The sequence below is a fragment of the Daucus carota genome, chromosome 1 (genome assembly GCF_001625215.2).
Source record: "Daucus carota subsp. sativus chromosome 1, DH1 v3.0, whole genome shotgun sequence".
Classification (NCBI taxonomy): domain Eukaryota; kingdom Viridiplantae; phylum Streptophyta; class Magnoliopsida; order Apiales; family Apiaceae; genus Daucus; species Daucus carota.
The window spans coordinates 18,878,801-18,935,986 of NC_030381.2; the positions used below are offsets into that span (position 1 = coordinate 18,878,801).

The following is a 57,186-nucleotide window of genomic DNA, read 5'->3' on the forward strand; positions in this document are numbered from 1 at the left end:
CAGGACAGGTACTTGGTATTACTTGTCAAATTCAGGGACGAACACTGTCAATTACTGAAAATACCCTGAACACTGCTCTGCAACTTCCAACAGAGGACTTTGAGGCTGTTCCAGATAGGGCTGAAAGAACAAATTTCTTCTTTGCTATTCATTGCCAGAGGGAGAATGGTGATCTTCCCAGTAAAATGTACGTCAAGCATTTACCTCGAGAATGGAATTTCTTCTTTAATTCCATTTCTCATGTATTTGCACCAAAGACTGGAGGGTTCCATGGCATCACTATCTTCAACCAGGAAATAGGAATTGCAATAGCACAGAACACAAGGATAAATCTGGGACACTTAATCATGGGAGCTTTTCAGGATTCTCTAAGAAAGAACAGGAATGTACTTCTCTACCCTCGGTTCTTTCAGATTGTTCTGAATCAAATGCTGACTCCTGCTGAGAGAGCTGTCTATCCAAATATAGACAATGTCATATGCTCCTTCATGACCACAAGGGTGATATCTATGCTGGAGAGTCACCAGAACTACACTAACAATGAGGATGTGGTTCTTCCGGAGGCAATGCAAGAATTCTTAAACAACCAGAACTTGCCTCCACCACACATTCAAAATGTTGCTGATCCTGTGGTTCAGGAAGAGGAGGCCCCTGAAACACAAGCTGAAGAAGTTCCTGAGTCATCTCATCAAGCTGATATTCCTGAGACTCAAACTTCTCAAGATCAAGAAGAGGTGATAGTGGAAGATGCACAGACATCCTCAGATGACAATGCTCAATCTGAAGGAGAGGATTCACTGCAAGACAATTCCACTGATTCTGAAGATGAAGTGAATACTCCTATTCAAACCACTGCAGCTGATGTAATGGTGGATGTTGATGAACTTTTCTCTAACACTTACAATCCACTGCTACAGTCAGGTATTCCTTCTGACTCTGACAACTTGTCATTTGATGCACCTGATTGGGTTCATAATCTTTTGGATTCCAATCAGCTTTCACCACCTCTCACACGTGCCAGTGAATTTGAAATCCCCCAAATTCATAACCAAGGCACCACTTCCCAAACACTTGAAGCAGAAATATCTCAACCCCTCAGCCAACCACTTCAAATAATTGAGAGCGAGGGAGAAAGTGCCTTAGCTGCACCACATAAGGAGATTGTTTCTGAAACTGCAGCTCTGTCTCCTAGTCAAGAAAGGAGAATAGAACCTGAGACAACTGCAGATATGTCTATTTCTTCACCACCTCAGCCAAATACTATTCCAATGCACAGTGAGGTTGCACACACAGTTGAAGAATTGACGGTTGCGAACACTTTGTCGTCCATGTCAGGGATAGACACTGTTGTTTCTGATCCTTTTCAGGGTCAATTGCCTTCACAGGCTTCTGGGGGAAACTTGGATGAATTGCCACATTCTACATCCTTGTCTACCCCCCTGGGAGGAACATTCCCAGATCCTTCAAAGGACTCTTCACCTCTCGAAGGTGAACGGCAATCTATTTCTGAGCCCTTCATATCAGGAAGTGAGCCAGTTGTAGAGGACTTGTCACAAAGTCATTCGCCGTCAAAGGCAGTTGTGGGAAACCAGGGTGCTTCGCCAATTCAAGGATCACATCCTTCGAGCCCTGTGTCTACCCACCCTGAGATTCCAACTCAGGATCCAACTAAGGACTCACTACCTTCGAGTAGTTGGCAACTTGTTTCTTATGACTCAGATTCATCTGACGAGGAAACTGAGGACGAAGGCTCACGAACCTTCATTGCACCTTCTGTGACCTCTCTAGAAGAGGCTAAGAAGATTTCTTCTGCAGGTACATCTCAGGATGCTGGAAAGTCTTTGAGTGAGAGGGAAACACCAACAGAACTTGCTATACAGAAACCCTCTAACCCACTGAGTGTTCTAGCTTTGAGTGAAAAGAGAGAAACACCTACAGAACGAACAAGTGAGAACCCTACAGCCCAACCTACAATTGAATCTGCTATTCCAACTGTATCTGTGACAGAATTTGAAGCTCTAAAGTTCAAAGTTCAACATCTAGAAGCTGAGAATCTTGTTCTACGGGAGGAGTTAGTAGAAATCAAATCAACAATGGAACAAAGGTTAGCTGCCCTGGAGGCTAAGTTGCTGGCATCTCAACCTTCCAGAGAGGATTACTCAACTGAGGGGGAGAGAGCAGCAGAAAAAGCAAAGGGAAAGAGGGTGATATCAGGGGTGTCTGAAGAACTGATTGATTCTGCTCTTAGGCATCAATTCAGTTACACTCATGATGAATACATCCCTGAGTTTGTGGATGACAGGGTGATTAGGATGGTTGGTGCTGAGAATGAAGATCTTGAAGAAGGAGAAATCCCAGATGCTGAAGTCTTTGCTGATGAACTTGCATATCACAATGACATCTTTCCTGCTGAAGAATTTGAAATTGCAAATCCACAAGACATTGCTAATGTTGCTAGGGATTATGCTGAGCAAAAGAGAGCAAGGGAGAAGTTAGAAAACCAAAGACGGATTCGACGGGAAAGGAGACTTGCCAACTTACATAAAGATGGAGCTGAATGGGATGTTGCTAGATCTGTGTTTGACTTTCCAGAGGTCACTCAAGATAATGATGATGACGAAGTAAAAGATATCTTTGACTCCTTCAGGAACAACTACAAAGATTTACATGATTATCACGAGGTGTTGAATGATATCATTTCTACTGTGTCTGTTGCTGTTCTTCCCAGAAGAGGATGGATGGTTAACATATCATTTGAGCTACAAAGAGAAGGCCATGGACTCAAGCATGTGTCAAGTCAGTTTCTCAGAGATCTATCTTTAACTGAGCTGTTTGTGGTAAGAAACAAGATCATCTCAACCGGCAGAAAGCATAATGAAATATTCAGAGATATGGTGGAAGAATGGATCACTGATATTGGAGTTGAAATTCATGACAAGCCCTCAGTTATTAAGTACTTCAAGGATGGTATGATTCAGAGTATTGGACTCACTGATGAAGCACTATCAACATACAATCCTCGTATACTGAAATATCTGGAAGCTCAAGTCAGGGAGAAGTGCTCAAGGACTAGCAAGGGAAGACTAACTGCTGAACTGCTATATGCCTATCGTCTGAACTTTGCTGCTCTGAGAGACTTAGACTTATCAGCCATCAATCGTCAACCACCATATCCACTGCCTCCACTCAACCCTGAAGTTCCTGAAAATCCAAATGCACCTGTTGTTACTTACAATCCTACATCTGTAATATTCAAGAAGAAGAAAGACTCTGAAGTCACTGCTATACCACTCACAGAGATTGGGAAACTCAATTCCAAAAGAATCACTCGTGCAGTTGCAGCTGTTAAGTGGTCAGTGGTAAAGGAAGACAAGAGTGTGCTCAAAGATTTGGTTGATCTTCTGGAGATAAGAAAAGCTGTAGAGACTGTCCACAACACTTCTAGAGTTCGTGCTCATCCATCAAGGATCATCATGAAAATTGAAGGAATGGAGATGAATGTCACATTTAAGAAGTTGAAGAAGATGGTTCACCTGCAAACTTTAGAGAAGATGAAGAAAAATCTAGAGCAACCTCCACCTGAGAATACACTGGAGCAAGTGGCACTGAGTACCATTACAGCAAGGATTGAAGAAATTGAAAACAAGCTTACTCAGAAGAAAGTAGAGGAAGCTGCAAAGAGGAAAGCTGAGCAGAAGCTGATTAATGCAAGAGCCAAGAAACCAAGGAAAGATTAGTTCAGGCTAGAGGAACAATGGCTGCTTGTATTTACTTTTGAATTCTGGAAATTGTAAGATATAATCCAGACTGTACTTAGTATTATTTCCTGTTTAAATTAGTATGCTTTTTCATTGTGTCAGTTGAGTTATCCTCTTAAAGGATTTGCTTGTCGAACTCTAACAATCAAATAGGGGGAGATTGTAAAGCATAATGTAACGTAACTGTAATTACGATAACTCAACACAACGAAAGACAGGAAACAATACGTAAGTATTATACAGGAATCTACAGGTTGGAGATTCGATACGAACAGACAAAGACAATCAAGATATCTGAGACGAGCATCCGTCCACTGGAAGAAGTTCATTAACATGTTCAAGCCTCAGTGAAGAATAAAGTTCAATATGTTTCTGCTATCAAGATTGCCTGAGGATCAAGTATCAAAGACCAGAAGATTCCAGTATATTTAATTTGATTATTTGTAATCAAATTTATCGAAGCAACATCTAACCCGGAATGACTGATCAAGTATATTATCAAGCAAAGGATTCAAAGAATGATTTCAGTTCAAGTCGTTCGTGAACCAGACCAGTGCACAGGACGTCAGGACGTACGAAAATATTCAGTGGATTCGATCAACGGATTAATTGATCAAGTCAATTAAATTGATTTTAACACAAAAAAATCAACAGTGGTGAATTCAATTAATACTAATATATATGTATATCATTAATTGTGATTTACTTGAATATAAATTAATTCAAGTAATTATTTACACAATTAATTATATGCATATATATTTATGTTAATGGAGAATTTGTACTTAGATTTATTTCTAAGTACCAACTCATTCACTAAGGACAGTGGAGGTCAAAGCGCAATCTTTGACTAAGTCAAAGTTGGCGCCTTTGACCTCCCCTCAAAGAGAAAAGCTCATGGATTTTGTCTAACTCTTTTCTACAGCCTACAGTAAACACAGTTGAAGAGTGGAGCGCAACCTTTGACTTGGTCAAAGGTTGCGACTCCAAATTGAGTCAAGTGGCGCAACTTTCCCTTGGCTTATTTCTTCTAAGTTTCTACACAGTGAAGACAGTGGATGGCTTGTAGAGCGCAACCTTTGACCAAGTCAAAGGTTGCGACCCCAACTGTGATCAAGCACATCTCCAGGAATTTGACTAAGGCAATTCAGTGAGAGATGAATGAGGCGCAACTTTGATATACATATATTTATATATGTAAGTGGCGCCACTTTCATTATTCAGGGGAGTTAGTTTATTTCTGATTAAACGAATCCGTCCAGGACGAACTCAAGTCGTCCAGGACGAACTCGTTAACCATGGTTAGTTGTTGGAAAGCCTATAAATAGAGCTTAGTGTTTTCATTTGAAAACAACTACACACTTTGTAAGTGCACACACTATACACATTCTCGAGAGTTAAATTAGAAGATCGTATTTATCGAGAGTTTGTAATAGAGTGATTGTAGTCTCTGCAGCCGACACTTGTGTTGGAATTTGTAGCACCCGAGGATTATTTCTAATACAAAGAATATTCCCCGACTTGCTGGAGTTATTTATTTACGATTGATTTAACATGGACTGAAACAGATTATCCGCAATTAAATTAAATCGAAGAAATTGGTACGACGTATTCAACCCCCCCCTTCTACGTCTGATTGGACCTAACAGAATTCAAACTTACAGAAGAATTGTCGAATTGGATTCATCACATTTTACTTAAAAACCAAAGGTTAGGCTGCTGATCAGTCACGCACTAACCCCGAACATGGCACACAGCCCTGTTCTCTATACTGGATCCAAGGCACACATTGGCCTATAATTGACCACGAATCTGGTCTGACCACGAATCTGGTCCACATATTTTATAAAACTAATCCAATTCTAACAATTTAAATTAATAGACAAATCAATCAACAGAACAGAATCATAATCATTATCAACAACAGAAATATTTCAAATCAACTTTTGAGGATCAACATTTCATAAACCACAGTCTGTCTTTTGATAAATCATAGTTCAGGAAATTCCTAACTATTCAGTATCCTCCATTATCGGCTAAGCAACTGAATTTAGCCTGCTAAACCAGCATGACAATGGCGGGTTGAATAATCAAGAAGATCCCATTTCATTCTAGGCTCTAACTATCACTGAGCAACACATGCTTCAATGACGGTCTGAACTTCGAATTAATTTGTAGAACTGGTATTTTAAAATCTTGAGGTTTGGAAAGAATGGATCAGAATACTTGTAGTAGAAATTGAGAGTAATTAGGTGTTTGGCTTTTCAAAACTTGGAAGAAGAAAACAATCATGGTTTCATGCTCAGAAGTAAGAGTTCATTTGAGAGGGGTTTCAGTATAAACAATATCACAATCTTGACAGAAAAATCAGCACATGCAATATATATATGAGGAAGGATTTAGGAAAACTTGCCTTAAATCCGCTTCCACACACAGCTTAATCTTATCTTTCCATCTCACAATCTATGCATATCATAACCTCCCGACCATCTCTGTATATACTCTATTCGTAATACGACTTCGTCTCTTCGATTCATTTCTCATTCGCTTTGCATCATCGTTTGACCTTCTGAATGTCTTCGATCGTATACGTCTCGTCCCAAATCCTTAACGAGAATAAGACAATACTATAATCACTAAACAATCTATTGTACATACACATCACGTATATCGATACCCCCTTATATAACCCTTTAAACCTATTAGATATCACTTATCACATAATCATGCTTTGATTCTAACATATAGTCAATCATATTCCATATAACATATCACAAATCAATTATCATATAAATCCTTATCGAAAATCCGACATCGTCTCGTCTATGTATAAGACTATCCACCTGTTATCCTATCTCAATCAACCATCAACCAACACAATTCAATCACTATCCATATATTCTTATCCAATATCAATCAGTTCACGACACTATGTCATATAAGTCATTTATCACATATGTATAGTATTAGGAATAGCCACGTATATCACGTAATCATCAATTTATAGCAGACAAGTCACATATTGACACATATTGCATATTACATGACATATAATCACATTCTAGACTCGATCATATTATCTTGCCATATTAAAATAGACTCCATAAGCTTTCGTCTCCCTTTCGTTTCACCTGATTCTGAATTATGGATCAAAAGATATGATCAAAACCGTTTTCTAACTCTCCTATCGGCACATAACATATCAAACAGATAGCAGACAACATATTTCATATAAGGTCTCCCATCCCAATTGATGTCAAATCAAGTCTTGGGTTAAAAATGATTTTTCAGGAATTTTCTGGAATTTCTAGACATTTTTCAGAATTAAAACAGGTAAAAGAATCCATTTTTGAATAAATAGTCAAGTCCGATTGCTTAAGATCGGATCCCAAAATCATTTGAAATCAATTAACGAGCCTCAAACATATTTTAGAAAAATAATTCAAAGCTCGAAACTATTTTTCGGAATTTTTCAATCAAAAGGAGCAATTAAATCTAATTAATCAATCAATTAAAATCAATTAATAATTAACTAAATTAATTAATCAATTAATATTTAAATTAATTGACCAATTAAAATAATTAATTATTAATTAAAATTAATTAAGAAACTAATTTAGATTTATTTTTGAATAAAGAAATAATTAAAAACTATTTTTGGAATTTAAAATAATTAAATAAAACAATTTTAGAAAATTAAATCAAAAGGTTTATTTTGTAAACTTTTGAAAGTTTTCGTCCAGGGTTTAAACTGTAACTTTTCAAAGTTACAGGGGGTGTTGTGTCAGTTTTGAAACCAGGATACGCACACTTCACCATCTTTAAAAGTAGGGGTACCAAACTGCACTTTTGCAGCGGCCACCCCCCTTCCCGCCGCTGTTACGCCGGAACCGGCGTTTCAGGGATCCTTTCCCCACCAGAAACTGCAGATCTCAAATACGAACCACCAGAAACATGTACGTGTGGTTAAAATCATCAGAAACTATGTGTACAAGCCGGAAAAACGAAGCAAAGCTTCGTCGCCACCGTGGATAAATTTCCCCGGCAAGCCCCCTACAAACTTCCTCCACTACTTCCTAATATCTCAATCGATTCCTCTCAACACAATACACATGCTAGTAAGCTTCGTTTTAGCCCAGATTACCCAGAAAAGAAACGCCCAATTTTAATTAAAAAGCTTCAAGAACGTTCAAGAACACAGTCCAATAATCAAACTGACTTTTCTATTTGATTCCGAACTCGAAATTCAACATATAATATATGAAAACGAATGGCACGAGATGCTCTACAACATGGAATCATCAAAACAATCAAACAAGATCATTTACGAAAATTCATCATTTAAAATTAAATAATTCGAATTTTGTAAAAATCGCAATAATTCACCTGTTGAATCTGCACACGAAAGGATAATTAAACTTGATTCTACGCGTCGATAGCTTCGTTTTGACTATTCATACGCCTCCATCGGATTCCAATAACGCCTTCAAATCCTCGTTTGATTATGAAGAACACGAAGAACACCCGTTCGTTTTCTCTCGGTATTCGTGCAGAGAAACTGGCGAAATGATTGTACGTGCGAAATAAACTGGTAAAGGATATTTATAGAAGAAGGTAAGAGAATATTCCTTGAATATACTTTGGAATATTCCTTGAATATGCTTTGGAATATTCCTGGAATATGCTTCACGCATTACGAGACAACCAGATAATTATTAACTTTAAAAATATTAATAAAATCGTACCGGACCATTTACGGGGCAAACCGTACTCCGGATTGAAAAAGTTAAAACACGAAAAATGCTCAGAATGTCCCAAATAGCTTAATGGCGAAATTTTCCCGAACGCCCGCGGGGTTTAAAATATTAAATAACTATTTAAATATAATTAATAATTAAACGAAATTAAATCCATAAATCGATTATAAAATCACGTAGCAATCCAAAAATCGATATGAACATATCTAAATAAACTATATTTTATCCTGATCATACAGAATTTGAAATATCTCAAATCCGAACACATATGAGCAGTCAATTCAATAAACCAAATAACACAAATCTCACAACAATTTATATAAATATCACATACTATTCATAAATTATCAGGAAAATACCCAAATGTTCCATATTTTATTCTGAGAATATGAAATTTGAAAGCTCGCTATTGCAACATATATAAGCAATCAAAATAGAAAACTAGTCATCATATAATTTACCAAATATTCATATAATATTCAGAAATAACCATAAGTAATTACGCGACCATTACATACGTAACACTTAATCATGTAATACATATATTCTCATATCAACCATCTAACTTTTGCATAACCAATCTCTGTACTTTCAGAAATAATATTTGAAATAAATTTTGAAAGGATATTCATATATCCATATATAAATCATTTGAAAATATCTAAATAACACATGCCACACTTAGCCATGTAACAATAGCAATACTTTAAATCTTTAAAATCAATTATATAAAATATAATTTTAAAAAGACAACCCTGTATTGGTAAAACAATAACCCGGAATTTAAATATACAATTTTGAAAACACATTAAACTAGAATAACATATTAAACTTTATTCCTTTCTTCCTAAGAAAATTACTTTTATAACAATAGACGAATTTTGAAAAATCGGGTCGCTAAAATTAACAAAGTCACAACAGAAGAATACATAATCTGTTTAAACCTTATATTTTCACATCACAATTATACTCATATTACACAGACCATTCATCTTATCAGAAAGAAACCAATTAAACCTAATAATAATATTCAAAAACTTATTTCTATATTAATAAACAAATTCAGAAAATCTGGGATGTTACACAAAACCTCCTTCTCTGCCATCTTAGCCCGGGCTCGACTAGCAAGAGTTTGGACCTCGTCTGACTCCGTGTCACTAGAGAACTCTCCGGGAACAGCAGAATACGCAACGATGTCTTTTTTTTGCCGCCTAGGGATCCGGACCATGGACCTAAATAAAGAAGCAATCCGGGTCAATTTTAAGAAAAGCATTCACACAAGTTGTTGCAAGTTTTATTTTGGTCCAAATCCCATCCTAATTCTATATGAAGAGCATCAAAGGAAAAGAAGCAATTAAGCACAAAACAAAGCTACCCGGGTCCTACCCATCCTTCTACACCACCACACACAAGTGGCTGGCTTACCTGGACATCCTACCCGGATCCCACCCTCCAAACCTATGCAAGAAGAGTACTACATACTCAGACTCTACCCGGGTCCTAAATGTACACCACACCATCATAAAACTTTTCACAAGTACCAAACCAAACAACCGAAACGCCTACCCGGATACAACCTATACACCCGGGCCAAAAGTCCTACCCTACGCAGTCATATACACAACGTACAAACACCTGAAGATAGCCATATCCTAAAGATACCCAACCCGGGCATCGTGACTTTACCCGGGTCCAGTTCAAAACCCCAGGATACCCAAAAGACACAAACAGTTCTCAGATCATTTCAAATCACAATCAAGGATCAAAACCAAGGCCTCGCTCAATACACACACATATATATATATATATATATATATATATATATATATATATATATATATATATATATATACGTATACATCCAAGAACATTCAAACAAAAACTTAACCAAAAACCAAACCTTCAAAGCCAAAACCCAGAATTCCAAAATCAAAACCCAAACTCCTCAAACCCAAACACGCAAAACTACCCCAAATCAACACATAAACCACAAAACACGCATCAAAAGGATCCTTACAAATCTATCTACACAACTATAAGCATGGAAAATCAAAGCATGGCAGCAACCAAAAGCAAACATTTTGAAAAGACGAATCTCATGCAAATAACAACAGTGCGATGCGCGAAAAAAGAGCGAGACAAAGAAAAAAAAAAAGAAAAACTTACTGGAATTAGCGGCGAAACGGAAGAGATAAAGCGAGCAGAGACACTGGAGATCCGGCAAAAAGCAGCGCAATACAGTAGCGGTATTCTCAGAGAAGTGGCGGAAGCAAAAGAGAAAATTAGAGAAGTGGAAGAAGGAGGGGTTTGATATATATATACAATCACATCACGGGCCACGTGGCCGCACTCTATTGGATAATCAATAATTATTACAGCTGTAATAATTCGCCCCCTCAAAAGACGTGCGACGGTTCAACTTTCAAAATACGTAGTTACGCGTACCTTTGGAATTCCAAAGGACCCACGAACGATCCACATACCATCCAACCCGGGAACCAACCCCAAACACAGCACAGATCAACCCGGGTCCCTCAACTAAGTCCCCGGGTCCCTCAACCGGGTCCCCTACAAATAAACACTTGCACCCCCTACCAGGGTCAAGCCCAAAAGAGAAGCAGACACCAAGGCTTTAAGCTTACCTACCCGGGCCTCAAACATTCCACCCGGATATTCATAATTAAAAACCTTACCCAGACCCGCCCAGAAAAGCTAATCAATACCAAGCAGCCAAAACCTCCACCCGGATCTACCCGGGCAGGGGGGCAAACACAAAACCTCTACTTTACCCGGATCCAGTCAACCGGAGAAGCAAAAGCAAAAAATCCGCCTTACTCCCTCACATAGAGAATCTATATAAGGGAGTGGGGGGCAAATGATAGGATGTGATCCGGTCATACCGGATCCGGGTCCTGAAAAGGAACTTCTACCCCGGTTGGCCACCAACCCCGCAAGGCAACCCCCAGGCCTGTCCCAGCCGACACTTGCTGCACAAGGCACAGACTGACATGATAAGGACAACACACAACGGTCAACTACTGCCAAGTAGAGACAAGCCAGAGAACATTCCGAAAGACTATTCCTGCGCTGACACCTGGACACGTGTAGGGGATCAAACCCCTACACGTGTAGGACCAGGATCCAGGTACGCACCCTTAAACCCTAATCCTTGGCCTATAAATAGACCAAGGATCAAGGGCTTAAGGGTTACATTCTCTTGACACTCATATTTTTGCACACATTGAAGCACTTAGCAAACACTCAAACACTCAAGCCACCAGCCACCAGCAACCACCGTACACCACCCTTCCACACACATATATAACACATTTTCTAGTCTTAATCCTTCCAAAACCCGCTCTTATTCTCACGCCGGAGGCGCCGCGGGGCCAAGACCCCCCTCCGGCGTTGTTTTGCAGACACCCGTCCAGCAGCTTCACCGCAGATCCACCATCCAAGGCGGAGGAAGGACCAGGACCGGAGTTTGGCGTTAGCCAGAGAACATTCCAAAAGACTATTCCTGCGCTGACACCTGGACACGTGTAGGGGATCAAACCCCTACACGTGTAGGACCAGGATCCAGGTACGCACCCTTAAACCTTAATCCTTGGCCTATAAATAGACCAAGGATCAAGGGCTTAAGGGTTACATTCTCTTGACACTCATATTTTTGCACACACTGAAGCACTCAGCAAACACTCAAACACTCAAGCCACCAGCCACCAGCAACCACCGTACACCACCCTTCCACACACATAGATAACACATTTTCTAGTCTTAATCCTTCCAAAACCCGCTCTTATTTTCACGCCGGAGGCACCGCGGGGCCAAAACCCCCCTCCGGCGTTGTTTTGCAGACACCCGTCCAGCAGCTTCACCGTAGAACCACCATCCAAGGCGGAGGAAGGACCATGACCGGAGTTTGGCGTTATCACACATCAAAGCTTGTGTTATATTAGTTGTAATCAAGGTTGTGAGAGGTTTTAGGTTAACTAATTTTAGGTATGTTGCTCCTCATCTGTTATATTTGAGTGTATCTTTCTATCATAATTATCAATGAGATTTTTGTACCTTTTGCAGGGTATCACTTCATCGACACATGCTGGCAAAGGTGTATTTTACACTGTGATTGACTCGGGCATTCTTGATTTTCTTGAGAATGTCGATCGTGAAAATTTGATTCTAGAGAGGAGAACGAGGAGGAATGGAAGAATAAAGGTGTGGTAGGCATGTGTATTGCAGGGAATAGGAAGAGGTGTATTTGAGGGGAAATATAGTTGTTAAGGCAATATAGTTGTTAAGGCATTTTTATTCGCTTTTGAAAATTGTGTTTCAGAATTCTTGCAATTTGTTATTTTTTAATCATGCTCTCATGTGTGCAAAACTTAAACTTTACTATTAAGACATTGAGCCATCTATGACATGCCAATAGCTATAATTTCAAAGTGATTAAGCAGTTACCTATACCTTATACAATACACTGCACATAAATTGTTTTTGTTAGAACTTTTTAGGCATCATAAATCTTGAAACAACAGTTATATTAGGATGCATCCAGATAAGCGGAGTGTGGTTGTTCGTACAAATATTTTATGATATGTGGGGTGTTTGTGGTTGAACACTATGTTTTCTCAAACGAATGCTATTGTTCAGTTATTAGCTTCATGTTAATTAGATATTTTTCAACCAGTTCTATGCAAGTGTGCAATATTTAATGTAAGAAATTTAAGCAAGTATTTATTTTTTAAATGATTTTTTTGGTGTTTTTAGTTCAAATGATTGATTTTTTAAATGATTTGATCTATCAATGACTTCCAGCTAATATACTTATAAAAGGTTTGATATTTGCGGGGTGACGGTATTGCAATTCTCTGTATATGTAAATATATATATATATATATATATATATATATATATATATATATATATATATATATATATATATATCAGCTAAGCGTTATGACACAGATAAGTTGTATTCCACTGCAGTTCGATTTGGATTCTGCCTCCATTGGAGAAAGAACTTGAAGGAGTGAGATAAATCCTACTTCCATAGGTATTTTGATCCGCTTTATTTCGATATGCTTTTCAATATATTTCTTTGTTATTTAATGTGTTATGATATATGTGCTACCAATTCTGGTGTTTACTTGCCGGTTTCGTCCTTCAAAATTGACCTTCAGAAAGTTCCCTGAGATTTGATAAAAGTTTTTCGCGAGTTATATGCGTCAGCTTTATGTTCTTCTTTATTGTTAACAGTCTTCAAGATGTTCAGGTAGTTCTTTTATGTGCTTAGCGTTTGGGATCACGTCATGCTACGGCAGGGTAATTGCTGAGCAAAGAGCTGGAAGACTGCAGGAATGGTAGCGCATCTGATTCCGTTAACAAACACCAAACTAGCTGATATTGCAACGAATCAAATATGTTCAAAGCCATTCAAAGAGCAAGTAATTTTTTTTATATTTCATGCGTATTTTATCTCACTTTTGTAGTAACACATCTGCACCATTACTAGGATTGTATTTTGCATATCGCAATACAAAATAGCACAATGTTCACTGTCACCATTTAAGCAATATTTGAAAGAATTTTACAACAATTAGATGCTAATGCTATGTTGTCTGTTTAGATGGGCAAGGTTTACCGAAGCCAGAGGAGACTATCCATCTAGCCACCACAAGCTAATCATTCAATTTTATGAAGCATCAGCAGCTCAGGATCGGAAACTGGAAGGGTTGGTCCATAAAGCCATTTTGGAATTATGGAGGCCTAACCCAACTGAAGTACTCTACTGTTGACTAGAAGAAATGATTCTGCTCTTCTTAATGTTCCTCCAAAAATAGGATAGCCTCCAGATGATATTGAAAAGCTCTAGACTCAAAGGGAAGGTCAGAGAAGAGTGTTGTTAACAAATGACCCAGACGAACAATTACAGGCTATGTTGCATATATTTATGATAAATAATATGAAGATTTGCCTTAAGATATTTTATAAGGTAATACCTTCTACCTTATAAGTAATTGACAAAATCATCAGGACTGTTTTAGGTATCAAAGTAGGTTTATCTGGGCATTTCGCCAGCTGCGAAGTCTTGCTTCACAGGTTAGAATGAAACTCATTTCATATATGACTTCAGATGTTGTCAATTTTCTGCTTTAATTATTCAAGTTCATAACTTTTGACATTATCGAACAAATATTGCATGGAACTGTAAGACGAAATAGATTAGTATTTTCTTTAATTTTTAAGCTCTTATCTATTTATATGTTAAAGAAGAACCAAGGGCAAAGTTGCCAAAAAATTAGGTGTGAATATACATATAAATCCCTGTGATACATAATATACAATTATGTCTTCTCTTTCTATCTGGTTCTTATAGATTCTCATGATTTACAAAATTTATCCTTCGATTGGTGCTTAGATTTTCATTATCATGTGGCTGGCTAGATCGCTGCCAAAAAACCTTAAGTGATGACCATAATAAAATGCACTTCACCTTAATCTGTTGACCACTTTTCCTGCGCGCTGAGCTTGTAAAAAACAAGTTCCGAGTGTTGAGGGTTGTCACTTGTCAGCTGTAGCTTTTATATACTTTATTGGTACACTATTAGTGACAAGGTGGTTGACCTCTAAAGTATAATTAGAATTTTTGCTAATGGCTTCTTCCTTCTTTCGCGGGAAGAACTACGTTCAGCCAAAAGTGATGTCACCTCCAGATACCTTATCAAAAGCCAAGGTCAATCTCTTTTTCCTACAATTCATATCAATCCAGTAACCACTCTTTGCCCCATTTGACACAAAGTTAAATGAATATGGTTGACACTGTCCTTACTCTGCTAATGGTTTCTTTAAGAATTTCAATATCTAAACTTTGTCCATACTATCAAATTATTGTAATGTAACTGAAAACCTTTTTGTTCTGAAATGTGGTAAACGTAAAACACATGATTAATAATGCTTCAAATCTGCAATCTCTCCACTTTGAAACTGCAGGCCTCGGAAAAGTATAAATTTGAGCAGTCCGTTGAGCATACAAGTCAGTTCATCGAAAAACTGGAGCACGAGTTGGAAGAGTATCATCAGCACTTGGCTCGATATAAGAAAGGGAAGAAAGAGGCTCTACAAGATACTCCTTCATTGCTCAACACCTGATGGTACCTTATTTTTAAACTTTAGAAAGATAACTCGTCTTTATATTGTTGATGTGTTGTAATTTATGTTGTTAAAATCAGGAGCTTCCGCGCTACTAATGATAGACACAAGGGTACTGGTAGCAGTTTCTCGCTGACAAATGTTTTCTCCCCTCGTTTGGGAGTTGAGAGGAAAATATTGAAATTTATTTTGGTCTGTCATGTTTTAATATTTATGCTGCAGCCTTCCATCATCACAACCAATTGACTTGATGAAACAGATCACCACAAGAAAAACACATGTTTGAATACCCAGCCGAATAAGTAGGGTCGTATAAATTATTTAAATTAGAGTATGAAGAAAGAGGTGGAAGAGGATGACTAAAGATGTGGTATTTGTGTGTTTTGCGTGGGACAGAGGAAGAAGGATTTGACTGGGAAAAAGATGATAAGGTAATTTTGTTTACTCTTGTCAATTATGTTTTGAGAATATATGCTATTGTTTTGTGCATTGTGATGGTACCAAGTTGAGAACCCTAAGAAATGAGTTGTATAATTAATTTCATATATTTGCATCAATATAATTTGGTTGTAGTTGTGTTTTAACACTTGAAATGTATGAGCATATACATAAATTGAATTAACTGAATTAATCTGAGATTATCAAAGCAGTTTATGCCAGTGGAGTGCAACTCTATTCTAAGAAGTAAGAGTTCTAAATTTTAAACGATAATCTAATATCCATAAAATTATATAAAGATTTTTGGTTTCAGTTTTTGTTGAATAAAGAGCTTCATCATTATTTCCACGCCATAGTTAATCAAATTTTAGATGTAGAAGAGAAACTTTCTGGTAAACCTCTTGTGGATGTTATATATGTGTAAATACAGTGGAAAAACTGTGTTATCTTTGATTTCACAAATAAAGTCAAATGATCTGCGTGTTTTGTAACTTCATATGTTTATAAGAAAAGAATCATTTATTGAAATAGAAACTACAGACCGACCTGTAATATACATTAATCTCATATTTTCCACTTTTGTAGTTCAAAAACACATGTTCCCCTTTTCAATCTGGATGACCTTTTTCTTTGTAATACACAAATGTAAGTGAGCTTCTAATAAGAGAAAGAGATAGTGTTACATTTATGTATTAGAGACACTAACTCAATGGTCCATTTTCCTAAAATTTTCCATTTTTAATTCACTTAGATCTTTTACATCAGATTGTTTAAGCGAATTATGTAGGAAATTGGGGAGCAATAAACATCATTTTAATCTTCATATATTCTCTCCGTATCGGTCACTGGGTAAAAAGTTTGGGAATCAAACTAAATGGTATATGATTTCTAGCACAGAGAATTATCTGAACACTGAAGGATATGATACTCGAGTAAGTTGTATTAGTTCAATTTCCTTTAACAAAGTATAAACCTATTTATTTGATTAACTCACTCAACTAAAGTGAAGCTTATTGTTTCCTTGAGTAGGTAGGGCAGGTCGGGGTGCAAGTGTGCAACTATCTGGTGGCCAAAAGTAGATAATAGCAATAGCAAGAGCTTTGATCAGGGACACAAAGATCCTTTTGCTTTATGAGGCTATATGTGCATTAGATGCAGTTGAAAAGATGGTGCAAGAAACTCTGGATCAGGCTTCAGTTGGAAGGTGAACAATAATCATTGCTCACCGCCTTGCCGCAGTCCATAGAGCTGATAACATAGCAGTTCTTCAGTCTGGAAGGAGAATGGTTCAGACGCAAAAAACATACTAGGATGACAAATCTAGCACTTACTATAACTCAGAAGGAGTTGCAAACATTTCTAGGAACAGAAACATGAAATCATCAATGGTTATATATATATATATATATATATATATATATATATATATTCAATTTAAAATGCAGTAAAGGCTTGAAAACAAAAATTATTTTATAAATGATATTGTAACTTTTTAATCTATTGAACATTTGAATTATGAATCAATTAGAATACATGGATTGACAAGGTATAATACAAAAACAAGAAAGTTATTTAAATTAAAATTTAATATTATTGTATATAAAATAAATTATTCATTTAAAATTTGATTTAAGTTGAAGGCACGTGCCTTGCACGGGCTTTTACGCTAGTTTTCTTATATATATGTCAACCTTCTGATTTTTGCTATATCTTTCGAATTTCTAGATACTTTTAAAATTAAAAAAATGATTCTAATCATTTGTTTACCTATAATTTTTTTTAAAAAAAATATCAATATATACTTTTTACTTTCAATACTATATTAAAATTTAAATGATTTTATTTAATATTACATATCAAATACTTTTTATTATATACCCATTTTTAGTTTAATACTACATAAAAAATAAAAATTTTAATTACATAATTACATGCTTATATAAGTTATACAGTATTAACTAAATACAGGAAACGTTTTTAAAGCTCCACTTTAACCGTACGGGTTAACGTGTAACCTAGTTCTATATGAATTCTTATTACTGTGTAACTATTATAATTCCTTTCAACAAAACGAGGCCCAAGAAAACATCAACAGCAGGAGTGGGAGCTTAAATAACCCACCCCCAATTGCTTGTATATATCTGTACGCTAAGAAAGGTATGTTTCGAGGATTAGGTCTTTTCACTTTTCTCATTTTATCAGCTCAGATTTGCCTTGTTTTCTTCATTTTTGGCCTTTTAATTCATTGATTTTACTTCAGTTGCTGCTTAAGTTCCCCTATTTTTCCTAGATTTGGAGCCCAAAGACCCCTAATTTTATTTTTTTTATATGAATATGTATTGTATGTTGTATCTACCGGTTCTTTGTCATGTATTTACTTGTGGGGAGGAGTCTGTTTCGATTTCGATTTATATGAATTGGGTTTGCTTTGAATCGACTGTTTTATTGGAATTCTAGTAAAATTTGTATTTTATTGTTATTATTGTAAATTTGATAATTCAATGTGTGGTCTGTGCTTTTCACCCTCTTGATAATTGAATTACTGAATGGATGGGAAAGATGGTCTAATTACGATCTGTAGTATATTTAGTAGTTGTACTCGTTCTACAGATTTGTGTAATTGTGTTGGATATGGCTTCCCTACAGTCCAGCTCATTCTCTTCAACTTCTGTCCTAACTTCAGAAGTTGCTGAAGTCGTCTATCATATGCACTTTCGCACCATCGTTGAGTGCACATTTCTTTTGATGATTCCAATATAAATACCCCTTGTGTATATGCTCTTGGCATCATAAGTTTTGTTTATATTTCAATATTTTGTATACTTGTATAGACTACTTTCAAAATCTTGTGCTTCTATGTAGGAAACTACATAAGCAAATTCATTTGCACTTTGTTGGTTGTTTCTCTCATAGTCTCATTCATAAATCATACTCCCTTCGTCCGAACCATTTTGCTAAGGGTCAGCCCATTATGTACACTCGGAGGCCCAAGTCCAAAAAGTAAAGTAATGAAAGCCCAAGAGGAGTAACGGGTGCGGAGGGTAAAGTAGTCTTTTGCTGAGTAGAGGCTGGGAGACACATTTAAGGGTGAAGGGAAATGAATGAGGGTTTTTATCGAATTATTGATGTACTAAACAGTTAGGGTTTCTCAGGAGAGAGTCGCGTCTCGAACTGCGGCGTTATCTTGTAATTTCCAGTTCAGTTTATTAATCAAAGTAGTGGTATTTGCTGGGCTCGTTGTCTCAAGTAGTTAATTCATAGCAAAGTGGTATCAGAGCGACACGGTTCTGGAAGATAGCATGGGCGCGCCTCCTTCAAATCAGTATCGCATCGAAGTTCTGGAGAAAGGGTTGGGTGAGCTCCGTTCCACCATCGTTGACCAGATCTCGACGGCAGTCAACGGCGCCACCACGGACTTGCAACAAGCCCTAATTGACCGCTTGTCCAAATCTCTAGAGCTCTCTGTTCAACGAATTGACGACAGAGTCACTAAATCTAAAGAGTTGCAAGATGCCCTCCTTAATCAACTCCGATGGGAACAAAGGCAGTTTCAGGACGAGATCCGTCACACGATTTTTGGGGGCAAACCACCAGGGGCTGACGACGAGGCGGAAATCGTCGGTCATTCAAGGGTTTTTCAGGGGGGTGAGTCTGAGCGGAATTCCGGACCCCAAATTCATGGGTCAGGTAGGGGATTTCCAGAGGTGGGGGTTTCCCATTTGGGAGTCGTCACCGTTTTGATGGCGGTGTGGGTTTGCCCACGGGCAACTGGCGTATGAAGAAGCTCGACTTACCGGTATTTGAAGGTCAGAACCCAGATGGGTGGATACTCCGGGCGGAGCGTTATTTTAGCTTCTATCGTTTGGGTGAGGATGAGAAGTTGGAGGCGGCAGTAGTCTCACTGGATGGGGACGCTCTTCTGTGGTATCAATGGGAACACCAGCGGCGTCCCCTGCGGCGTTGGGAGGAATTAAAAGGCATGTTGTTGAAACAGTTTCGGCCGTCGTCAGCAGGGACATTGTATGAACAGTGGTTGAATCACAGCCATTTGGACAGTGTGTTTGAATATCGACAGGGGTTCATTGAGCTAATGGCCCCCCTGCAGGGTGTGCCGGAAGAGATTGCGAAAGGACAGTATATTAATGGCTTGAAGGATGAAATTAAGTCGGAAGTGCGCTTGTTGGGGCCTATCAGTTTGGATCAGGCTATGGATTTGTCGGTGAAAGTTGAGGACAAGCTGCGCTCAGCCATTAGCCGCTCTGGTAAGCTGAGCGGGACCAGTTTTAAGGGAGCGTCCTCCTACTATTCAGGTACTTCCATTAGTTCCCCTAAATCCAGTTCGAGTTATTATAGTCCCTCTGCAAAATCTTTGTCTGTGCAGTCCCAAGCATCCACTGCTCCGTCGGGGTTATTTTCAAGGGGTCTACGGGGTTACCGGTTGCGAAACCATTTGGGGAAGTGAGGAAGTTGTCTGATAAAGAACTTCAACTTAAAAGACAAAAGGGAGAGTGTTTTCGCTGTGATGAGAAGTGGTCGGTGGGGCATAAGTGTAAGAAAAAAGAGTTGAGTGTAATACTGATGCAGGCAGAAGGGGGGACGAGGAGGATTCGCCTCGGTTCGATTCAGAAGGCACTGGGGGGGAATCTGAGGATGGGCAGGGGTGTGAGCATTCGGTGATATCGTTAAATTCAGTTGTGGGCTTGACCACACCTCAAACCATGAAGCTACGAGGAGTCATTTTGGGGGCAGAAGTGGTGGTCCTCATCGACCCGGGGGCCTCCCATAATTTCATCTCCTCGACTACAGTGGAGAAATTGAAGATTCCTGTGACTTCCACCAAAGAATTCGGGGTATCCTTGGGCACGGGCGATGCTGTACAAGGCAAAGGGGAGTGTAAGGAAGTGGTTTTGGAGTTGCCTAATGTAACGGTGGTAGAGGACTTTCTCCCTCTTCAGTTAGGCAGTTCAGACGTGATTCTAGGCGTCCAGTGGCTTGAAAAATTGGGTACTATGACCGCCAATTGGAAGACGCAAACATTACAGTTTACTTTGAATGGGCAACTGGTTAAAATCCAAGGCGAGCCATCCCTAACAAGGACCCAGGTTTCGCTTAAGGCAAGGCTCAGAACTCTGCGTAAGGAAAAGCAAGGATATGTGATCGAGCTCAACCACATCTCCTCACAACCATCAGAGTTGTTATCTGACAGTGTGATTCAGAGTAGCCCGAAATTTTTGCAACCAGTCCTACACAAATACGCCCAGGTTTTCGCAATGCCCAAGGGACTGCCACCCAACAGAGGCTTTGAACACGGCATTACCCTCAAGGAGGGGGCTGACCCCGTCAGTGTACAGCCTTATAGGTACCCCCAAGTGCAGAAAAATGAGATTGAATCGCTGGTACATGATATGTTGTTGGCAGGGGTGATACAAGTGTCGCAAAGCCCGTTCTCGAGTCCGGTGCTGTTAGTTAAAAAGAAAGACGGATCTTGGCGATTTTGTGTCGATTATCGCGCTCTAAACAAGGTCACGGTGGCTGATAAGTATCCGATTCCCGTCATTGATGAGCTACTTGATGAACTTTACGGATCCAAGTGCTTTACGAAGTTGGATCTCAAATCCGGGTACCACCAGATAAGAGTTAGGCCTGCTGATGTGCCTAAGACTGCCTTCCGGACTCATGAAGGACATTACGAATTCCTCGTGATGCCCTTCGGGTTAACTAATGCCCCGGCAACATTTCAGGCTCTAATGAACACTATATTCAAGCCCTTCCTTCGCAGATTCGTGCTAGTCTTCTTCGACGACATCCTGATATATAGTCAGTCAGCAAAACAGCATACCCAGCATGTTGAAACGGTGCTCCAGCTCTTGAGTAACCACCAGCTTTATGCCAATGCCAAGAAGTGTGAATTTGGTCAAGGGCGTTTGTCTTATTTAGGACATGTAATATCTGAGCAAGGGGTTGCTGTGGATGCCGACAAGGTGCAGGCAATGCAGGAGTGGGGAATTCCGGGTTCGTTGAAGGAGCTCAGGGGTTTTTTGGGTCTTACGGGTTATTACCGTAAGTTTGTAGCAGGCTATGCGCTAATTGCGCGACCCTTGACAGACCAACTCAAACTGGATCAGTTCAACTGGGGACCCGAAGCTACGGCAGCTTTTAACAAACTTAAAGAAGCAATGATGCACACACCGGTTTTGGCTATGCCAAACTTTGACAAACAGTTTGTAGTGGAGACGGACGCCTCGGGTTATGGGGTCGGGGCGGTGTTGGTGCAAGAGGGTCACCCGTTGGCATATTTCAGCAAGATATTGGGACCAAGAGCACAGCAGAAAGCCATTTACGAAAAGGAGCTAATGGCGATAGTGTTTGCCGTGTTGAAATGGCGTCATTACTTATTAGGCCGCCACTTCTTGATTCGAACGGATCAGCAGAGCCTGAAATACATAATGGAGCAACGAGAGATTAATCCGAGCTATCAAAAATGGGTTAGTAAGTTGATTGGCTACAATTTTGAGATACAGTATCGAGCTGGTCACGCCAACGTAGTGGCTGATGCCTTATCGCGGAAAAGTCAGGGTCCTGTCGAGTTGTGTGAATTGTTGGCAGCGAGTTGGGCGAAATGGGGTGACTTTGAGCAGATCATTAAAGAAGATCCCTTCATCTTGAAACTGACCAGTGACTTACAGGCAGGGGTCTCCGTCCCTAAAGGGTACGAGTTAGATCAAGGAGTCCTCAAGTATAGAGGCCGGCTGGTAATTCCGAATAATCGAGAATTGGTGACTTCCCTGTTGAAGGAATATCACGACTCCCTACTGGGGGGCATTCGGGGAGTCTTAAAACCTATAAACGCCTAGCAGCCGAATGGTTTTGGCCGGGGATGAGAAAAGGAATCACGGATTATGTACAAGCTTGCACCATCTGCCAGCAGCAGAAAACATCCACATTAAGCCCAGCTGGTCTTTTACAGCCGCTGCCCATTCCGGAGCGGGTATGGGAGGATATTTCACTCGATTTTATTGAGGGATTGCCCAGATCTGAAGGAGTAGATACTGTTTTGGTAGTCGTGGACAGGCTCTCGAAATACGCCCATTTCATCACACTGCGTCACCCATTCTCAGCTCCTACTGTAGCCGAAAAGTTTATCAAGGAGGTGGTCAGATTGCATGGATTTCCTTCTACTATCGTATCTGACCGCGACAAAATTTTCTTAAGTCTGTTTTGGAGGGAACTTCTCAGACTGCAAGGTACTACTCTGTGCAAAAGTACGGCTTATCATCCCCAGTCCGACGGTCAGACAGAGGTGGTCAATAAGTGCTTGGAGACATATCTCCGTTGTTTTATCAATGGCAAACCGAAAAGTTGGGCAAAATGGGTGCCCTGGGCTGAGTTGTGGTACAATTCCTCTTATCATGTTTCGACTGGGTTCACCCCGTTTAAAGCTTTGTATGGGCGGGATGCCCCCTCGTTGCAACGACTCGCACGAGATCAGACTGCAGTTTCTTCATTGGAAGATCAGTTGCTCGAGAAAGATGCCATTTTGGACGAACTCAAAGCTAATTTAGTAAGAGCTCAGCATCGAATGAAGCAGCAGGAGGATGCTTCCAGGAGGGATTTGGAATTTGTGGTTGGGGAGAAAGTCTTTCTCAAGCTGCAATCTTATCGCCAACAATCGGTGCAACAGCGAGCATGTAACAAATTGGCAGCAAAATTCTATGGGCCTTTTGTGGTACTGAACCGAGTGGGGAAGGTTGCATATCGATTGGACTTGCCTGCAGACTCTAAGATCCACCCGGTGTTTCATGTTTCCCAGTTGAAGAAAGCAGTGGGATCAGCTGGTGTCTCAAACACCTTGCCTAAAATTGTTAACGAGTCTCTGATTGCGGAGGCTGCACCAGAACGAGTGCTAGGAGTTCGACATGGGACTGGTGAACATACAGGGGAGATGGAGGTACTGATTAAATGGGAAGGGATGCCAGAATATGAATCCACCTGGGAACCTGCAACGGAGTTTGATCAGTTGTTTCCAACATTCCACCTTGAGGACAAGGTGGCTCTTTGGGCCGGGGGTAATGCTAAGCGTCAGCCCATTATGTACACTCGGAGGCCCAAGTCCAAAAAGTAAAGTAATGAAAGCCCAAGAGGAGTAACGGGTGCGGAGGGTAAAGTAGTCTTTTGCTGAGTAGAGGCTGGGAGACACATTTAGGGGTGAAGGGAAATGAATGAGGGTTTTTATCGAATTATTGATGTACTAAACAGTTAGGGTTTCTCAGGAGAGAGTCGCGTCTCGAACTGCGGCGTTATCTTGTAATTTCCAGTTCAGTTTATTAATCAAAGTAGTGGTATTTGCTGGGCTCGTTGTCTCAAGTAGTTAATTCATAGCACATTTCTTTACACTTTCCTTTTTGGGGTGTCCCATTCAATTCTTTACATTTCAAAACTTACCAAAAATAGTCAATGGGTCCCACCACTTATCTATTTTTTTCCCTTTTCACACTACTTTTACTCCACTATCTTCTTTTTATACATTAAAAATCAATGGGTCCCACCACTTCACCCCCTTTCTTTCTCTTTTCCACTACTTTATACATATTTCTTCCTAATACAAGTCCTTCCTAATAACAATAACAATACATAAGAAAAACAACAATACAGATCTTCCTTGATCAGCGGTTAACTAGTCTTCATTCTGTGAAGCTACCCTCTCGATAACAGCGGTTAGCCGTTCCACGGCATTATCGATCGCATCCTTGGTTTTTTCGTTGATCTCATCCTTCATCGCAACCAGCTCCTTTTGAAGGCAGTATTCCACTTGCAATTTCAGCTCCTTGGTTTCTTCCTGCAATTTTTGAACATATTTTTTCAGCCTACCCAGATCTTGGTATAGCACTAGATTGTGTACTATTAAGAACATGCATAAAACTGATACAAGTCCCGGCGATTTTTTAGCTACTTCTTCTAGGCGTGAACAGTTTGCATCTGATAACTGAGAAGAAGAAGAAGAAGAAGACATTATCAAGGAAGACGAAATTGATTCTATGTTACCTTTCGAAAAACTAGCTCAGTTATAAATAGATATACAGCTTTTCCGTTTATAAAATTTAAAAAATTTAAAAATAAAATTTTAAAATTTTATTTTTTAATTCATAATTTTATATTTAAAAAATTTTTATATTAGATATGCTGTATAATTTTTTAAACACAAACAAGGAGGACTTGTATTTAGCTCAGTTATAAATAGTTATAAAATTTTAAAATTTTATTTTTTAATTCATAATTTTATATTAGATCAATTTATTTAAATATTATTTTAATCAAAACATTTATGATATTTAAAAATTATAGATTGGATCATTAATTAGATGTAATATTTTATTTAATATTATTACTAAAAAGAAATAATAAATAAATATCATTTATTGAATCTTTTTTCATTTAAAATTTATTTCATTTAAAATTTATTTATTTAATTATATGATGTTTGTGATCCATCAAATTATGAAAAACATGATTACTTTTAAAAAACACACAATTAAAATTAAGATTCGTCATACTTTAAATCGTTAATTATGTGTAGAAATTTATTTTCATTTTTTCACTCATGAATTATAGTCCAATTTTGTAATTTTATATATTAATATTGGTATTGTATCGAGATGTTTATAATATAAAATTTATTTTATTCTACAAACATTAATTTTGAATAATTAATATAATTTTTATAAACTGCCACACATTTATTTTATCTTACAAATACTAATTTTGAATCGTTAATATGTAACAACTCGGGTTTTTCGGCAATTATTTATTAGTTTGGTATTAATTTTCTAAAAGAGGAATAAAAAAAAAATTTATTCCAATTTATTGGTTTTCAAAAATGATTTTATGAGTTACTGCAATTATGTGAATATTAATATTTTACGTGCAAAATGTGAATTGATGCAATTATTTGGATTAATTGTGGTAACTGTTATATGTGCACTTTATTGTTTATTTTGTTCGAGGGTAGATTATAAACTCGATTTATTTTATTATTTTAATAAATCGAGACTTCCTTTTTATTTTTAAAATGAAACTGTATCTATTTATACTCAAAAATTTTATCCGATACAAATTACCAAAATATTTCAATTTTGGTATTTTTATATTTCTGCTGGTTTTAAAAATATTTGATAGTTTTGCAAATGAGTATTTTTATTATTTTTAAATTAGTGAGAACTTCAGTAATTATTTGTAAAATTAGAGGGTGTCTGAAAATTATTATTTTTGCACATTCTCTGTATTTCGGATTTTTTAAAGATTTTAGAAAATTTTATTTTTAGTTTTCGAAACTATTTTCGAGCCTCTTAATTTAATAAAATGATTAAACTAGCATTCTTTCTCAAATTAGTGGCTTACAAGTTTTAAAATATATAAGCAGAATATTCTTTCTTTTCTTTTCATTCACCGACTCGTACAAGCAGCAGCACCACAATCAAAATAGGGATTAGGGATTGGGAGAGCGATTCAATCGGAGTAGAAGCAAGGTAATTCCAATTCTATTTGTTAGCTTTTCTTCCTTGCAAAACTCTTTATATGTCCGCTTGTATATATACATACATGCTGCGATTGGTGGTTTGAATTCGAGATGGTTACGGGCTTTTGTGTGTGTTTTTGGTGAGTTTGCGCTACTACTTGTGGGTGTGGGTATGTATACGGTGTGTGTTCGTGTTAAGAGCTTGTGTGTGTAGTGGTGAGCACAATATTTGGAGGTGATGTGTTAGCAGGGGAGGGGCTGTGCAATTGCAGGTGGCAAAGGTAGGCTGTGGCTGGTGTGCGTGTGTGTGTTTATGTGTTGTCATGCTTGGGTATGTTTCTGGCAATATATGCGGGTGTATATGCGTTGAGAAGGTGAGATTGTGTGGCTGGTTCAATGGAAACAGGGGTGTAGGGGTAGTAATGTCACTGGTGGTGTTGTAGGAGTTCGAGAGGAAGGAAGGCAACGAGGTTAGGGAAGTTGTGATGTGTGTATGCCTGGAGTGTAGGTAACTGTTGTGTGTGTGTGTCTACTGGCAGTGTCTGTGCTGCTGTGGTTGTGTACAAATAGTGGTGTGAGCTTTAGAGTAAGGGCAGTGTTGTAAGTGAATGGTTGTAGGGCTGGTATACAGGCTGTGTGCGTGCGTGTAACACTTAAATGGTGATGTTGTTAAGGCGGTGTTGCAGGGGTTATGAGAGGAAACAAGGGAGGTTGAGCTAGTGTTATATTTATAATAAATTTTTTAGTGCTAGGAATTCTTTTAATATATTATTGGTTGGTATATGTAATTATTTTCTTTAGTTACTTGGAATAAAATTTATGTATTGAGATTTGTTTTTGGTATGTGTTGTATTATATCTGATTAGCTTATCTTTGATATCTGAGAAACTATGATCTCGTCAGAGGATGCACACTAACTTTACTTGTTTATTATGAATTGTGATTGCTAAAGATTATGTCTTTGTTGTACTAGCCTATTGGGTAGCTTAAAGTTGTTGCTTACAATAAATCTTATCAGTCACGACTAGGTTGTGACTACTTAATAATTTTGGGTTATCGAATATTAATATCAATAATATAATTGAACGATATCCTAAATACTTCAAATGCTTTGCCTATTATTATTTGATGGTAGCATGTAGAATTGAACTGCTATGCTTGTTTAATTCAACTGGCAAACATGAATTAGATAGCATGCTAATATAGTGGATGTATTTATAATAGTTCTTGCTAGTTGTTTAATTATTTACTTGAATTCTTTGATTATCTGGATATATGTATATGTGTTGGTGAAAGACTACAATTCATATTGAAATATTGTCAGTTTATTATTTGATTAAAATGGTATATATTATATGTTATGCAGGAGAGTTACTCCGCAAAGATTTGATTTATTTTCTGTAAATGATATAGGTTTGTGACCTTACAAGTTTATTATATGCATTGCTTTAGGGACTGGCATCTGGATAAATGTTGTAACTGAAATATGTGGATATTAGTTGCGGGGTGATTTATTGGATTATAATGGTATCTTAGTTGATGGTAGTCATTAACTGTTAATTTATTTGATTTAAAAGTTGATTAGTTGGTTGTTGGCATTGAGTTTAAAGCAGGTGGATAGTCCAATAAACAGAGGATATGCTGCCGAATTTTCTTTAGAAATTAAGTTTATTCTGTCTATAAATAGATATTTGACAGTTAATAGCATTATATTATAGTTGGATGGAATGTGTATGTTTCTTGATTATGTGGTTATTTGTCTGACTGATCCAGTGTATATATATTATTATGTGGATGTCTATATATATTTTTTTGTTTACTATATATGGATATGCGAAGGGTAGTTAGTTGCAGATTCTAATAGCATTTAGTAATTAGTTTCGTTTGATCCGACGATTGAAGTATTGTCTTACTGCGGTACAGAGTCGACTGGGATGTTCAGAAATAGTGAATAGTATCGTGGAGCGAGGCTGGCATAAACCAATGAAGTGAAGCTGTGCTATGGATATTTTATTAAAGTCATATCCCATCCATTAGACCATCTTTCCCATCCATTCAGTAATTCAATTATCAAGAGGGTGAAAAGCACAGACCACACATTGAATTATCAAATTTACAATAATAACAATAAAATACAAATTTTACTAGAATTCCAATAAAACAGTCGATTCAAAGCAAACCCAATTCATATAAATCGAAATCGAAACAGACTCCTCCCCACAAGTAAATACATGACAAAGAACCGGTAGATACAACATACAATACATATTCATATAAAAAAAAACAAAATTAGGGGTCTTTGGGCTCCAAATCTAGGAAAAATAGGGGAACTTAAGCAGCAACTGAAGTAAAATCAATGAATTAAAAGGCCAAAAATGAAGAAAACAAGGCAAATCTGAGCTGATAAAATGAGAAAAGTGAAAAGACCTAATCCTCGAAACATACCTTTCTTAGCGTACAGATATATACAAGCAATTGGGGGTGGGTTATTTAAGCTCCCACTCCTGCTGTTGATGTTTTCTTGGGCCTCGTTTTGTTGAAAAGAATTATAATAGTTACACAGTAATAAGAATTCATATAGAACTAGGTTACACGTTAACCCGTACGGTTAAAGTGGAGCTTTAAAAACGTTTCCTGTATTTAGTTAATCTGTATTTAGTTGCTCTCCTGATTAAAACTGAATATCTATGTGGAGATGCGCGCACCCACCCACACACATACACAAGGATTTGAAATTCTGAATTTGGGTATACCTACTTTACGAATTATGGTTTTTGTTCAAGTTATTTATGAGCTGGATTTTGGATCTTAAGCTCTGTTATGTTGTGGTTTTTTTTGTGTTGCAGGAATGGATATGAATGAGAAAATAGAGATATTGAAATCAGAATTTCAAAAGCTGTCAAAGGATGGACAAGCTTGGGTGCAACATTTATCAGTGGAGATGAATAAACAAGAGTGGTTTCAGAAGTTGCCCCCTTTTATTCAAAACATACCTCCACTTCAACTCTATGTTGCACTTGTGGTCTTGTTCCTCACCATGTTTTTCTTCTTTATAGGTAACCTTATATTTTTTCTACTCATCTTTGTGTTTACACTTCTTTAAATATCATGTATATACAGTTGCAAACTACTTAGTGGTGATTTTTTGTAATCACCTATGATTTGTGCTACTGTGCCTGGTGACTTATAGCTGTTGTACAATGTAGTATTTCTGTGCAACATGACCCTATAATCCTATATATAAATATATGATGGATAATGAAATTAAATCATGATGCAGGACAAGGGGAAATAGGGGTTGAACAAAGGGGATTAATACCTATCTCTGCAGAGTCAGTGGAGTACTAGAGTCGCATAGAATCATAAGATTTATCCAATAATATAATTCATAAGATTTATGCAGTAATATCAGTTTTCATATTCGTCTCTGTTCAATAATGAACGACTACATGAGTTTAAAATCTAAGTAGCAAAATTGTTACTTGGAAGCCAACTAGCCAAGTAATTTCGTAATGTAAAGAAGAGTGAATAATGTTATATATCTTCTGTTGAAGGAAACAAACCCTTAAATTATTCTACAACTATAATCAAGAATCTTCCTAATAAATATACTTATACTTAATATAAATAAACTACCTAATGAATTATAATTTTACTTATAAAACTGAATAATAATGTATAAAAAATATAATTAACTTTATTATTCCTTGTTCCGCATCAACTCTGCTTCTGGAACAGGTATACCTTGCTTGTGCTGAAATAGAATTATTGGAGCATTATTATATGCAACCCGGTACTTGCCCACATTATCACCTTATATTCCACTCTTCTGCCTCTCTCATAAAGCCCAATACTTTGATTGGACTTCTAATCATAAATTAGGCATAATTTTAATATTTTTGATCATTATATAAACCTTGCACAGTATATAATGTTTTCAAAACAGGTCAAGACTATGTTCATTATGTTAGTGAGCAGTGAGCTGTGAGCACAATGATACATTAGATAGGTGGGGGTAAGGCTGATGTTAAGCTCCACGGTTTCTTCTTAATTTGCGCTTGCTGATATGGTTAGAAAGGATTGTGCTTCTAATATGGAGCATAAGAAACTTGGTGGTATGTACTAGAAATAATGTAAAACAGCAAATGCCAAAACTAAAAATTATTCACTTCATTATGCACAGTCCATCTAAAATATCCTTGGCTATTAATATATAGTAACCTTAACTTTGGTCCTGATATTTGTTATACAGTAAATGTATAGCTTCTACTGGAAGGCATCCCGGTATGTTCAACTTGTTTAGGCCATTTTTTTTCTGTTTTTTAATATCTGGAGCAGATAGTGGTGGTTTGGTTTCGATGGGTGCAGAAGCTGAAGGTAGGGATAGGGGTCTGGGAAATGGGTGCTAGAGGGGCTAGTGGACCTGGCGAATCTACTTTCAGTATCTTGTCTTACAAAAAGAATATTAATAACTCTTAACAATAAATTTGGATGATATTGCATCACGAATTTTTCTTGGCTTGTCATATAATGTTCTTTTACTTTGCAGTTCGGTTATTCAACCGCAAGACATCTAATACCATATTACTCACTGGGCTAAGTGGAAGTGGAAAAACTGTCCTATTCTATCAGGTAAGAACCTAGAGCTGAAGTTTTCACTGCTCTTGTTTCTGACCAGAATTTTAGTACAGGTTTTTTTTTTTATTTTCGGTAATGCTCTTATATGACCCAACTTTAATCATATGCCAGCTTCGAGATGGTTCTGCTCATCAGGGTACTGTAACGTCAATGGAACCAAATGAGGGCAGCTTTGTGCTACACTCTGAGACCACTAAGGTAAACTGGTTTCCCTTTGGTATAGCGTTGAAACATATTTCAAGCATGTTCTGTCAGTAAATAATTCGAGGTCTGATTGTCAGTGAGTATAGTAGCTCGGTCTGTTGGTATGTACATCTCCAGCAGTGTCTGCATTAGCTTACGGGTGACATGTATTTTACGGTGCTCCCCTTTTTGTCATTTGCAGAAGGGCAAGGTAAAACCTGTACACTTAGTTGATGTTCCTGGACACTCTCGCCTTCAAACTAAACTTGATGACTTCTTGCCTCAAGCAGCTGGAGTAGTGTTTGTGGTGGATGCTGTAGAATTTCTACCTAAATCCCGTGCTGTGTCAGAGTATGTTTGTATAAATTGTGGAAGTTTAAAAGTTTGGGTGAAAATTACACCTCTCTAAGTTTGTCTTTTGCAGGTACTTATATGACATTTTGACAAAAGCAAGTGTGGTCAAGAAAAATATACCAGTACTTATCTTATGTAACAAAGTGGACAAGGTCACCGCACATACCAAAGAGTTCATCAGAAAACAACTGGAAAAGGAAATGTATGCCCTTGCTTCTAAAGCATTATCATGTTTTCATACTTTTCTTTCTGCTAGTTGACATGCCAACATTTCTCATAATTTGTGTTTAGTATGATACATGGGATGGGATGAAATCAAGTTGTTCTATTAACAGATACATAATATCTTCTTTCTTGTGTATATTGTGAACTTCATTTCTTTCAATTATAAGATTCTCGCACTGAAATCCTTCACAAATTTCGTCAGAAAATTTCTCACACTATGGCATATCTTGTTCTGACATGTACATGTTTTTTTTAATGAAATATGTTAGTTTGTATGAAATGATTAAATGAAAATGGGCAGGGAGATGCCAGTTATGTTTTTTTTTTTTCCAGTAAACAAAGACACTCACAAATTTCAATCATATTATTTGATTTGAAATGTCTACACTAATCCCTTTTAGTTTTTCTTCTACTGTTTGATTAGTTGTTAGCACTATGCAAGTTTAGAAATGAATTGAAAAGTTATATTTAATTGTTTTGCAATGATCTGTCGTATTGTATATTTAATTCATATCCGGTCTGAATAATTGACTTTGCATGCAGTTTGATATATGATGTGCCTACAAATTGATATCAGATGTATCTTGCATTTTGTGGGACACATTCAATTGAATTCTGTTATTTCTTAGTGCTCTACTCTTCATTTCTAACAGTGACAAACTTCGAGCATCTCGAAATGTGGTGTCCGAAGCTGACGTCTCTAATGAGTTCACACTTGGTATACCTGGTGAGACATTTGCATTTTCTCACTGTCGTAACAAGGTGACTGTTGCTGAAGCTTCTGGCGGGACAGGAGAAATAACTCAATTGGAGCTTTTCATCCGAGAGCATGTAAAGCCTTGAGAATTTCTTTTTAAATTCATTTAGTTAATTAGGTTCCAACATTAAGGATTGCATCAGAACTGTTTAAACTGTGAAATCAATGGATGGAAGGTATCTTTTAGATTGAACCGCTTCTGCTTAGTTTTACACCCTTCAACTGAATTCGAACTTGCTGAGTAACATGAATATTACCGACATTAATTATCTTTGCATTCTGTTAATGCAAAAGTTTAAGGTTAAGGTACTGTTTGACATTGTTTACAGTATTTTGATTTTCGGAGTATTATGTTAATATTTTGATTTTGAATTGAAAATCCTTGCAAAACACTAATGATCTTGCAATTTAGGAGTAAAACGTTACATAAATTAACGTTTAAGACTTCTAACGCTTTATCATGCAACTCTTAGGATTTCTAAAAGTTAGATCGTGTAACGTTAAAACAAAAAAGAAGATAGAAGCAACACGATTTAGCGTTTTACATATAAAAATTATAAGTCGTGGCCATCTTCTTCGGCACCGGCACCGGTGTTTCGGGTCATTTTCTTACAAATTGTGATACTCGAGGCCAACACCCAAAAATTGCTCAAGGATTTAAAGTTGAGTCTAGACTAATGCCAGTACATTAACCAATCACATATCAACTAGTCTTATGTAGTACAGTTCATTTTACTAAATATCTAGGCTCTATTGCCCTCTTTTACAGAGGAAAATTTTCCTAACAGCTATAGGGGTAAATTGCCCCCTTCTACCCAAGTAAACATCTTCCTTGCAGTATAGAGGCTCAATCACAATTCACAAGTGAGATAATTTGTACAGTATACCTGCAAACAGCACAAATATAGATGTGAGACCATGATATATACATATATTAGCATCTCCAACAGTCTCTTAGTTGGCTCCTAAACATAATATAAAAAATATGGATCTTCGCAATTTAGTACAAAATTAAGAGTGTGAACTCCAACAATGCTCTCTATATTTATTCTCCATTTCATATTTTATTCATAGTGGGCTCCACTATGACAAAGATTTAAATAGAAAGAGAAGGAAAGTGAAATAAAAGAGAGGGAAAAGTGGGGATAATTGGAGGAAAGAATTTTTTATTGTTAAATATAAGTTAAGAGCCAAGTTGCGGCTCCTAAAAGAGAGGAGAGAGAGTGAGCTCTTTACTTTTTAAAAAGCCTCTAAGAGTCTCTTGGAGCTCTATTTTGGACATGGCTCTTTATTTTTCTACTTAAGAGCTCAATTAGAGAGTCTCTTGGAGATGATCTGCTACCATGGTAGTATGGAAGTGTTCCCTCCTATAAAAAACAAGGGGCATAATTAATTGCAAGTACATACCTCCTATAGAACATGTGTTTTGTTTTTATCACTTCCAGAAACAGCAGTGACAACATCATCTCTATCCAATATAGATTCTGGTAAAAAGACTCTGAAAACAGCATAGTGGTGATTTAAGCTTTTTTCTCCTTGCAATCTGTGCAAACTTCCAAGCGCCCCAGCATTGTGATTAGGAAAAGTGTAAAATATACGCTTAATCCGCTGATGAACAAGTGCCATGGCACACCTGTCAGATAAACCCACAAAGCATCAGAAATCCAAAAAATAATTAAAAGAGAGACGGGGAGGGAAACGCAACAGCAACATCAAACACAACTTGAAGATGTGAGTTCCTTAGAAGTACAAAATAATTGGTCCTGAAGACATCTTCCTGGCAAATTTGTACATGATAAAGATGTCTGACGTTATGCATGTATCGCAACTAAGTTGTTGTCGTTAATGATATTGTGATACTACTACGGATCATAATGGCTACAAATAGGGCTGTAAAATGATCCGGGTGATCCCGGGTACCCCTCTGCTTAAGTACCGGATCATATTATTTTTAGCTTGTCCAGATTTGGGTCCGGGATCGTTTTATTCGAATCTAAACCGATCCCGGGTATTTGAGATTCGGATCTGAACCGGATATGATCCAGTATCGTATTTTCTATTTTTTAACCGGGTAGTTTATGATCCATCGAATATGAGCCGGATATGATCCACTAACACTAAGTATCATTATTATTTCATTTGTTCAAATAACTATCATTAGTCTAAGTAAACATAATATTATAAAGTATAATAATTTTAAATTAAAACTTATAGTTATATATTGATATATATCATTTATTAAATATATATGAAGATAATAAGTATGATCACATTAAATAAATCATATTTTATGAAGATATAAACTTAAATAAGATATTAAAATTTTATAAAATGATAACTATTTACTTGCAAATATGATGGTGTTAAAATATAATATGTATATGAGTTTGAATCGAATATGAACCGCGGATCATATTCGGTTATTCGGGTAGGATCATATTATGAAAAGTTATATGAGCCCGAATCTGAGCGGGTATAGGTGTGCTCGTATCCGGGATCATATATTATACGGGCTTAATTTTTCCGCCAGATTTGGATCGTTTTCAAAACGAATATGAGACATGTATCATATTTTCGAGCCGGATATGAGCCGAGACACCGGATAGTCCGTATCGATTTACAGCCCTAGCTACAAAGCAGTAGTATGTCAGATTGCCAAGAAAGGCATTTTATACTTGGGCTTCCCTGAGGACATGTTCATTGGGAACACAACCTTACATTTGGCACATGAAATAATTAATAAACACTCAGAGAAAAGGTGGGTAGGAGAATCGAGAAGGTTAGTATAACATGCAGCCTACAGCATAGGTAAACCTTTCTTCCAAACTTCCAGTAAATACTTGATTTAAGTATTGAAGTCGCAGCCACAAGCATCTCTTTCTGTAACAAAGAAGTACATAAGAGATAACATGAATATCAGAGAACTTACATAATGCATGGTTCCCAAACAAGGTATATGTCATAACCAGTACATAAGTAGGGTCTGACTGGCATGGAACCACAGGCATTATGTTCGCCATTTTGTATTCCAGAATCCTCCACCTGAAAGATCACCTTAAGCTGAATGAGAAATTTAAGCACTCCAGTAACTCCGTTTAAATCTTTCATTTTAATGGCGCATGAAGTCAAATTTATAGTTCTAGGGGTGGCAAAATCCGACACAACCCGAAACCCAACAGAAACCCCACTCAAAAAAAGTACGAATTAGGGTCAGTGTTTTCATATTTCGGGTTGGGTAATTTTTTACCTGAAAAACTCGGGTCAGGTTCGGGTTGACCCGGTGTACCCGAACCAACCCGAAATATTTTAATATATAATATATTATGTATAATATATAAATATACAATACATAATTACATACATTTGTCATATTTATATAATATTTAAATAAATTATCCACTTCATTAAATTAATACTATTATTTTAATATAGTACAATAAAAACATCAATTCATATAATAAAAATAATTAACTATAATTAAATTTCGGGTCAAATCGGGTCATTTTTGAGTTAATCAGGTACTGAATAGGTTGGTTCGGGTTAAATTTTTTAACCCATTTCAGGTTCGGGTTGCCCCAAAAACTGGATCCAGTAAGAAACCCTGACTCATTACCCGAAATTGCCACCTCTATGCGAGACTATTAATTAATTCCTTCATTTCCGCACAATATTTTCTTTTGGATAGAATCCACCAAATTCAGCAAATTTTGTTCTCATAATTTATATTATTTTCTGAATATTAGATATTAAATTATATAGATATAAACTATATTCCACAAATTAAAGACGACGCCTAAAAGTTCATAAATCTAACCAGAATATACCCCATTTTTCCTACAAACTTGTGTGGAAAAGAATTGCATTCCATCATAACTACCAGATCCAAAATTCTTAGGGATTAATACTGCAGATATGAGTTTTACTTCTATAAAAAAGGCCCTTTCAAGTGACATGGATATTCACTTCATCCATTACATTTTACTAACAGAGTAGAATATAGTTGTGCAAGACATATGAAGTGGCAGACTGATGCATAAAAGTTGGCTCATTATGTTGTAAGAGGGTCCAAATTTGATGCTGTCTAAGTCACTCTACGTTACGATAAAACAAAACATAATAGAGCTTACCTTTGTTTCAGTCTTTTGCTTTTTAGACGGAGATACTGTAGAAGGTGAATCCATAACTTCAGCCTGACAGCATTTATCAACTATATGTTCACTAGCAGGGAAGAGATATCTATCTCTGGCAGCAGAATTGTCGATAGCAACCATAGCAGCATGGTGAAAAGGGTGGCGAAAACAACTTGCTTGGGACTGTTGTTCAGCCCACTGCCAAGGATGTAAACAAGAAACGCCACCATATGTTCTCTTCTGTTCATTGAAGGAAGAGTTTGAACTTGAATTTGTATAGGTTTGCAGTCCATTACTGATGGAAGAAGATGTCAATTTACATGGTTCTAGGTACCCTTCTCCAGCACTGTTCCTTGTTGAAGGATTATTCTGCGAAAAAACCTGATCACACGATCTTGCTACCACTTGATTAGATGCTGGATTAACAATAACAGCAGCATTTACAATCTGCAAGGCAGAAGCAGATACCATGTGGCAAAAGAATAAGCCGTCCACTAATAAAGGTAATAATTTAAACATGGTAGCTATGCATGTTTGACGTTATCAAGGGTCCAGCTTTCAGTTTTAACTTACATTTGGCTTTTATATGGCTCTGCAAGGGACTTTGGTCAATTTTTTCACGCATGGGGTTATATATGGACATTGAAAGTTTAATATAGTTTCCAGGAACAGGGTACTTTTATGATATTCATAAAGTTGACTTGTATGTAAATTAAATCTCTGTAATAAGAGAAATTGCAAGTGTATGCCTGATTATCTCAGAATTTAATGCACACAAAATACAAAGGGACTTGTTCACTACATACCTAATCCTATATATTCATCTGTTCATTATTAAGAGTACGGAAAAGATAAGGCCTCTTTCTGATATATAAAACTAAATTAAGGATTTCAGGTCCAGCCCCTAAGCATCTGTAATATGGTATAATTAGTGATAAAGGTAGATATTTACCTGACCATCAACAGATTTTGCCAAATCAATAGCTAATTTCATGAACTCACAAACTGATTGTGAGTTTTCTTCACTAAATCCAGTGATGCCGTCTATGTTGCTGTGCAAAAAAATGAAACAAATACATATCAATTAATCAGGATACAATTTAGACAGTAAATGAACCTTTTGACAGTTAAAAATCAATTCATCTCATGTTCAAGTTCAATTTAATTACTAATCTTTGACCTTTTCAGCACTTGCCAGTTACTAAGCAAAACTAACTATACTGGCAAACATATGTACCGTATCATGCACAACTGCAAACCAAAAATTTGGGTATAGTAAAACAAAGGTGAAACTAATACACACGAGATACCAAATGATATGTTCATTACTGATTTATTACGCAACCAATTAATCAACTGAAAATATTACAAAGGGCAAGTAACTAGTAATTCAGCTTATGACAAACAAGGTCTTGCTATATCCGTAGGTGTTTTAAATCCTAAAAAGTTTCTGACAATATTTCGTAGAGAACAAAAAAAACTTTCACAGTTAGAGATTTGAGAATTAAAGTTGCAGAAGCTAACTGGCAATACTACACCTGTTGAAAAGGTACAGATGCTATACAATGCTGATGTTAATCATGGGATTAAGAAATTTTAATTACTAGTTATTTATGTTTTTATTTGAGAAATGATTAATTGTAATTTGGTGATATATAATTATATTAATATGTATATATTCGAAATATATTAGATTATATAATGGGACAAAGAAATTCTTTTCTTTAATACTCACAGCAGTAAATTAACGATGGAAAGTATATATACATATAGTTTTCTTTCATATAGTTTTCCTTTTATTAGAAATTTACTTGGTTTCCAACTTCCAAGTAATAATATTTAGAGAAACAGTTGTAAACTGTAATCTCACTATTAGAAAATATGATCACTATAAAAAATTTACTGGATAAATCTGAAAATTGTTTGCATTTCTACTGGTTCTGTTGAAATGTTCCATCAAATTTTCTGCCAACCACCATTACTTTTAATATTTTGAACTAGAAAGTAGGTTACCGATGTGATGAAATACTGTCAGAATCGTCTAGACATAAAAAAAAGCACTTATCTCTTCAAAGAGAGTTGTGGTATAGTTCATTAGCAATATAAAGATAAATGGTGATTCCTAAAAAAATTAGCTTAAATCAACAGAGGCAAGAAACTTAACGCCTAAGAGGAAAAAGTTTAAAATTTAGACGATTCAGCCAAACAAACTGATACTTTAAGTGATTTAATAATAGCAAAATAATTATATTTTGTAAGAAACTACTTAGCTAAGATCACAAACCACATACTAGGTTGGTGGATGATATGAAGTTGGCCATAGCTTGCACTGTTCTTCCCATTCTTCTTTTGATGTAGCTGCATATTTGGATACCTAACAAGTTGTGACAAAAACAAAGAAACTTACCACTAATGACCAGAATAAACTACTAATACGACATACATAAACTACTGATACGGCATAAATCGGGAATAGAGACTAGAAAAGTGGCTAGATAAAAAAAAAAACTTAATTACAAGGTCAAGGAGATGCAATAAGAAGTCAGCAGCGATCATAAATTATGTTCATCAAGTATATCAATGACTCTTGAAAATGTCAGTATAAGGCAGTCAATCCTATCAGTTACAATTATCCCTATTTTCAAGCCCTTCCCAAATCAATGTGCTTATGCGTGGTGTAGGTGTAGGATAATTACATGAATCACATATACCAATGACTACAAGAAATCAAAAAGACCAGGGTGATACGACCACAGAAGGATCCCAACACTTATAATTATGCAAGTGTGAGCACAATATGGCGATGAAATCAGTCACTAACTGAAATGTACTAAATACAAATAATACATTTTATCGATAACCAAAAGCATAACTAGGGATAAAACTAACATCTCAAGGAACAGCCCGTACTCTGTTAGTAATCTAATGGATTAAAACACTTCAAAGTTCTTTGGACAGCTAATTACACGAACAGATACAACCCTGAAACTAATAAAAAGAAAAGATGGAATATAAAGTAAAAAATTAAAGGGTGACCTACTTTTGTGATAAATGTACTCAACTGGTATGACTTGATTAGCTCGACCATTTCACTGGGTATGTTTTCCGACTGGTCACTCCCATCAGAAGCCAGACATAATATCACCAATAACTGAACGTTTCCTGTAGATTTTTAAATGCTTATAGTCACCACCGTATTCCTATGGGTCACAACATATGCATGATCAGACATACTAAATTGAATATTGAAAGAATGCAGCTCCTGTATCCTCTTTATTTTTTAGTTTTTTTTTATGTTGCAATTTTTTTGCATTTGACATTCATAAGAAAGCAAGTCCCATTGGTACTCAATAACAAGTTAAAAGTACCAAAATCAATCGACACATTTATCTCCTAGAGCATAAACAGATTATAGATCCTTACTTTGATGTTTATCTATTATAAACCCACAGGAAGCAAGGCATATGATATCGCATACGTTGGTATCAGAGTTTAAGCACACCTTCAACACACTTCTTGCATATGCGCTTCACATGGCGAAGATCTTCGAGTGGAGAAATCTTATTCAACCTCCTAATAACATTCAATTTGTTTCACATGTCAAGCTATAACAATCCAAATTTAAGTAATATGCACTTTTTTCAAGTAAATATAACTATGACAAATGTGCAATATGGCAGCAAATTTCAGATTTTGGCTTTAGACAAAAAAAATTCTCTTTTATTAATAAATAAATGATCTCATTTGTCGCTTTCTTGGCGCAAAAAAGTAATTCTTGTTTTAAATTATCCATATTAATAACATACTTTAGTAAGAACTAATGGCACGAGATTAAAATCATTTAACAGACTTTAGTAAGAACTGATGGCAAGAGATTAAAATCATTTTTTAATAGTCTTACAAGTTGTTACATTGAAGAAAAAACTTTTAAAATACAATTTTTTTTTTTGTGAAATGAAGAGATTAGGTAAAAATAAATCAACAAGGACCTAAAATTACAGTCACATACCTTATAAGTGTGTTAGCATGTTTTGGATTAATTACTGAAGCATAGGCATTCACTGTACCAGTACAACAACAAAGCATTTTAAGAATTCAATGCATAGATAAATATACACAAACATACACACACAACAGAAAACTATAATAGACCACTACACATATTAAAAGACACAATCCCTTGTCTAAAGTTTCAATTTGTACTACTCCAAGTCTCCAACAATCTCAACTGAGATGGAAAAGCTAAAACAGCCCTTTAGATGTAATTATGATTTACCGAAGACACACAAATATATTTTATCATATGTTGCCAAAATTATCAAGTACATCATAAATGTTTACCTGTGGGTTGCAAATGTGGTGGAATAGGTGCCTTGTCTGGAATGTGAATAATTTTCCAATACTCCTCCTTATCGATGTTTCTATCTGTACTTGGCATTTACTGAAATTCAATATATATTGAAGTCTTAATATTCTGAGGAAAAGGACACTCTACCAAAACAAAACGTTCAGGAAAATGAAAAACAACATACAACTAGAAGTATTAGTTGATAGTTTAAGTATAACAGTGCTGGTCAAAATTTAAAGTTCTAATCAAAACTCCAGGTTCATCTGGAATCAAGATTCTAAACAAGTCCAAAGTCCACAGAGCCCGGTAAAATCAACTAGGACTTGGATAATTTAGGTAATTACAACTTCATCTTTGTCAAAAAAAACAGCAATGATGGGTGGTTGCGATAAAGACTAGAGATTTGAGTTTAAAGAATCTACTTTAGTGATTCCACACCCAATTCATTTGTACAATAGCTATGTTTCAAGATCAGGATCAGCTCTAGGGAGTTTTAGGCATGGTTTAAAAATAGTTTAGTGGCATGTCTTCAAATAATTGTTAAAAATATAAGTAGATAAACTGAATTTCTTTAAGGGTTAAAATTCAAATCAACCATCAAGAACAAGCAAACTATTTCCCCTACTTGAGAAATCCAAACCATATCATTTACACTGGTGAAACAATACAATCAACAACTAAGCTATTAAAAATATTGAACCAGAATATTTAGTAGCTCGTACAAACTTTAGTAATGGAAGTAGGGACTCCAAAACTAGTTCAACAGATTAAAGAAGTAAAATCTAAAATGAGACTCTCAAAAGATAGCCCCGTTTTGCATTTCTTCCATATTCTTTATAAAATTTCTCTTTACATATAGAGATGACATGAATCAGACCCCCAAAATTTCAGAGTTTCTCTTAGAATAAATCCTCAAGCTCAGTAAAAATCCCCAATAATTCCATAAAACAGCCATGAATGGCTATACCTTATTTAATGAAGCTCTATACAAAAACCATTAATTATGATGTCTTGTTCATGACGAAAATCGGCATCAAACTAGTAATTTATAAACTCAATTCTAGCAAAACTATGGTCATAAACCAGTTTGAGTGAGTTGGATTGGGGTCAAAGAAAGAGAAGTCGGAGACAGCTGCAATGCATAAAGGTAAGTTTGAGTGAGTTGGATTGGGCTCAAAGAAAGAGAAGTCGGAGACAGCTGCAATGCATAAAGGTAAGCTGCCAGATTTACACCCTTTTTGGTGTGCTCTCTTTTTCCTTAAATCAATAAATTCCTTCTTATTAAGTTCATTTCTTCCCTATGCCTAAACCAGTTATATGCTCGCACACAGTATATATGCAAACTTATAGGAGAGCTGGAGAGCAACACTAGTTCCACATGTGTTTGACAAACTTGATATGAGGACAGGATGTGTATTTTAATATTTTTGTTGCCGATTATAGAGAATGTTGCAGAGGATGAAACTATCACCGAGTCCGAGGATTCAGAAGGTATGCACTCTTTTAAACTGATAAAACAGCAATTTCATTCCATATAAAAGAATATTAATAGCAGTACAACATATTTAACCATATCAACATATTTAAGTACGGTTACAAGATCATTTTTTAACAGGTACCCCATCTCCTTTTGTACACACTGCTATAAGTTTTACGACGCCTGTGCCATGAATACTACGGCCTGAATCTTTGGTTACACACTACAGGCATTGGAACGGATTTGTTTTACAACCATTTGAAAACACGTAAAAAGCAACCTGCATATCGGTTTCTCCCAACAATGGAGGATACCTGCACCTCTGGAAACAATTTCGTCATTGGTATGGATTTGCCAATCGTGAAATACAGTTTAATCCTCTGCATGCATACTATTAATATATTCATATGTATTGAATTGCGTTGTGATGATTTTAAATGGCAACATAATTTTTGCGCAGGTCAGAAACGTCTATCCGAATCATCAGACTCTGTTCTTCAAGGAGGTGAATAAATTGCTTGATATATGTTTGATATAATGTCTTTAAGGTCTTTATGTTTTTATGTAGAAAGGATATGTGTGGGCATGAATTATGTAACTTCAATATAGGTATGGGGATAATTTTGTATTCTTTTTGCTGTAGTGTTATTTTTTAATCAAGTTATTGTACATTATTATTTAATTTTATATTAATTAGAGATATAGAAGAGGAATGAAGATGGGTGTACTGGGAAGTAGCAAGACTGGTTTTGTTGTCTACCAAGTATCGACAATACATGAATAGAACATTTGATATTATAGAGTGGTTAAAGACATGTGGAGATATAATAGGAGATTAGAGAAAGAGAGTTTGTGAGGTCTATCTACCTTAGCCCTATGAAGTATGATCAGAGTTATTAAATTAATAGTCTGCTATTAAGATATTCACAGAAGATTACATCTGTTGTAATAAACTGAATTTTCACATATCTTTTACAATCCATCTTCCCCAAATCAGAATTAGGACACTCTGCTGGCAAATATTTGTATTAACTTTATTTTTGTTAACATTTCTGAGACTAATTACATATTCAAAAAATCCAAATAAATATTTCAGGTGCTTACAGTATAATAGAAGCAGCTCTAATGATGCACAACCTCTTTATAGAACAAACTAATTTACGATGTTTATCATAGATGGAAGACAACTTACGCAGATTATCCAATATATGTAGCCTGGCTCCGTCTCTTAAAGTGCACGGTGGTCTGAAGTTTACTTTTTGAGTCACGATTTTTTAGATGGCCATTCATGATTGATAGGGTGATGAATATTATGTATAATTGACCTGTCATGAGCATAATAGGCTAAGACTAAATCATATGCTTCCCTGTTCATTCTCTTTTCAGAATCAAAAAGAAAGGGACGTGGCCAAGATGTGGATACTATCTTCAGAAGACAGAATATAGTCATGTTTGGTGAATCTACCGGAGGAAGTGCATTGTTAAAGACGGGTAAGGAGAATTACATAATGAAGCATTGTAATCTTGCACAAAGTTGGAATACTATTATTTTACAATTGTGTTTCATGATGAGAGTTTTATTAATTTTATTGGTTATTATTGCTTAAGCATTCTGCCATGCTACCTATACTAATATTAATTCCTTATATTATTAATATTAATGTTCATTATATAGGTATGCAAATTGTCCTATAGTAACAGTTAGATACAAATATTACCAGGATGTAACTTCACTATATACATTTTACATCTGATACTTGCAAGTATTCTGTTGATTTTTTGTAGTTGATCTTCTGTCATTTGCTATCCAGGCTGAACTCCTCTCACTGTCAAAGATCACAATCCATGTACTATGTATGCATCTAATTTGATCAGCATGTGTCATCGCTGGACAAAGGAACATGTGGTACTTTATCAATATTTGTTGTGTCATGATCAAAGTTGATTAAGCCATCAATCTTATGCTTTCTGTATATTTCTTTTCTCAGAATCCTGTCAAAGGGGACGGGGCCCAGGTGTGGATACTATCTTCGGAAGACCAAATATACTCTTGCCTGGTGAATCTAATAGCGGAAATGCACTGTTAGGTACATGTAAGTAGAATCACACAATCACACATTATACTTTTGTACAAGGCTGGCTTTCTATTAGTTTGCATGCGTGGTTCTTGATGAGAGTTCTGCTAATTAATTAGTAAACCATTACTTATCTGACATTCCATGATTTCTGTATTAATAGAAAAACCTTATGTTAACAATATTTGTTATAGATCAGGAAGCATTTTGTCCTATGTTTACAGTTTGACTAAAAGATTCAATGTATTTTTTGATCAGGTCAGGTTATAAACATAAAGGACGTGCCACAAATAATAATACAATTTCAGAAAGACAGATATACATCCTTCCGATGATACTGAAAAAGAAAATCCATAAATGAACGCGTGTAAGTGATTTTGATATTTGGTCCTAACTGGGTTTATGGGTTTCAAGCTAATAATAAGTTGGTCTCCGATGTTAGATGGGTGAGTTCAGGGGCGGAGGCATTGAGAGCCCAGGAGCAGCCATGGACCACCCTCAAATCTAAAAATTGACAATTTTTTTTACCAAATAGTGCAGTCCACCCCAAATTTTAGAAGTGGCCTATCCTAAATTTCAGTGGCCCAGCTCATAAACTTAATAACTTCTAAACTTCAAAATGTAAGACATAAATTTCACTTATAAACTTTAAAAGTTAAAATTAGAGGGGGCTTGGGGTTTATGCAGAAGCTACAGGTGTATAAACTAAGCAGTGGCACCCGTGAATAGCAAATTTTTATTCCTAACTCCAAGTTACTTTTAATTAATATGTCAAATATGATATATTGATGCATTCTGTTTTTTGTCTGGACCCTGCATATTAGAATCTTACTCTACTGATTTTATATTTACAAGATCATTTTGGCTCACCCTGACTTGAAAACCTAGATCCGCTATAATGGGTGAGTTATTCCTTATTTTTTTTATGGAACGAATGTATTCAGCACTTCAACTGTATCCTTTTTTGAAAGCAAATCCAGTTTAAATGATCCAATAATAGTTTATTTAACATTGGCTAATGCTACAACTTCGACAGTAATTAGATGTAAGGAAGTGTGTCGTAGTAGTACTTTTGTAATACAGAAGTATGGTAGTAAGAGCATTTGAGTCTTAAAATAGAATTAGTGATTAGATAGGGAGTCTGAACAGAATTGCAAGATATAAATTTTAGTTTATGCTGTATGAAATATGGGTCTTGGTTCCACTAACTGCTCCATCTCTTCTCTCTACAGCTTCCCTCCCTTCTAGCGAAAACTCTTCCGGTACGTATACATCTTTTATTTTTCTCCAAAATCCTGTGCTTATCTGATGTTTCTCTGGTAATTGTATTCAACATGTATGATATCTATTTTTTTAAGTGTTTGTTAATCTTTGTTTTTTTGCAGTTATAGGTTACAAATCATGGATTAATAGTGATGAGAATATAATCTTTTGTTTATAATCCTCAGACTACAATTCCTAGATAAAAGCACTATTGATATATTACAACTGACTAGCAATATGCCCGGCAAGTTCATAACTTTGCAGAGTGGCATATCTTAAATTTAAAAATCTAAGATTGACACAGACCGGGTATAGAGCTGGTAGATAGACTTAAGAAACTTCTCATAGACCTGAAAGTGGATGATAGAAATTATATTTCTTTAGTTTATGAAGCCAATATTATTAATATATACGATATTATAAAATCAGACCTCAAAATTTGATATGCAGGAGTTAAATAAGAATCACATAATATGTGCTTAAGTAAAATTGCTGACAGCTGGAAAATAAGCAATGTACAGACTTATAAAGTATAATCAATTAGTACCAGAGAGATGATGCAAGTATTATCCATACTATCGCCACTATAGTCCAGGGGGATATTTCATAATAAACGCCTAAAAGTTAATAATTTTTCTACTTCCCTACATTACCAAGATTAAAGAATAGTTGCTTATTGCATATAGTCCATATCAGATTGAATATTCCTTCTCTAAGCTCCTTTCTGAGCAAAATGGACGGATTTTATTGTTCATTTGTGATGTGCACTATTATTTGTAATTATATGAAATCACCATGGTGGTTACAACAAACTGGTTTCCTGTATATGTATCTGTGTGTGTTTAAGAGGACATCGGCATGTACATTTATTTGTATTATTAATTAGATGGAACAAGATATAATCCTAATTTGTGAATACAAAGCAGTTGACAAAAGACAAGATATACCCTTTACTTTTTTAACAATTATACACAATCCAAGGACACTTCTGTCTTTTTCTATATAAACTGGGTAGCCCGATTGAAAATGGATATGGTCCATACCCAGTTTCATTTATTTTACTACAGTTTGCATGTTGAAAAACCTTTGAACCAGTAAACTTCTACCCACAATTTTTTCAATTTGGTATATATTGTTGTGGTACTACTTTTAAATTACTCTTTTGTCATACTTTCATCTACAGACTAGAAGAACACTTTTAGGTAAGATGGGTGAGGAACCCAATATGGTTAGTGTTATTGGGGCAAATTTATCTGCAGATTTTGTTGCGAGAACTCTTACTACAGGTCCACTGGATGTTGCAAAGACCACAAGGCAAATAGAGGTTTGTTTTTGAACTAAGTATATGGGGTTAAGGTTTTGTATCACTATATCGTAAAACATTTTCACCATAGTTCTTTGGGGTTAATCTTTCAGTTAATGATACATATTTGGGTCCATTACACAATCATAAAAAATATGAAGACTATCACAACATGGATTCGACATGTCAATTTGACTATAGTTGTTCCTCGCAAAACTTTTCTTATGCAGACGATTATATTAATATAGTTTTCAGGAAAAAAAAAATTAAGCAGATTTAATCTATATTAGTTATGTATTCTATTGATCGGTAAAGTTAAATTATAATTATTGTTAACGTCTGGTGGTTAGTAGTAGTTATGTTTTGTTCGTAAGGTTGAACCATATATCTTTCCTGTCTGAAACTTCTTTGTGCAATCTGTCTGGAGCTGTACTATTAGGATGCAAATTGTTTGTTTTGCTTATTGACTTTATCAATCTTTGTGAATGCAATATACACAAAGAAGTTGATAGGTGGTTGCTGAGGAAACTGGTTTCACTAGGGATGAGATGATTAGCAGCTAGGGATTCAAATTTTTTGAATACTCATGAAGTTGGTGGGCATGAAAAGTTGCAAAGTGCATGTGGGAGTTGTTCTGAATTGTCCAAAGCAGGCTGATCAAGAATAACAAAAGTAAAGCCGGTCTTTAGTGAAAGGTGTGAGAATTGTCTTTGTTACTTTGCTCTGGTAGTATGCTCCAAGAAGCAGGACCTCTGGTCTTTTTACGTAGATTAAATTGTACTTTCATATTGGGGTTAATTTAATCTAAGGTGATTACAAGCAAAAAATTCTCCGTGGCAAGTCAGGGAATGAAAATATGTATACTTTCTAACTAATTAAAGTGAATACTTTTGCATTACACTATATGCAATATGTAGTATAGGATTTTATGTGGCAGCAGTTGTACTTGATTTATATTTGATTTTTCTTTTTATCATATTTTCTCATATTATAAGACTTTTTATAAAAATATTTAATTATATAGTTATTATAACATTATAGTATTTGAAAAGTGTTAATAATTTTATAATCAAAATTAAATATATTTTTCAGGAAAACTTTTTCTAAGACTAAATTTATTTTTCAAAATAATTTAAAAACATTTGTTTTATGAATATAGATAGGCGTGTTATTTTCAATAAATTTTAGAGAAAAGCAAATAATTAAAAATTATATTTTCTTAAAACAACCAAGATTAAAGTGTCTCACTTATTTTTTTCACAGTATCATCCAAAATAATACCTTCCTCTGCAAAAAAAAAATATTAAAAATGTCAGAGACACTGTGTAACTGAAGTCAATGGATTATATTATGGTAAATATCAAATATTCGACTTCTATTTTTATCATCTTAAACATATACAAATACTTCAAGCATATGGTCGTTGAGGTGTGCTCTTCATTTTTCGCAATTTTTATGAATTTTTAATGTCTAATAAGTCGATTATGCTTCAACATTGTTAATCTTGGTTAAGATTATTAATTTTATCGCGCACATGTTTGATGATCGATATATTTATATTAATTTAACAATGATTGTTATACAATTTTTTTGAAATTTTCAGAAGGTCTTTTAAAAAAATGTTGTTCAAATATAAAAAATTATTTGACATTGATAAAAATTGAATCTAAATTTATGCATATTAATATTTAAATATAAATAAATATAATGTGTTCAACACACCGTGTTCAACTTTGACATAATTCTAGAACTTACTCGAAAAACACTAAATATTAAAAAGATGGAGAATTATATATAATGATTTAAATATTGTTCATGGTTTTTAATTAATAATTAAAATTTGATAGTAGATAACGGTTTTCCACATAGTTATATATTCAAGTTAAAGTTGTTAATATAAATGTTAATTGACGATAAACTTAAAATAAAATAGTAAAAAAATACAAATATTGCGTTAATCATAATAAAATGATGTTAAAATTAATTTAAAAAAACATAATAAACGTACCGTGTGCTAAGCACGGGCACTATGATTTAAGCGTATAAAGTTATAGATTTCATGAACTGCTGCTTCTGTCATGAGGAGAAGTATTATTTCTTTCATTTTTGTCTTGGAGCGTATTCTCCAATGTTCACGCACTGGTTTCGTGCAGTTCATTAAAGTCAAGTTTTGTTCAAAATTCAGACTTTTTTAGCATACATGTGGAAGCAATCTTGCCCTGTATTTGCAGGTACTTTACTATATTTATTGGCATAAAATTTTTAAGACTAACGCTCTTACCGTGTAAAATATCTGATATTCAGTTCTGTCCAATAAATTAAACTTAACTTCGTTAAATTCCAATTCACTCAAAGATTAATATTATATTGTGGGTCACAGAATAACAACTATGATTCGTAACACTACGAGAATCTATTATATTATTATTAGTCAATGTTATAATTAAAAACACATTACAATTAATTATTTAAAATTAAAAATTCAAGCGTTACCCGTGTGCGAAGCACGGGCCAGATTGCTAGTACTGTATAACTTATATAAGCATGTAATTATGTAATTAAAATTTTTATTTTTTATGTAGTATTAAACTAAAAATGGGTATATAATAAAAAGTATTTGATATGTAATATTAAATAAAATCATTTAAATTTTAATATAGTATTGAAAGTAAAAAGTATATATTGAGATTTTTTTTTAAAAAAATTATAGGTAAACAAATGATTAGAATCATTTTTTTAATTTTAAAAGTATCTAGAAATTCGAAAGATATAGCAAAAATCAGAAGGTTGACATATATATAAGAAAACTAGCGTAAAAGCCCGTGCAAGGCACGTGCCTTCAACTTAAATCAAATTTTAAATGAATAATTTATTTTATATACAATAATATTAAATTTTAATTTAAATAACTTTCTTGTTTTTGTATTATACCTTGTCAATCCATGTATTCTAATTGATTCATAATTCAAATGTTCAATAGATTAAAAAGTTACAATATCATTTATAAAATAATTTTTGTTTTCAAGCCTTTACTGCATTTTAAATTGAATATATATATATATATATATATATATATATATATATATATATATATATATATATATATATATATATAACCATTGATGATTTCATGTTTCTGTTCCTAGAAATGTTTGCAACTCCTTCTGAGTTATAGTAAGTCCTAGATTTGTCATCCTAGTATGTTTTTTGCGTCTGAACCATTCTCCTTCCAGACTGAAGAACTGCTATGTTATCAGCTCTATGGACTGCGGCAAGGCGGTGAGCAATGATTATTGTTCACCTTCCAACTGAAGCCTGATCCAGAGTTTCTTGCACCATCTTTTCAACTGCATCTAATGCACATATAGCCTCATAAAGCAAAAGGATCTTTGTGTCCCTGATCAAAGCTCTTGCTATTGCTATTATCTGCTTTTGGCCACCAGATAGTTGCACACTTGCACCCCGACCTGCCCTACCTACTCAAGGAAACAATAAGCTTCACTTTACTTGAGTGAGTTAATCAAATAAAGAGGTTTATACTTTGTTAAAGGAAATTGAACTAATACAACTTACTCGAGTATCATATCCTTCAGTGTTCAGATAATTCTCTGTGCTAGAAATCATATACCATTTAGTTTGATTCCCAAACTTTTTACCCAGTGACCGATACGGAGAGAATATATGAAGATTAAAATGATGTTTATTGCTCCCCAATTTCCTACATAATTCGCTTAAACAATCTGATGTAAAAGATCTAAGTGAATTAAAAATGGAAAAATTTAGGAAAATGGACCATTGAGTTAATCCCATAAGAAATTGACCTAGTTTGATCTTTTCTTCATATTTGTCCAGCCTGAGAGCATTCTCACAGGCACACTTAGGCAAAGGCTCCATTCTATCAACTTCAGCAATCAGAGTTCTGAATTTGGTAAAGTAGGCAGTAATAGACATATTGCCTTGACTTACAGATGCTACATCTTTTCTTAACTGAAACACTCGAGGCATATTTGACTGTGTGTGTGAAAAACGCATAGTAAGATCATCCCAAACCTCTCTGGCTGTTGAGAAATGAGACACACTGTCTCGAATTTCTTCAGTCATAGAATTCAACAGCCAGGACAGAACCATATCATTACATCTTGACCACAACGCAAACTGAGGAGCAGTAACCAGTGGTGTAGGGAAGGTTCCATTGATTAAACCTAATTTCATTTTAGCATTAAGAGCAATTTTAACAGATCTACTCCATTGATGAAAGTTCTGATCCGTAAGTAGCTGAGTAACTAAAGGAATTCCAGGATTATCAGAATTTTGCAGATAAAGTGGATGATTAGCATCAATAGCAGATGCAGCATTAGATGTGTTACCAACAGTAGCAGCAGCATAAGTCATGATAACACAAAATAGATGTAATTGCAAGTAAGAGATGAAACAAACTTGTATCGATGTGATGAAGCTCGAAATCAATCAATCAACACCAGATCGAGAATCAATCAGCAACTCGATGAAGCAGAGACGAAGAATTAGCGATGAATCAGCAAACTGAGCGAGAAATCCAGAAGATCGGCGAGAATAACAACGATGAATCAAGGTGACGAGCGAGAAGAGCGAAGATCATAGCTCTGATACCATGTCAAATCTATGAAGCAGGAGAGTAGAACATATTCTCTCATTGAAATGAAAAGCTATGTACAAAGTTTGTTATGAAGTTGTTATTTACAGAGCACTACTAAAGCTATATTTATACACAACTGAAAGCATCAACTTGCACTACATTACAGCTGGCACTTTGCATAGTTGACCTTATGCTGACTTTATATATGTGTAACAATCAGACAAAAGAGAGTTAGAGATCCAGGGAGGGAGGGAAAAATAATCAAGATTATATGGAGAGAGGAGAAAGAATGTGAGATTGGAGGGAAGAGAAAGCAAAAGGTGGAAAATAACAAAGGACATGAATTATATACACAGCATCTCCAACTTGCTTATTACACTATCTGTCACATCTCACTCGCCCTAGACTGCGTGCTCCGCATTTAGTGTGTCCGGTTTCCTATTTCACTTGAGCAAGTCCAACAATATCCTAGCAAATGTTTTATAAATATAATAAAAAATAATGTTCTAGTGATTATATTTAGTGGTGCCTCATTAATAAGGCAGTGTTAGATGTCTTAGTGTTTTAAACACCAGACATTGTTGGAGCATTCTTTTGCTTCAAATGTCTTAAATAATTTTGATTTAGGACATTAAATTAGGATACTGTTGGACTTGCTCTTAGAGCATCTCCAATAGTTGGCACCCTTCAAGGGGTGCCAACTTTGACACATAACTCAAAATATTATTTTTTATATTCACACTCTTCCAAATCATTTTTAGCACCCTTTTTTCAAAATACACTCCAATGGTTGGCAATTCAAGATGCCAACTTTATTAATAGAAAAATAATATTTTATGTATTATTGAGACCACAAATCTATATTTCATGTATTATTGGGACCACAAATGAAGTTGGCACCCTACTTTATGGGTTGCCAACTTTTGGCACCCCAAAGTCAACTCACTTGGCACTCTAATAGCACTTTTACATCTCCAATAGGGGTGCCAACAAGAGTGCCGGTCCATGTCATGCCACATGATATTGGCACCCCTCTTGGCACATGTCATTGGAGATGCTCTTAGTTGATCACCCTTTGATTTGGATGGGATGATGGATGGAAGAGAGGTTTTAATCGATACGTAATTTTATTTTTTGATTTTGCAGAGAGTACTCAGTAAGTGAATGAACAAGTTTTGAATTAAAAGGTGCACTCTTCTTGGATTCACATTTTCATTTTTAAGAGAGAGCCAATGCTTAAAATAGAATCAGTAAATGATTAAAGTTTTGCTGCAGAACTCTATATTTTATATAGATTTTCACGATCCAAATCTAAATACATATTATTTTTTTTGCATCATTGTGTGTCTTCAGAAGTAATTTTAAAAAATAATATATAAATAAGACATTTTTTTCATGTGGAATTCTGCCGTAGAACACCAACCAATACCAAAAATAAAGCAATGATTTCATGGATTCCATGTCTGATGATTTTCTCTTGAACATGACCCCATTTTCATATCCGTTGATTTAATGTATTTGCTATTGTTTTATTCTATTAGTATGATGATTTATATTATAATACTTATTTTATCATTATTATTATTATGAGCAATTTATTATTGTGTAATCAATATTTATCTTGCACGATTATTTGTATAATTTGTTGTTCAGTATCTCCTATTACAATTTCGAATCGCTAATGTATTTTAAGTGGGATTTTAGATCATAATAGAATTTTGTATATGTTTAATTTAGTGACAATGACGTGGTTACATGGTTTTATGATGATGGTGATGTGGTGGCTCTTGAAGATTTTATGAAAATAATATTTGTTATTATCTTTTTGTATGACTAGTTGAGAAACCGCGCGTTGCGGCGGCCTATAAAAATTATATTAATGATTCAATATTAATATTTGTATATAAAATAATTTTGTGACTGTCTATAAAATGTATATTAATGTTTCAAAATTAATATTTGTAGGATAAAATAAATTTTCTTTTATGAAAATCTTGATGTAATGCCAATACTAATATATAAAATTGCAAAATTGGACAATAATTCATGGTGAAAAAATAAAAAGAAATTTATGCACGTAATTAACAATTTAAAACACGACGAATCTTAATTTTATTTGTGTGTTTTTTAAAAGTAATCATGTTGTTACATTGTCACCTTCCTCCAATTTTTTTGATTGATTGTGCAAAAAAACATCTAACTTAAATCCGTGAGATAGCGGTCTATAACTACTCTTACTTGTAACAATCCTTATTTTTTAATACTGTATAAACAGTCTTCACTCTTGAACGGAGCAAACAGATTATACATGAATAATTTTTTCCTATATACAAAGTAGTTCATATAAAAATTAACAACAACAAACATGTCCGATGAACAAAACAAATATTATTATAAAATAATAGCGAACAAACATACATCACTAATAGTTAATTTATTGATATCATCTATCAATATCATGTCAAGACTATATTCTTTTCCCATGTTTGGATTTGTCGACTCCCACGTAGCGGTCTATAACTACCTTTGCTTGCAACAACCTTTATTTTTAATACTGTATAAACAGCCTTCACTTATCGAAGAACGACACCACCGAGTTAGAAATCGAGCAAGAGAACTATTACCACAGAGAGGTAGGGTTGTGGTATTGAAAGAGAGGAGGTTGTGTTTAGATATCCAAAACCCTACAATCTATAGGGGTATTTATAGGTGCAGAGAGACTTGTGTGCTACTCTTTCCCATAATTAAATAATCTGAAACAAAATCAGATTAAAACTTTCAAGCTACTATATTCCATAAATAAACTGAAACAAAATCAGATTCTGAAACTTGCTTCTAATATACCCGAAACTAAAAAGGTAGTTCTAATTTTTGATATTTTTCATCCAAAAATTCCGGAAAATTAGAAAATAGAACGGAGCGATGTGAGAGGCGCCACCTACACACCCAGAGAGAGGTACGGTTGTGGTATTGAAAGAGAAGAGTTTGTGTTTAGATGATCCAAAAACCTATCATCTATAGAGGTATTTATATGTGCAGAGAGACTTGTGTGCTACTCATTCTCATAATTAAATAATCTGAAACAAAATCAGATTAAAATTTTCAAGCTACTATATTCCATAAATAATCTGAAACAAAATCAGATTCTGAAACTTGCTTCCAATATACCCGAAACTAAAAAAGGTAGTTTTAATTTTTGATATTTTTCATTCAAAAATTCCAGAAAATTAGAAAAATAAAACGGAGCGATGTGAGATGCGCCACCTACACGCCCCTCGCTTCTCCTTTATATAAGTATATTGATGACTAGAGCTTTAATATTGGCAAGTGATTATTTTAATAATACATTTTTCTTTTTACGATTTCTCATCATTTCTACTATTTTATACAATTCAAAAGTGACTTTTAATAATATAAACACTATGTATGTTTATCGATATCTTTCATTTTTATACGGTATCTCTCATTTCTAATTAACTAGTTGAGAATCCGCGCGTTGCGGCGGCCTATAAAAATTATATTAATGATTCAATATTAATATTTGTATCATAAAATAATTTTGTGACTGTCTATAAAAATTATATTAACGTTTCAAAATTAATATCTTGTAGGATAAAATAAATTTATATTATAAAAATTTTGATGTAATATCAATACTAATATATAAAATTGAAAAATTGGACTATAATTCATGGTGAAAAAATAAAAATAAATTTATACATGTAATCAACAATTTAAAACACGATGAATCTTAATTTTATTTGTGTTTTTTTTAAAAGTAATTATGTTCATACATTGTCACCTTCCGCCAATTTTTTTGGCTTGATTGTGCACAAAAACATCTAATTTAAATCCGTGAGGTTGTGGTATTGAGAGATAGGAGGTTGTGTTTAGATGACCCAAAACCTTACGATCTATAGGGGTATTTATAAGTACAGAGAGACTTATGTACTACTCTTTCCCATAATTAAATAATCTGAAACAAAATTAGATTATAATTTTCAAGCTACTATATTCCGTAAATAATCTGAAACAAAATCAGATTCTGAAACTTACTTCTAATATACCCGAAACTAAAAAATGTAGTTCTAATTTTTGATATTTTTCATCCAAAAATTCCAAAAAATTAGAAAAATAGAACGGAGCGATGTGAGAGGCGCCACCTACACGCCCCTCGCTTCTCCACCATGTTTTCCTGTATACAAAGTAAATCATATAAAAATTAACAACAACAAACATGTCCGATGAACAAACAAATATTATAAAAGAATAACCAACAAACATACATCACTAATAGTTAATTTATGGATATCATCCATCAATATCATGTCAAGACTATATTCTTTCCCATGTTTGAATTTGTCGACTCCCACATAGCGATTTATAACTACCATTGCTTGTAACAACCTTTATTTTTTTAATATTATATAAACAGCCTTCACTTATCGTTGCAGAAGAACGGCACCACCGAGTTAGAAATCAAGCAAGAGAAGTTGTGGTATTGAGAGAGAAGAGGTTGTGTTTAGATGATCCAAAACCCTACGATCTATAAGGGTATTTATAGGTGCAGAGAGACTTGTGTGCTACTCTTTCCCATAATTAAATAATTCGAAACAAAATCAGATTAAAACTTTCAAATACTATATTCCATAAATAATCTGAAACAAAATCAAATTCTGAAACTTGCTTCTAATATACCCGAAACTAAAAAAGGTAGTTCTAATATTTGATATTTTTCATCCAAAAATTCAAAAAAATTAGAAAAATAGAACGGAGCGATGTGAGAGGCGCCACATACACGAGAAGTTGTGGTATTGAGAGAGAAGAGGTTGTGTTTAGATGATCCAAAACCCTACGATCTATAAGGGTATTTATAGGTGCAGAGAGACTTGTGTGCTAATCTTTCCCATAATTAAATAATTCGAAACAAAATCAGATAAAAACTTTCAAATACTATATTCCATAAATAATCTGAAACAAAATCAAATTCTGAAACTTGCTTCTAATATACCCGAAACTAAAAAAGGTAGTTCTAATATTTGATATTTTTCATCCAAAAATTCCAGAAAATTAGAAAAATAGAACGGAGCGATGTGAGAGGCGCCACATACACGCCCCTCGCTTCTCCTTTATATAAGTATATTGATTCGGATTTTTTATGACAAAAAAATTAATTCAGATTTTTATTTTCTATCACTTG

General features: G+C 35.2%; 3 protein-coding genes and 1 long non-coding RNA gene across 14 annotated transcripts; 2 read left to right on the top strand and 2 right to left on the bottom strand.

Moving 5' to 3' along the window:
* Positions 1 to 5,420: 5,420 nt before the first annotated feature.
* LOC135152341 (uncharacterized) lies at positions 5,421 to 8,314 on the bottom strand. Its single transcript, XR_010291399.1, has 2 exons — positions 8,145 to 8,314; positions 5,421 to 6,364 (listed from the first exon to the last, which is right to left on the bottom strand). It is a non-coding gene; the product is annotated as an uncharacterized LOC135152341 (long non-coding RNA).
* Positions 8,315 to 18,162: 9,848 nt separating this feature from the next.
* Positions 18,163 to 32,968, top strand: LOC108205049 (uncharacterized). Of its 3 annotated transcripts, none has more exons than XM_064092408.1 (7): positions 18,163 to 18,262; positions 29,465 to 29,674; positions 31,168 to 31,250; positions 31,368 to 31,454; positions 31,642 to 31,790; positions 31,864 to 31,995; positions 32,672 to 32,968. In XM_064092408.1, the coding sequence occupies exons 2-7, from the start codon at positions 29,467 to 29,469 to the stop codon at positions 32,859 to 32,861; spliced, it is 849 nt and encodes a 282-aa protein (XP_063948478.1). In that variant the 5' UTR covers positions 18,163 to 18,262; positions 29,465 to 29,466; the 3' UTR covers positions 32,862 to 32,968. The 3 variants fall into 3 exon arrangements, with proteins under 3 accessions (XP_063948478.1, XP_063948473.1, XP_063948472.1); XM_064092403.1 differs by lacking the exon at positions 18,163 to 18,262 and adding an exon at positions 26,514 to 26,628; XM_064092402.1 differs by lacking the exon at positions 18,163 to 18,262 and adding an exon at positions 29,175 to 29,365.
* A 325-nt stretch (positions 32,969 to 33,293) lies between these two features.
* LOC108202174 (hypothetical protein) lies at positions 33,294 to 41,380 on the bottom strand. 2 transcript variants are annotated; one of them, XR_010291402.1, is made up of 10 exons: positions 41,247 to 41,380; positions 40,915 to 40,966; positions 40,408 to 40,478; positions 39,946 to 40,067; positions 39,197 to 39,279; positions 37,858 to 37,957; positions 36,903 to 37,352; positions 35,705 to 35,817; positions 34,012 to 34,408; positions 33,294 to 33,662 (listed from the first exon to the last, which is right to left on the bottom strand). XR_010291402.1 is itself a non-coding variant. In XM_064092396.1 (10 exons), the coding sequence occupies exons 1-9, from the start codon at positions 41,341 to 41,343 to the stop codon at positions 34,186 to 34,188; spliced, it is 1,311 nt and encodes a 436-aa protein (XP_063948466.1). In that variant the 5' UTR covers positions 41,344 to 41,380; the 3' UTR covers positions 33,294 to 33,662; positions 34,183 to 34,185. The 2 variants fall into 2 exon arrangements, 1 of the variants encoding a protein (XP_063948466.1); XM_064092396.1 differs by having other exon boundaries at positions 34,183 to 34,408.
* Positions 41,381 to 42,013: 633 nt separating this feature from the next.
* On the top strand, positions 42,014 to 48,307 carry LOC108202185 (uncharacterized). Of its 8 annotated transcripts, none has more exons than XM_064092419.1 (10): positions 42,014 to 42,466; positions 42,567 to 42,744; positions 42,960 to 43,073; positions 43,191 to 43,235; positions 44,117 to 44,221; positions 44,516 to 44,636; positions 44,719 to 44,823; positions 45,064 to 45,172; positions 46,038 to 46,067; positions 47,252 to 48,307. In XM_064092419.1, exons 2-6 carry the CDS (start codon positions 42,663 to 42,665, stop codon positions 44,599 to 44,601), a joined length of 432 nt encoding a protein of 143 aa, XP_063948489.1. In that variant the 5' UTR covers positions 42,014 to 42,466; positions 42,567 to 42,662; the 3' UTR covers positions 44,602 to 44,636; positions 44,719 to 44,823; positions 45,064 to 45,172; positions 46,038 to 46,067; positions 47,252 to 48,307. The 8 variants fall into 8 exon arrangements, with proteins under 8 accessions (XP_063948489.1, XP_063948490.1, XP_063948493.1 ...); XM_064092420.1 differs by lacking the exon at positions 42,014 to 42,466 and having other exon boundaries at positions 42,488 to 42,744; positions 47,252 to 47,392; positions 47,874 to 48,307; XM_064092423.1 differs by lacking the exon at positions 42,014 to 42,466 and having other exon boundaries at positions 42,488 to 42,744; positions 47,252 to 47,392; positions 47,877 to 48,307.
* Positions 48,308 to 57,186: the final 8,879 nt, after the last annotated feature.

Coding starts and splice junctions, on each gene's coding strand:
- LOC108205049 (XM_064092402.1), top strand. CDS start 29,314: ATGCGCGCACCCACCCACACACATACACAAGGATTTGAAATTCTGAAT. Junction 29,675..31,167: donor CATGTTTTTCTTCTTTATAG/GTAACCTTATAT, acceptor TTTACTTTGCAG/TTCGGTTATTCAACCGCAAG. Junction 31,251..31,367: donor AAACTGTCCTATTCTATCAG/GTAAGAACCTAG, acceptor ATCATATGCCAG/CTTCGAGATGGTTCTGCTCA.
- LOC108202174 (XM_064092396.1), bottom strand. CDS start 41,343: ATGCCAAGTACAGATAGAAACATCGATAAGGAGGAGTATTGGAAAATT. Junction 37,958..39,196: donor TCATATCATCCACCAACCTA/GTATGTGGTTTG, acceptor TTTTTTGCACAG/CAACATAGACGGCATCACTG. Junction 34,409..35,704: donor GTTTGGGAACCATGCATTAT/GTAAGTTCTCTG, acceptor TTTATCTGACAG/GTGTGCCATGGCACTTGTTC.
- LOC108202185 (XM_064092419.1), top strand. CDS start 42,663: ATGTGTATTTTAATATTTTTGTTGCCGATTATAGAGAATGTTGCAGAG. Junction 42,745..42,959: donor CGAGTCCGAGGATTCAGAAG/GTATGCACTCTT, acceptor TACACACTACAG/GCATTGGAACGGATTTGTTT. Junction 43,074..43,190: donor TGGAAACAATTTCGTCATTG/GTATGGATTTGC, acceptor ATTTTTGCGCAG/GTCAGAAACGTCTATCCGAA.